This window comes from Dendroctonus ponderosae, unplaced genomic scaffold (genome assembly GCF_020466585.1).
Source record: "Dendroctonus ponderosae isolate FM_Combo_2020 unplaced genomic scaffold, Dpon_F_20191213v2 Dpon_F_20191213_4, whole genome shotgun sequence".
Classification (NCBI taxonomy): Eukaryota; Metazoa; Arthropoda; class Insecta; order Coleoptera; family Curculionidae; genus Dendroctonus; species Dendroctonus ponderosae.
This window is the reverse complement of record NW_026018611.1, coordinates 5,767,777-5,839,865: the sequence shown is the minus strand read 5'-3', so window position 1 is coordinate 5,839,865 and position 72,089 is coordinate 5,767,777. Positions and strand designations below refer to the sequence as shown.

Sequence of the window (72,089 nt, the reverse complement as noted above, 5' to 3'; positions counted from 1 at the left end):
TTCAATGAAATGCGACGTGTTGAGAATTGAACAGTAGTGCAAGAACAAGAAAGTTTGGGTGGCAGAAATATTTATGAAGCATCCGAAGAACAGAAGCTGATTTGTAAAAAGCAATTGAAGCGAGCCTGCACAGTAGGAGGCTGGTAATGCCTGCGTCAAAGCAAAGAGTAAATGCCATTCTTCATTCTGTCTAATGACAAGTGTTGGTCAGCACGTGACTCCCGCATTTACTCAGCGGCACATCGAAATTACAAGGCAGGCCAAAGACCAATGGATGCCTTCTGGGTGTCCGATGGTCGTTCGCGATTCACTTATTGATCATTATTCTGTTATTTGCAATTGTTCCGTTCCGAATGCAATTTCGATGTTGATCGATTCAATACGCCTGGACGTATCATTAGGGCGAAAACATGCTAGATGGAAATTAGTGTCAGGTATATGAGGTTCTTCTCAAAACGCTTTGCTGAAAATACCGTGGAAAAAACGAACTCTTGCTCTGGCTAATTGCAAAGGGGCTTTGCCCCTCGAAGGAAAGGTTCATTCGCAATAAAAATGCACGCCAAATAAGACTTCTGCTCAATTAGTCGATCGGGGTGGAGTTGGAGAGCCCCTCTTCGAGCTACAAATCAAATTATCAAGAATTCCGCAATATATAACAGTGCTAAAGAGTTGAATTTGCTCGATTGTTGCCACGTTGCCGATTAAATAGGAAATAGCATAGTATTCATTGTTCCAAATTTTAAAAGCTTTGAACAGGTAGGTCAGTTAAACTTACTTTAATAAATGAATGCTAAAGGATGACCCTTGGGTGTCAAAAAAATTGGGAGTCTTCTATAAATTTCATGTAGAAATTTTAATAATGTTACGAGACATTACGACGAAAGTTTCAATTTCCTTTGAAACTTTTTCAGACAACGCTAACGCGTTTCAATGCTAACAAGCATCGAACAGGAAAAACGTCATACAAAGCTTTAAAGCTGCACCTTTACCCTTGTAAAAGTAAAGGAACGCACTCAAAGGCCAGAAGTTGCCCAAAGTCGAACTTGCCAACCCTTCCCTAAAATTCCCTGAAAATCGTGATGGGTTGAAACTTTTTGAGTCTATCGAAGACGTTATACCCTCTTTAATGATAACATAGATAGAAGAAGAAGCTGCCCTTTCTTTGTAAAAATAAAGAAGCGAGTGAAAGGTCAGAAGTTGCCCAAAGTCAAAAATCCAAATATTTTTAAAACTCTCTGAAAATGGAGACGGGCTGAAACTTTCTAGTACTGTAGAAGACTCTTATTAAAGCTCACCGCTATAGAAGAAGAAGAAGCGACATCCTTGTACAAATTTAGAAACGCACTCAAAAGCCAGGAGTTGACCAAAGTCGAAGTTCCAAACCCTGATAACGCTCCCTGAAGATGGTGCTGGGTCAAAAATCAAAATTGCAAGAATACATTCAATCGTAAGGTGGATGCCTTTGGCACATTTTCAATTACTCTCTACTACTAAAATTATCGTTCAACAGGGCCTTCAGAATGTTTTTTTTATTTGCCTAGTGTTGCTTAAAACTCCTTGAGTTCCTTATTTTACATTTTTATAAAATGTTACGATAAATTTACTTTTAAACCGTTTTTTTCCTTTAAGCGATCAGTAATTGGACAATTTCTTTGAACATAAACTAGTCCAAATTAACTCGCATTAGATGGTTTGTTTTTGTCGATAATTTGGCAATCCTGCCACAATTTTCATTTCGCTGAGCGTCGAAGCGTCTAATTAAAAAAAATAATATCGGCTACAAATTGAATTATAGCCCGTAATTTCAACTTTAAATAAAGGGTTGAAAAAGTTTGGTCTTGGGGTGCAACAAGGCACACAAAAACCGAAGTATAAATCACAAATTAAGTGGTTTTTTCCTCGTTCTAAAGGTAAAGATAAGACGGGGGAGGACTGTGAATGGTTCAACTATTTAGTACGGGTTCAAAAACTAAATCAAAAAAGTCCCCTGGATAATTGAAGACAGCACTGGTCAAGGAAATGTATATGAAGATTTTGCCAATATGCACCTTGTTTTTAACCGACAATTATCAGAAGCAAAAAATCACCTTTTGACGGTCTTCACCATAACTCTGAGCTGCCGTCTGAGCTCTGAGTAGGCCGATGTACTTACAAATTTCGCCCAAACTACACGGAAATTTTCACTTTTAAAGAAGACGTTTCTTTGTGGTTCTTCCGATTTTCATGTCCGAGATAGAAATCCTCCCGGGCTAAACTGGGATGTGGAAAACGACGTTCCGACCTTATAAAACACCAAAACCCCTAAATTAAAAAAAGGGGTAAAAACGGCGACGACCACCGTCCCGAGAAGTCATAAATTTTGCATTCTATTTAAAAGTTTAAATACAGTTGTTACCCGGTAGCGTCTATAAAAAGGGCCCGATTGCGCCCCTAGTGAATTTGTTACTTTAGTCAACATCTTCAGATCGAAAACATTCAAGCATTCAGAATACGGGTAAAGTTCAGACAAAATGATTGTATTTGGAATATGGCTTAGGCTGTTAATTAAGGCGGATGCATATTAATTAACTAATTTAATTAAATTAAATTATATTTCCACACTGAAGCGGAATAAAGCCTAACTAGGAAAATTCACTTTAGGACTATTGAACACATGTTTAATTTGTCAATTACCTATGAGAATATTGGACACCTGAGCGTATGCTCGTATGTGCGACAATCGGATCCTAAGTATTTTTATTTTTTTTACTCGACATGTAAATGGACTTTATCATCGTCTTTTAAAAACTAATTTCGTTGAAAATGTTTCAAATAGGTCGCAAGAAAGCGCGGAATTAAAGGATCTAATTGAAAGACATGTTAGAACCTTAGATCCGGAATAATCGCAAATTGTGGCTCAGTTTGTTTAGCGGTATGTGAGCGTTGTTATCTTCCACATTTTATCTAGTTTTCTTAAGTTGCAAGCTGTACATTGAGAGCTAATGGCGCAAACCCTCCAATTTCAAATTATTCTCTTCGGAAGAACGCAAAGAAACATGCTCACTTACAAACACATTTCTGCAGAACTCGCCCACAAACATTCCAAAATTCTCCCAACATGACTAAAACTCGTGCTATAGATTGAGCCTGTTTTAGTAAATTGTTAATTTTAAAGGTTTGCCTTTAAAAACCTTAAGTTGAGCATGATTTGTAACCCCTAAGATCACTGAACGTTTGACTTGAAATTTATGGTGCTCAATTTAACAAATTTCTTGGAAATTTTAAAATCAGTGGCAGTTGCTACTATTATTGGTGTGGAAGTGTTCAGAACTTTTTTCTTTCTCTTGCTCTTTTGCCTTTATGTAACTTTAACTTTTTATTGTGATATTTTACATTTTTTGTTGCCTCAACGATTCTTCTTCATTTTCTGTATCGCTTCGTTCAGATTTTGAAAAATTTTGGAAAATTTTTAAACTTCAGTCCCAATAAGAATCTAGGACGTATAATAAATTTACTGCTCATTTCAAAGTAGAATTTTACTGTTTTTTATCTGTTCCCATGTTCATTTTGGTTTCTTCCGTGCTTTTTTTGCTCCAGTCGCCTTTCTTCAAACGAATCTAATCTGTATATTTGAAACGCTCCTCTTATTTCTTAAAATATTTTTTTTGCATACTATTATTGCTCATTGTGAGTTTTACTTTTCTATTTCTTGGCCTGGTAATTTCTGTTTTTTCGTGCTTTTTCGGTTAGGGTAATTCCTAGAGATCGTCGTCCAAATTTTTGTTTTGCCGCCTTTAAACATTTAGTTTCAATAAATGTCTTCTTTCTTTAACTCGTCTTCAACCAAATCTCATCTGTTCAATATTTCCAGCGCTCCTATTATTTCTTCCTGATATTTTTTTAATTCAATAAATTTATTAGCTCATTTACCATTTTATCTGTAAGTCCTTTTTCTTCCATAGTTTTTTTGGCTAGTATGGCACTTAGACATTTGCTCTATTTTATTTCCATTGATGTTCACTTTCACTTGATCATTTTAAATCTTATTTTTGCCATAACTTTAGTGTTATTTATGTTAACTTTCATACTTTTTCCGTGCAGTTCTCGGTGTAATATATTTAAGGTGTATTGAAGATTTGCTTCATTTCCTGCCATTATGGTAACATCGTCCACAAAAGCCTTCCAGAAAAGTTTTTTTTCTTCTGAATTATTTCGTATTCTTTCTCTCGGCTATTTGTCGTCAAAACGTTAGATAGTCTTCTTTTCTTCCTCAGTTGTCTGCTTTATTGTGCGCTATAATAAATATAGTACTAACACAAATTTACTTTCACCTAGTTAGGAAAAAATACCATGCATTCTTGCAAAAAAATAAATTGGAAAAATGAATAAACAAAACCTGACAGCAAAACATTTTTCACTGGATATTTGAGTAACTGATTAGTTTTCCACGTTCTGTGTTATATGACTAGATTTTGGACATATTCAGACACATTGGCCCGTAAAAATTACAGCTTATACCAATACCTTGTTACATGTTACACGCAACATTGCCAGGTTGAAGATAATTGAAACGTCCACACTGGAAATATATACTTAATTGGAAAACTCCGTTTGTTGGTGAAATAGATTTCCAAAGTGCAAATAAATAAATTGGGGATGGTTGCACACGTAATAACTTACTCGGCGATGATTGTTGGGCTGTTGTTCAAAAAAATATCATTAGCTATTGCCACGCGAACCCACAGGAAAAGAATGCAATATAATTTTGCAACATTTTACAAATGAATATTGCAAATCAGCATAACCACACAAAAAATTCCACTCTTATATAAATCCTATGGAATCGTATACAACAAACGCTTAGTTTGGTATTGTCTTTTTGCCAGAAAAGCAACAAACCAATATATTTTATCGGATTTTACTGCCGCAGAATTTTCCATGAGCAAGACCCTAAGACCATAATGCTCCTTTTTTCGAAAACGCGTCTCATATAATGATATGATAATGGAACTGCCTCGCCCATTAATTTCGAAATTATTGGATTTTACGAAGGTAATGTTCCTTTTTATGATTGTTTATGCGATACAGATGATTGGTTACTATTGCGGCTATGGATATACAATAATACTCCTTTGGCTGGCCGCCAATTGGACTTAGTTTTTCCAACAGACAAACCTCGAATTACCCAGGTAAGCTAACTGAAAATATGTACAGTTTTGCTGATGTAATTTTGATTGACGATTGGAAATCCTGTGGGGAAACTAATGATCGTTTTTAAACATTAGCACCAGTCTAATAAGGCGCAAGCCAGATCACTTTTGGACCAATTAATGAACCTGTCGCTTTAGTTAAGCAGCACCTTGAACAGTTACTAGATTCTGGCCTGGTTGATATGGAGAAGCAAGGGGAATTGACTGACTCAAACCATATCGTCCAAAATAAAGGAAACCTTAATATTCTGGTCGTAATTAAATGGCATATTTGTGAACCGAATTAGCATTTCTGATATTCGAATCCCATATCGTGTTTTAATTTTTTCAATATTTATCGTATCTTTTTGTGTAAAACTGATCAAGGCGGCCTAACGACAGAGGCGGGATTCTAAATTGCCCATTTAACTACTTGAAGCTAATAAAACGAAAACGGGTATTTCTCTTTGGGTGGGTAACCATTCCGATCAATAGCTGATCCCAGCGGCGAGCCGAACAGTTGTTACATTTCATGCGAAAAACTTTTTAATTTCTGAAAAACTCCCATAACCGTTCCTTCGAATGATTATTCCGTTTCCAGCCCTTTATAGATGTCGGCCCATTAATATCCTCCAAAGGGAAAGAGCATCTTTCCACTTTCTTGCAATTCCAAAAGGCCATTTCACCATTCAATCTAATAAATTTATTAATATTGCCTTGGTTTTGCTCCTTGTTCTTTCTCTAAGGGCGATGCTATACCAGATCATTTCAAAATGTATTCGGAATGCACCGTGAGAGTTGAGTGTGATCTTTTAGAATTATTCTCACTGAGAGTATAAGAAACACCCTTCCTTTCCAAAAAAATGCATTTTTTTGGAAAAACTGGGCACATTTTCCTCTCAGATGCGTTCGGTATGCCGAGAACTTTGAGCACGACATTGACTGGGCGATAAAACGTAAACGATTTCTAAGTGTAAAATGTTTTTAGGTTCTTAACCAGCATTCTTCCCGAAGGTCTCGGCACAACTTTCGCATTAGACACTTGTTAATGCATTTGTTGTGCTGAGCGCTTCGGACCTGACGCTGACTGGACGGTAAAATATTAAAATTTTCTAAGTTCGAAATGCTTTTTGCATATAAACCAACGTCTGGACCGAAGGGATTGGCACAGCATTAGACACTCAATGGTTTGTTGTGCCGAGCCCTTCGGGCAAAATGCGAAAAATTAATAAGTTTAACCCTTTTTGCATGCAAACCAGTGTAACATAAACAAACGCATTAAAAAGCGTCTACTATCGAAGTTGTGCAGAGCCCTTCGGGTACAACACTTTATAGGTGGAACCTGGAACCTGAAAAATCGCTGTTTAGTCTGTTTGAGAGCAAACCAGTGGCGTGCCCCAAAGGCTCCAGACAACTTTAGCATTAGACACTCTTTATTTTCGTGTATAATCTCACCCTGATTATTTTTCTAATCATTAGCAAAATAACTGACTATCAAATTCAAACAAAAACTGCTTTGGGTTGATCATTGATCGTTCGGATTTTTGTGAAATATTTTCACAAACCCCTCGTACGATCTTTCTGGTGGCTCTCAACAAATTCCTGACAATCACATTTGATGATACCTTATAATGCAGAAATACGATTATTGCTTCCGTATTTTCGCGAAACGTATAGAGAGGCGTAAACCGAATAAAAATCCATAAAAAAGAACGGTTATAAACGCTAATAGCCGATTTCTTATTGTTGTGTATGATTTATCGTTATTTTATTTTATGACCGACGAACATGTTAGGAATTGGGGTTGCGTTTGAGAAAAGAATATTCGTTTTTTTTAATACAAGTGGCATTACTGAAAAATGAATTATATTTGATTGAACGGGAAAACTTGAGTTTTTTTATTCGTTATCGCCGTCTTGTAAATTCGATTAAACTAATTGTTTAAAATTGCGCCTAATCACACACACGAAAATAATAACAACGCTGATAATTGTAAACCTATTAAACATTTTGCCCTTCCAGCGCCCCACCATATAATTATGTACATTTAATAACTACAAATTTATATACGAGCGATTTTCACTCGCTTTGCATTTGATAACAATGGCCCGACATGCAAACTCTGTCACTTAACCTGTTTGCATATTATTTAAATTAAAAATAAAATTAAGTTGTATGGGCTCTAGCCATGAGAAGGCTATAATTGAACGTTTTGTGCGTACCTTGATATATTAGGGCTAATTTCGTTAAGCGATACGCAAGTATAAGTAAAAATAATTGTTGGTATTACTAGGTGTGACATTTTTCACTTTTTGAGATAAAAAGGAAAATTGACCTGGAAAAAAGCGGATTTTTTCTGGCAGGTTAATAAATAAAGGTCTATTTCAGAGTGGGATTCGAAATCTTTGCTTTAATCAATATTTGACAAAGTGGACAAAATTGCATGCTTCTTTTCGGTTTTGTTCTTCAAAAAACTTCTTGCGATTTTTTAAGTTCTCAATTGCTATGGTTTACAATCTTGTCTGTTACGTTGTCTATGATCATTTTTTAGCGTTTTTCTTGTCGAACAATCGATTTATTTGTCTGTGTTTTTTTCACGTTGTTTGCTGTTGGTTTTGGACTTATTCCGCCTCTCTGGTAAATAAAAATATATACGTTTTTGTTTGGAAGTGTAAAATAGAATTGTCGTGTGTTATGAGGAAAACTGAAAAAACATGGAGTGCACATTAGATCGTAAAAAGTAAGACATGAGTGTCATGTTTGTCCCATTTTGATGCAATTCAGTTTCAGAAACTCTGTGATAAAAATGTTAAAATGGTGATTAAAACTTTATGTCTTACGAAAGGTACACGTTTTTTCAAGCAGTAGGTTTTGATGTCAATTTCAATCAGGAAAAATTGCTGTAATTGTGAAAAATCGCGGAAATACTTGAGCTTTCGCCAAACAAGACAAATAATTCATTCGGGTTTTTAAGTACCTTTTCACTAAGAATAAACTCAAAAGTTGATCAAGTGGCTCTATCAAGAGGATTTTATCGAAATGTCGATCGTTTTACTCAACAAATTAGATGGTCACCTTTGATTTCAAATTGCTTTTAAGTGTGACGTAAGAAACACTTACGATTTTAATTAATTTTATCCCTTCCTCCTCATGAATATTCAATAAATCTTCTTGCACTTGCAGATATTTGACTAAAAAGTCTGAGATATTTAAGCAAAATTGTCAGTTAGAAATTTCGGTGAAATAAACGTTAAACCACACTCGACCAAAAAATGCTGCTCAGCTTGCAGCCGAAGAACATAAAAATCTCAATCATCTAGATTATCTATTGAATTCTCGCTCCACGACAGCCATATTTCATCAGATAACAATCGACAATTGTCTATTACTGCAGCCATATTGGCTCGCTTCTCCAGATTTGATGAAGTCGTATAAAAAGGTCATCAGGACCAAACGGTAGACAATGAAGTTATCCGTCATTGATAGATTAGGTGCCATTAGAGTAATGGCTGTGTAGTCGGGTTCCTGCTTCCCATTTTATTGGGGAACATAACTCTATGAAGCTTGATATAAAAGTAATTGGAAACAGATAACATCGGAAAAACAGATTATTTCTGATTGCACCTAGCAATTGATCGACTAATGCTTCTTCAGAAGTTTTCATTTATACTAAGAGAAATATTCAGGGCAAAATACCAAAGGCTTTAGGATGGTTAATATGTGGCAATTTTCCCTACAAATTGTTTCCGCACAGAAACCCATGCAGAATCTCCAGAGTGTTTAACATCAGTTGGTAGCAAACTCTGCACATTGAACTCTGTATTAACTTGGGCGTGGCTCATCTGCTTTCATCAGTATGCATTGGACCTCAAAATCGTTGCTTTGCAATCTAACTTTACACTCCTTAGTCCTCCTTAGTAGAGAATGTGTCTTTATTCTATATAAATTTTTCCAGTTCATTATATATATGCTTAACATTATTTTTCTAGCCTGTGAAGTGTATGGTTTATCTGCTAAACAACATCAACAAAACTTCTTTAAACGTCTTATAAAGAAAATAATGGACACCAGACAAAAAACGGTTTTTTTTCGATAGGACATTTCTACAAATTAATTCGCAATCAAGACGAAAAAGGGGTAGATTCTAATTTCCAGATAGACTAACGATACTCTGAAAAAATCCCTCGGCTAATAAAGATTCAAAAGTGAGATAAGATAGCCGAAAGAAATACTTTAGAAGGAAAAACGGCCATTAATCAAGATATTTAATTATTGGCGAAAGGAAAATCGAGGGTGAAATATCGTATTTCCATTTTCGAAAGGGTGGAAAACGACCGGTCGCCGATCCAAAGGGGTAGATCCGTCCTGGTGATATCTGATAGAGCGGGGATTTTATTAAATTCGGTTTGGAAATGCCGAAATTTAAGGATTTATTTGAGCAGGGGATAATTGAATGGATAAACATTACTTTCAATTTGACATGCTGTAATTAGGGGTTAATTTGTACAGTAGTACAAAAACTATTGATGTTCATTTTTCTCTATTATTATGGGCCAATTGATGAACAAATTTGCGTAATATCACATGGACTCTATTGCTGAAAGTTGCAAAAATATCCACAAGATTATTTACAATGATGTTTTGTTGTATCTGCTGTCTTTTGGCGGTTAAATCAAAATTAAAAAGTATCAGTGTATTTTGCAATTAATGAAAAATCACCAAACTGGCGAAAAATATCTGGAAAATCTACAAAATCATTTAAGGGTTTTCCTTACTCGGCTGGTTCATAGATATGAATATTTAAGCCATAAAATATGAAGCAGCAGAAAACTACATAATGTTTCGACATTTTTACACCCATTACGACGGTCGTCACACAATTATTAGCCGGCAGTTAAAAAGGGCTTTTCAGCGAAAAATTATCCTTGCAAAGGACTACTCAAAAGTCATTAATATGCATAATCAGGTCGCATAAAAAATCCATTAACTTTTATGAACTGCCAGGCCATGTTACCGAATGACTTAAACCGGCCATTTTTCACTTATATCAACACACTATTTTGTAATAGCAAAAATGTTCAGTGACGTAGTTTTCCAAGACGTTGCTTCATTAAATTCCGTATTCTGCTGAATTATGGTGAAATTCTCCTTTACATTTGCTTCTTAAAATGTGTCTTTAAAACTTCATTCATCACATCATCATTTTCGTATCTGAATCCTTAAAGTTAATTTGGGGATTTTAGGTACATTACCATGAAATATTTGTTCACAGTTTAGATTTATTGGACATCAACCTGAGAGAAACGCAGTGTCTGAGTTGTTTTGCTTTAAAATTTACTACTGTTTAATTCAGATTCTGTTCATTAAGTTTGGAACCAACAGTATCCTGTTGGCCAATGATCAGTAACAAATTCGCCAGAATAAATTCAAATAAGTAAAAAATAACGCACAGAATAAAATTGCATGAATTTTAGGCTCACTACAGTAGAACGAAATTTTCCAACCGTCCTAAATAAGTTCCAAAAGGTTTTTTTGAAATTACTTGTAGACATCGAACCCTATACCCCAGTAGAGTATACCTATTGCTTAAACTGTAAGAACATGTTAAATTTTCTGCAAATTTTTAGATGTTTTCCTCTATACTATTTCACTTTAAAATTTGTAGTGAAATTTTGAAATAAAGTAAAATTATTATTATTATTAAATGACGTTTAGTTTTCTTTTAAACTATTTTTGTGTTAATAAACAGAAAAAGAGAGGGTAGACTGGACTGTTGGTTGTATATGGATGGTCAGTTGAACAGCAATTTCAGTTCAGCCTGTTTTGACCAGTTTTTGTTATTTTAATTTAATAAATTAATAAAAATACATTTATTTATTACCCTTTTTGAAATGTTTACTATTTGGTTTTTTGCGAATTTTATAAATCTGACTGTTTGACTGTCTTTACGTTTGATCCTTAAGCCCTGAAGTTTCCCTGTTATTTTTAGCGGCCCTAAAAATGATGTGAATATCGAAAGCGCTTGGCCTTACTTCACATCCAATCAGGTATTTTTCGAACAACTGAATTATATACATACATTAGTATGGTACCAGAGAGTTTCATTATGTTTTTTAATCACTTCTTTCTTGTCTCGTCACATTATCCTCAGGATTTCCCTTTTAGTTTTATTTTGTTTGAGAAGCTTGAATTGCACTTTTCTTTCTCCTGATGTCTTTTCCAAGTTTCTCTGTTTATCGCTTGGAATACTTCACACATATACATTCACCCCCCTACCACGTTCCTCATTAACACAACTCATATGTTCCCAGCAAAAGTTTATCCTAGTTTTGTGGCTATTTCCAAGGAGTAAATCATTTATTTTATTGAAAGCAGCACAGCAGAAAACGCTTTAAAAACACGACTAGATCAAAGATCGAAGATATTTTTAAACCACTGCCCCAGTAAAGTAAAGTTTAAATCAGGCAATCATTCAAAATTTAATCAAAGTAACAAAACTACCACAACTTAATCCGTTTTGGAAAGTGTCCAAACCGGCGACTATGTGTAAAGTAGCTTGTTTAGATCATATAAAAAATATGTTAATTATTGCAATTAATCTGGTGTACAACACACTGGCTATTTTAGTACTCTAAGGCATATAATTAGTTTAATTTTAATAATGCAAAAAAATCGCGTCAATGTTCCACGCATGCAAGTTGAAACGAGGTTATCAAGAAAATGGTATGACATTCTAAAAATAGTAAATTGCCGATTTAGAAATAGTCAACCATTGCCTGACGTGCAATAATTTCATATGAAATACTCAATTTTGAAAATTTAATTGCTCGTTCAATATCGAAGTGAAAAAACCTGGATCATATCGACTAAAAACACGTAAAAGTAAATCGAACACGTCCCTCCTGCCAGCTTAACAGTAACTCCTGCAAGTCCATTCAAAAGGTATAAAAATCAAATCCACCCTTGCGGCGTGTACCTTTTATCCCTTGGACAAATTTACCGTTTTATACATAGGTTAACCTTTTATCGGGGGCGGTTTTTTTTTCGGCGACAGACACTCAATTTTTATTTTCGAACTAAGAGGCGACAATTGACATTGGGGACACATAAGTGAGACAAATGTTTTACTTTCTCTAGTTTTGTTAATTTTGTTGCTTTAATTCCAATTATGAAGTATTTCTATTCATTTAATTGACTGTTTTCCAATTTTGATGTTAAATATGTCCCGTTTCTTTGCTTGTTTCTTTAGTTGCCCTTTTCAGTCTTTTTGGCCATTGAATGCTGAAGTTTTCATTTTCGAACTTAAAGAAGACAATTCTTAACGAACTTAAAGAGTCGCATAAGTGAGACGAATATTTTAGGTTGTTTATGGTCGAGACGCAAGTTTTGTTTATGTTTTTGTCTTGATCCCAATTGTATCCAAATGTTTTTATTATTTCAATTGATTATTAAATTAATATTTTCTGTTTCGTTGCTCGTTTCTTTAGTTGAGCCTTTAAGGATTTGGAAAATCTTCTGTTGCTTCTTGATCAGCAAAATATTTCACAATATCGCATTAATAATTTAGAAAAAGCATGAAAAAAATTTAGAATCTGACAAAACGCACTGGTTTTTTCATGCATTTTTAAATTGTTGCAAGTTTTCAGTAGTTTTATGACAGTTATTGAGTAGATTTTATGAGTTATTTCACGATTTTGAGTGCTTCATAAAGTGAAACAAAACATTCAATCAAACAAGTTTTTGTAAATAAATGTGTATGTATGTATAAAAAGGCCTTTTTTACACACATACACACTTATTTACAAAAACTTGGTTGATTGAATTTCATCCGGTGTGTACACACCAGCTTCTTCTTCTTGACAAAAAAGTTCAAGCTGTTGCAATAAAATTTGAAATGCAATAATTCACAAAAACTCTATCGATAAATTAATACGAAATGTATTTTTTTAATTACTAACTTTAATCGAAATGTTGCAAAAACTAACGCTGTTTTCCCCCTTCTTTTGGATACAACCAGCACGGTTCGAATGCCATAATCGGCTCTCTTTGTCTTCTCCCAATTAAAAATAAAAATTAATTAATTCTTCAAAAGAATCCCAATTACTTGGCATTCACAAATCGTACGAAACAAATCAACGATATTAAATTTTTAATCAAACTCTCTTTGAAATTCCGAATACGAACAAAACGAGAATTGAATGAAATGAAATATTAAATAATTTTTCCGGCTTAAATGAATCTTTTGACCGTCCCACTTTCTAAACAACAACTAAATCGGTTTGTTCGGCAAACATTTGAAAAAAGATGTTTATTTTCGGGTAACGCGGTGGTTAATGAACGAAGATCGCCATCATCCATTGGTGCTTTGTTTCCTCAGAAAAATCTACGTGCTTGTAACAGGCAGTTTTACAATCTCAACACACGATTAAAGAGACTATTTCCCACAATAAAAAATACGTCAACCAGTGGGGTCAGTCGGAGGGTCAGCGGACCTACAGGTGACCAAATATGACCCCTAACAACCATAATTAATAATCGTAAAATGACGGACAACGAAAAATGCAGACAATCGTCATGCTAGACTAATTCGGAGGATGTTCACTGGCTAAGTTTTGTATAACGCCGTTAAGTCATTCTAGGAACATTTCATTTAATTGTAATTGTAATGTTGTTCGGCGTTTTATCTCCTCGGGATTGTTGGATATTTTCTCCATTCTCATTATTTTTAATACTTTCAAAGCTATGTTTTATTGCGAAGCATTTGAAGATCCATTTATTCTAGCAACCAACTAGAAGAAGACGACGTTTGTAAAATAGCATTTCTTTGAACAAATGCTGATGTGGAATTCGATCACTGACTTCCTTTGAAAAAGAACACTGAGTTAAAGCAATAGTACATGTATAGTAACCACAGAATAGTGAGAGCCAAACTCAGCAGATTTTGACACGAAATCGGGAGAAGCAAATTTTTATTTCATAAACCTCTGTTTCGTACAACAGAGGTATTAATAGCCACACTTGATTTATATAGTGGTCAACTCAAGGGAAAATCAGCTCTTGAAGATCTGATAACAATGGATCCGGATGAAATACAGTAGAAAATCACTTCCAGCATTCAAATAACTTCAAGCAAACTTTGCAGTATTAGTAAGACAAACTAAGACAAGAGACCAAAAACCCATTGGAGAAAAGGCAAAATACAGACAATAGCTCGCTCCAGTGATCAGAAAAGAAGACGCTTTATTAGATCCTACAAAACGAAACAAAAATAAAAACACAATTGATCAAAAGAAAAATATGAAATTATTAGGCACCAAAATTTCACTCGAGAAACGGATGATAACTCAACTACAAAAATCATAAAGGTGTTGTAATTGATCAAAGCAAGAGCTCAGATTCAAGCTATCAAGCTGTAAAAACTTCTTTGCAAAACTCTCAACAAAATCCATAAATTTCCTCAAACTGATGGGTATAGAGAATGTCGATCATTTTGTATGCTTTGGACACCCAATAAAGCCTGGAAAAAAATTGAAACGGCCGAAATTTCCAGAAGCATTGGATTATCGTGGGGAGCTTTTGGGAGGCTGAGCTGTATATTAGAAGATAAACTTGTGTGTCGCAAAAGAATAGTGTACGAGTCTTGTGTACTACCTATATAGAAACTATGGATTGGAAACAGCACAGAAGAACACAAAGAGCAATGGAAAGACGGATATTGGGAGTAAGCCTAAGACAGAGGAGGATCGGAAACGAGGAAATACGAAGACAAACAGAAATGTTTGAAAAGCTGCAGAAGAGAATCTACTAAGAAAATTTTATTTCGTTCTCAGATCCAATAAATCAGCTGCCTTAATTTTTCTCTAGAATAAATTAAGACTACTTAACACTTTGATTAATGCATTTTAACTATAACGGCAGCTTTGGGTTCTTCCTTTATACGCCATATTTGCGGTATATGCCACTGAATTGTGTTTTATTTTTAAAGTAGAACAAAGCAAAAATAAATCATTCCTACGTGAAAAGTTCCGACACAGTAAGTAGTTTGCGCAATCGAATGTAAATAGGGTTTCTAATGCTGTTTTCTGAATTATAAATAATCTATATGTAGGATAATGTGGTTTTAATCGCGGAAATTTGAAAAATGGATGTTTTGTGCAAATAATCAAATACTGTGATTGAACTTGTTCCTGAACGCTTTGTTTAGGAGAATCACATTTTCCTGTTAACATTTCAAGAAAGAATAGGAGTAGTAAGAATATAAAACCAAACGTTTATCTACTAGTACAACAGAGGACCAGTTGCTAAAAAATCGATTCTAGTGAACTTTGTTCCTAATTTTACTTGCACACTGCATTCAGCAGAAACTGTGGACGTAATTAACGACTTTATTTGAGAAAACCGATGATACCAACTAACTGTGAGATCAAGCACATTTTGGTCCAGTGACAAATCGCCAGCCCCCGTAAACTTTGAAATAAAACCAACTAGGTAACCTAATATTTTCTAATCTTCATGCACCTTATAAATCCACCAGATAGAAGACGTTTTAATATGAATAGATACTTAATGAAATTTATGGCGTTCCATCCATAGAAGATGATCTGAGCGTATCAGATAAACTTGGGGAAGGAAAAAATATGTCGAATGGACCCATATATTAAAAATACCTTCGAAATGTAAAATGCAATGTATTAAACAGTCACAAATCTTCAGGGACAGGACACCCGGCGTTCGAGTCAACAGATCGTAAAATATACCAGCTGTCATTTCCAAATTTACTGCCCATTCTTGTGGACGTTAATTATGGATTTTTAACCACCGATAGACAATTGTTTTTCTATTAAGTTTACTCGGATTGAACCACCTGGAACCACTGGGAACAAGACAGTAGACTCGACGATCATTTTTACAAAGTCACATTTATTCCAATAGTAAAAAATTAACGGCTTGTTCAATTGAAGTTTTTATTTAATTTTATGTGTCCGTGTAATTTTTTTACCTTGGGCCATTGCTTGTGAGAAATCCCAACGTTAATACCCCAATAACAACACGAGAACACGACAAAAGCAATTAAGAAATAAGACATTTCCTCTAATCATCACGATTTTACAACAATAATTAATATGCCTGGCGATGTGGTTGACCGCGTTACGCAACTTGTTCGCCTGTCTTTTGGTAGCGCTGATTCTTCATTCTTCGTGAAAGAATGAGCATTAACAGCACAATACAACTGAAGAACGTTTCCGGTTTTAAAGTTCATTAATAATCGCGTTTCATGTAGTTTATTCAAGGGAATAAGGTGAATAGTGGAATTAAACTGTCAACTTTACAGTCATTTTTGCTTTCAGATTAATTTATTCCTACGCCACACCGAGTGAGCTCTAAACGAATCTGCTTAGGTCTAGAAAAATGTCCGAAGAAGGTTTTTTTAAGGACAATGCTTCAAGCGCAATTTTCCATCACTATTGCTAATATCCAACAACGCAAACAAACAGCTATTAAATAGACTTCTAATCAATTTCTTGCCGATCGGGTACCACCTACGTTGAGGTATCTCACGGGTTCTTTGGGTAGTCGCCGTAAGGCTGAAAATTGCCAGCTTTGGCCCTTCTCGTACCATATGCGTACATTATCGATTAGCGATGCTTTCAGCTAATATCGATTAAGTATTGGTTGCGATTGATTTTAAGTGTCTGAAATTAGTGTCGGTCAAGCCATATGCTGCGTTCCTCAGTGCTCAATTTACACATTCTTCAAAATATTTGAAGATGCGTCTATTGTAGTAGAAGATTGTGTAGAAGTCCCTGATAGGATGAATAAGTTCACTATTATATAGAAAATCTTCGACAAAACACAATAAAAAACTGAGTTTTACTGCTTTGAAGAAACCTATTAAATTAATTAAAATAATTTTATTGTAAATGTGTATTTAGAAAAGTGGACTTATTTTAGACGAAAATTGAAATCTGGTTATTGAACTTTTTTGTGTCTTTTAAAGTGTTTCACTGTTTCTTTGACTGTGCTTCAAATGCTTTGACTGGGACGAGTCTCCTTCTAAGTATAGTTAGTCCCAAGCTTTTTGGCAGTGACGCAATAAGTGTCTAAAAGTTGTTTTACGTGAAAATACTGGTTATACTGATTGTCTGTTGACGAAAAGCTATTATTAATGGGCGAATAAACATAATTTTCCATTGATTTTGCTGCTGATTGAATTAAGATATTCTGGGTTGGGAATTTCAGCAATAAATGTTCTGGTCGAACGATAACTTCACAATATGCAAGAGACGAGTTTTTCAAATGATTCAAATGATCAAAAAATGAAAAAATGAAAGTTGTCTCTTTTCTTGTATATTCCCAATAAAAATATCGTCTATATAAAGTGTGGTTTATGCGCCCAAAAACTAAGCAACCTTCTAGTCAATTCTACATTTTCTAACATTGATTAATTGATACAACAAAGGGAGTTTTTTTGCATTTTTTTCAGTGCCAAATCGTGTCGTTTTAGAACGCAGCCATTGGATGTTGATTGGTTTTGTTATTTTCACGGAAGGTTTGCCTTTATAGGCGCACTTAATGGGCAAACAGGTAATATCAAACGCACGACGTGAAATCAGCTGCAGCCTAAAGGATTTGAGATTTTCTGCATTTTTTTTAAGATTTGCCTTTTGAACTTGCAACCATGGCACCTCCAAGATCGATTAGTTTAAAGAGTAAAACAGCATAAATTTTACAACGTAAAATATTTAAACATATAGTGTTGGTAAGCTTACTTTAATATTCTTACTTAACTTCCGAAAAAGCAAGTCGCCATGACTAGTGAATGCGGATGAATTTTCAATGTTATTGTTGAACGCTTAAAATATTCCAAGAAGCAGTGTGAAGACCTTGAAGAAAATGTTAACATTGAGGCAAATCGCCACTCATTAGATCCTTTTCTGCCGGCTTTCTAAAAATATTTTGAAGAACAGCAAACGAACTCAGGTCAGACAGTGCGACGTAGAAAGATAAAAATGCTTATGCAAAAATAATTTGTGGTAGTGGAGATGGGAAAAACTAAACTTCTTAATACATTGATAATATTAATTTTACATTTTCACATTTTTATTTTACAAGTAGGTACATTATGTCGTCATCTACTTAGAACCACAAAATATTTTACTCTATCGCGCACTAGTTAAAAATTAGTTACGTATCTTAATATTTGTATTTAAACGGCAAAAATATACCAATAAATTGGACCAATGGAGTGGTTTTCGTAACTAAAAGCATTGCACTGAAGCAAAAGTAAAACATGCTTTATCTGGAAAAGTCGTTGAAAAATCAATACATTTCCATACTTATCCTCGTGACAATTCATGCCAATATAAGCTACAATAATTATTACTTGTGCCTACGAGTAAAGCAGGTAATTACATGCATCCAACCTTTCGTTACTCTAACAAATAAAACACTACACCCTGTTAATTCGAAATTCTATAAAGCCCTCATAACTAACGTTAAAGGCCTTATCGCACCGACCATAAATTCATAAAACGAGACGAAAGCCTAATTATAAATATTTATTTCTGGATACATGAAATTTTAAAACTCCGCTGTTTTTCATGTTTATTTTTGTTAATGTGTGTGCGTGATCCGTTTTGGGTATAAATTAAAATTACATTTATAATTACCTACTCCTACCTGTGTGATTTGTTGACGCAAGAAAGCTGAAAGTACATAAGGGAAAGGTGTCGTTTCGACTAATATTACCTATGCCTGTTTGTCAAAGAGAAATATTCTTTAAGACTTTAACGCTAAATTATGGTTTTCGTTCGTCTAGAAAATATATGATAAATATTTTGGTTTCAATCTTCTGAGTGTTTTCATTTGCTCCAAGATCTGGAGCAAATAATAAAAATTTATTTAATTTGGTTGGTTTTCGTAGTCAAGTAAGTAGTTAAGGCATTTCAGTAGTATTTCGATAATTAAAGTGAAGATGTCTTGATTGGTTGATTTAATGGTGTTTGGTATATGTCCAGAGTTGACGAGAGCGAAGAGTTGTGAAACAAAACAGTCTCAATCGCATTTTTTTCAACTGGATTTTTTTGGCACAGCTAGAGCATTAAAGGAGCAGACATTAAGACTTACTCTGGGTTTTGTGATACATTTGCAGTATAACAACACACGAAACTTGGGTCCTTCGAGCGGGACTAAGCAATAGTGAATTTTTGCTATTTTTCATTTCATTTCATTGGGCGTTCTTGGCCGTCAATCAGGCGTTTAAAAAACTATTTAATTTTTTCATATTTTATATCTACCTTTAACAAAAAGTAATTGAAAATTACATCAGAATTCTATGAATAAAATAAAACTTAGAGTGTTCCGTTAGAAAAAACAGACATTTTCTGCGTTGAAATTTTTCTGGCTCATTTTATATAACTGCTAAAATGTTTCAAAAACCCCAGTTTAGGTCGTTCACAATATGAGAATTTCCAACCAAACAGTACCGGCTAATCGCAAACTTACCTAACTTTATCGTTGGGGCACCCTGTATATTCAGATAATTGCAACAGCAAACGAAAACTCTCAGAGGTAATAAGTAATAATAATAAGCAAATTTGGATAATTTTCCAAACAAATCTACTACATGCAATCAAGCTCATTCTGGCATACACTTCCTAAATTAGTTGCGGCTGAATCATTGTCTGCACCTTCCCATTTATTTATTCTAACATATAAACATTGACTACTGCTCGTAAATGCTCTGCCCGGGCCCTCTAACACGGTAGTGATTTTAGCAATAAACCGTCATAATTTTTAAGATCCGAAATTTGGGGACGTAAAAATTCGAAAAAGTCCTTTGCAAACATGTGCGCCCAATTAGCACATATTCGACAAATTCGTCGTCGCATTAAATATCGGCAAACTGCAATCAAAGCAAATAAAGGGCTGCACCGGCCCCGCCGATGGCCTTTTAAAGGTTTTGTGTGATTTGTGGGTCAAAAATGTAGAAATGCATTCAGTCAGCCAGTGCAGGAGAGGCACAATTTTCTGCTAGTTGAAAAGCGGAAAATACTTTTAGGACGCAATCAATATTTTTTTGAAATACTGATAAAACATTTATGTTTAAAAAATGTTAATCCATCTTATAAACTCTAGCACTACTTCTTCTTCGAGAAAAGGTCCAATTAGGTTCGATGAAGTCGATTAAAGGCTACGCTACTGATATCGAGGGTGGGAAAATACTGCCAATTGGGCAACTGCATATTTCAGTCGGCTCGGATCAAAGGCTTTTTGCAAATCAAATATTTCGCGAATTTCAGCGATCGTCGTCCCGTATTGACGCTGCCAATATAATAAGATCGGAGGCCACTTTTTGAATTGGTTCGCGGCAATTAGTTTCTGATTTGTTGTCTTCATTGTTTGTTTTATTAGTCTTGTACCAAGTTGGATTGAATTTAGAATATTCTTCGACCCTAATTAAACTAATTGAAAGCTGAACATGCAACATTCAACATAAAAAAACAAAATCAAATTGCCAACTGAAATCGCATCAGTTTTGAATAAAATGTTCTGTCTTAACAGTGGATGTTCAAATTGCCCCATCGGTTTGACTGATATTTCGGCCCGTCTGACCAATGCGCTGCTGATTATCACATCAAAAGGAATACGAATAGTCATTAATCCATCGAAGGATTGATGTTTATCATCATTATTGACAGATTGATGAAGAACCGCACAGCAGCAGACACTACCGGAGCGGCAACATCAAAGACGAATCCTTTATTGCGAAATCATTATCATTTTGCCAAAGGTATGAACCGGATATCGGTTTGATGAAGAGTGATGATCGATCTTCTCTGATGCAATTTGAATAGACTTAATTGAATTAATTAATTTTGATATGTAGTATACGTGTTATGTTATATTCATTTCATACCGCAACTACTTTGTTATTGCAATTTCCTGTTAGTTTACTTTTCTACTCTGCTTGAAACTGTATTTTTTCTTCAAGTGTTAGTGATTTTCAATTCAATATTTTGTTACACTGTTGGTCGTTAGTGCAGAGGGTAGATTGCAAATTATGAGCCAATCTCGATCATTTTACTGTGTTTAGTGACGAATTCGAATATATCCATTTCAGTTTTATTCATATTAATTCGCATTTTATTATTATTTCACTTTTTTCAATTCAGATTATTCAGGTCAGTTTGGTGGTCACATTTTATTATAAATCTCTTCTGAGTGCTTTACCCACCTGCGGTCTTCACTCACCAATGAAAGACAGATAGGAAACGTCTGAAACACAGTAAGTAATTTTTAATAAAGATAAAAAAATATTACACAGTAAGACAAAAATAGAGCAACTTTGCAACTTGCTTAAGCAGCTCGAGTTTAGGTAGTTAGACTTCTCATATAAGAAAAGAACGTTTTACATAAAAAAAATCTAGAAAGACTTCGTTGTCCAATAAACACTGAATAGCAATGAATCCAGTAATAATAGGCAGTAAAATCGAATATGAAATGTATCTACTTCTAAGCAAATATTCCACATAAATTATGAAAGTTTCACCAGTAAACACAAAAGGTAACGGTATCTGTACGAGAAGCTTTAGAGGGAAAATATCACGGCAGACTGGTTAGAAATTAAAGATAATATAAGTTTTGAGATGTATATTCCATGAATATTCAGATGGGGCCCTCCGGCGTGACGAGGCGACTTTTAATTACCTTTCGAATATTGCAAAATTTCCTACGAAAATATATTTAATCTAAAATGCATGGAAAATAGACGACGGATATATTTGTCGAGAAATTGGAATAACGGTATGTTGTCAGGCTTCGAATCTCGAAATCCAGTCATGTATTCAAACAGTTTCACTTGCAAAATCTGTACCAAGTTGTTTTACCCCTCAACTTATAACTATCTAAACATAATAAACAATTTTAAGCAAAATGCATATTATCGGGTCCTAAATCTTGCCTTTGAATGAAAATAGCTAAAACTTCACAAAAATGTAGTCTGTTGTGATCATTTGTCTTTTAAAAAGTGAGTTTTTCAGAATGTTTCAAATTCGATATCTTCGTTGGTCAAAATATAGAGAATTTTCCACGTATGTAAATTAAGGGCCTGGGTTTTCACCGGCGTTTCTTTTCGTTCGTAACTCAAAATATCTCAAATTCTTTGTCATTTTCATCGCAAAAAGCGAAAGATTCAGCGAACTGACAATCACAGAATATTTAAAACATAAAAAAAACTAAAATTGTGGTCATCTTTGAACGATTTTGATAGATAATCGACGATATCGGTTCGGTTATGAAAGTTTTGAAATTTTTCGCAAAAAAAACACAAACCCCTCAAAATGCGTAAAATTCTAAATCATCGGAAAGAGCTCGTTGTGATGATGCTTCGGATTCGAAATAATCGTCAAAAGAACATTTTGACCAATTTTAAGCGGTCACGATCTTAAACCGAATATTTTTTCTTTATTATATACTTAATCACTCTATTGGGAGGGTGTTCGGTAGTATGAAATTGTCTGCCTCGAAACATTACATTTAGGCTAAAAGTCAAATAACCAATTTCTTTAATTTTACGGTTTGCATTTGCTAAAATGATTTATATACGTTATACACTGAGTCCTCGTAATTTCTAAATTTTCTACTGTAACAGATCGGTACTATGACCGGGGATATCTCAGAATTTCCACACAAGTCTGTAAGCAGACTTGCAGACTACACACAGACGCTCTAGAGATTTGCAAATACACGATTGTTATAGATAAAGGCAGAAATGCACCATAAGTTTAAGATCTTTGCACCTTAAAAATTCTTTAACCAAGTGTAAGCTGGTTAAAAAAAACCTGTTCTTTTTATGCTGGTCGCGTTTTGTCCTTACCCAGGGACGACGATAAGAGCTGGAACGGTCCGGACTTGACCGTCGTCCAATAATTAGTTTTCAAAGCCTCAAAAGGAAAAGCTATTAGCACTTTCATACATCTTTTCTTTTAGGAGAAAGTCACGGCACATATATCTTTTCCGCACCGGCTGAAAATCATAAAGGTCGCCTTTTAATATATGCATGAGTTATGGACATCAGCGCTGAGCGAATACACGTTAGAGACATGAGATATATGGACGTCATCTAAGGGAGTGCAAATGGCATAAATAAGGGTCGGGGGGGATGGGAATCGGGCATGAAGGGTTGAGGTGATTAATATCCGAAAATAAACGTGAGGAGGGTGGACAATCAATTTTATTAAAGAAGATCAAACATTGACGGGGGACTTTTCCTTCGCAGGAGAAATGAAATTGAGGGAACTAATTTGCGTATGTTGTTGCAAATTAGGTTGCTGAAATCCTCGTTAGTCGCTTTTACCAGGTGGCTGTGTTCAATTCAACGTTCTCAATCTTTTGAAACACCTTTGCTAACTTGTATTTTTTCAAGTGACCGTATTGATTCCCTTCGGAAAAAACGGCGCTCTAATTTACACGCCGATTATAATTAATTACAAATTTGCTCTAGCTGGTTGTCGTTTTAGCTAATTTCATTGAAATTGAACTATCACAAACGAAAACGGTCCTTTTCTCTCACACACGCATATATTTCAGAATTCCCCAGCGAATGGCCGGTTATTATTTTGTCCATCTAGACGTTTCCAATTAACAATATTAATTAAAATTTCCTGGCCACCTAGATAAATACACGGAGAGGAAAATGTTATATATATTATTCAGGGCTTTGAATGTTTCATTCTCGGTTGTTGCGCCCGTTGCCAGATTATTTGCAATCTTGGTTTTTTTCCCAAATATGTAGCAAGAGAAACTGAAATATGAAAAAAAATTAATGCTAATTGCAATCTGTACAGAGCGATTTCTAGGGAATTGCGAGGAAAATGTCGTAATTCTATAAAAGACACAGATGGAAACAATATTACGGATATTAAAGAAACATTGAGTAGATGGAAAACATACGTCTCGGAACTCTTTAACGATGGAAGACACACATCTAAGGTTACTAAAGTCAGACGTGGAATACGCATAAACACCATGAAAACAGGGCAAGCTGTTGGACCTGATTAAATTGAAAAACTCCATAACAGGTGATGCTAATATGGATCAAAAATAAATCTCAATAAGACCAAACTGAAAGAAACACAGAAAACGTGCAAATGTTTAAATATCTGGGAACATGGATAGAGATTACAGGACACCAAACGAGGGATAGAAGATCAAGCATTGAGATGGTCAGATGAACGTTCCTAAAAATGACAATCATATTTACGAGTCGAGGTATCAAAGTGGTCCTTAAAATGAAAATGCTGCTTTGTTAGTTAAATCTTCTTCTCAAGAAAATATACACAGACAAACTGCAGACTATGTGATTATCAACAGCATAAAAGAGAAAACTACGCAATTTAGCAAATGTGATGAGCGGCCACAAATACATTCTACTAGAGCAAATTATAGAGAAAAAATTAGGGGAAAGCGACATGTCCTCACAGTTAGTGGTTTATTTTTACATATTTTACACAGTGTTTTTGTTCGTGATGTCCAGTGGTTTAATGATTTGTTCGCTATCCAATTGCCTTGAATTTGACCAACGATGAATGAAATCAGGCTTGCTAGTAAATAAGTTAGAATCAGTTCGAAAAGATAACTAGTTAAAAATAGTGTATGATTAACATAAAGTGGATTATTGGCGCCTGGATCGACATTATAAGCTGCAGTTTTATCGTTTTATGGTTTTTACCTACCGTTGAGCGATAAACCGACCTAATGACTAAGCAATGACGATACCATAAGGCAATATAACACGCCCTGAAAGCCTGATTTTATAGATCAATAACGATTGACGGATAAGAAACTTGACTGCGTTTTACAACGTCAGAATTCATATGTATCATAAAAATTGGCGCCGATTCCATTTAAAACATAAAAACCCTCTATTCTTTTTCGTATCGTTTCGGTTTTATTGAGCTGATTTGTTTATTCGAGTCGATAAAAATTGACTTATACGGCCTGTTTTCACTGTTTTCTTGGAACTTCGGTTTGGATACGGGCAGATAGGTCAAAAGACTGTCACAAAAACATTTTTACGTTTATTGATTCGATTTATCGACTTGGACAACTATTAACAGGCTTTTAGTTACGTTTTCTTATTTACATCTTTACTATGTATTTTGTCTATAAAATATTTATTACAAAATTTTCCGTTCCATTAAATTACATCAAAAGAGTGAATAGGGCTGGCAGACTGAGAAGAAAAAAATATTTTGAAATAACGCAACTGTTGAGAAAACTGCCTTATTTACAGTTCACAAGTCTCAAAACCCTTATTGTTTGTGTGTCTTAACACTTTCTCTTTCGATGTTTTTCTAGTTTCTTTAACGAAAGAGCTGGTTATAGTTTACAACCCAAAAACATCGAAAAACTCATTTTATTCGCAGTGAGTAAATCTCTTTCTTTACCGAAACATCGTTCTATTGGTCTCTTCAAATTTTGATTATGAAAACTTAATTTTCTATGTTAGCATCTTTTTGATTATTAAACTCTATACAGTCAAGTTGCTTTTACTGCTTATCATTTCTTCCTTGATCGTCTCTTAGCGCATGTAGTTACGGTTTTCTGTAAACTTAACCAAACAATTAAAGAATACAAAAAGCGCAATTCCACTGTTTTATTGGCGATTTAATAGGGAATTAATCAAATCATTAAATCTGTTTTGAACTAACATCTCAAAGTTCATAATGTGTTTGTTTTGGCCTTAACCATATCCATTATTTACAGTTGTAAATTGAGATAAAGTTAGTTGAGCCAAAACATGTGAGTTAATTAGACAACTACCTAACAAATAAGAAGTTTGCAATAGAAATCTCGAAATTGAATGTTATTAACTGCATTAAATGGATTATTACTGATTTGGGTTATCTATGAATTATATTTTCAGATTAATTTTTCCAGCTTAGGCTGCATAAAATTTACTTTGTATGTTAATTTGCGATATATGATTGTGATAGGATTACGAATTGCGGATGAAAGGACAGCAGATGAATTATAAAACAAGACGAGCTACTAAACTCCTATAAATATCTGGTCTGAAATACGCTTTGGAGATTATAAAATCAAGCTCTGTGACTTTGCATACTTTCCAAAAAAGTTTCAAATTGAAAAAAAAATCCTCTACTTAAATATATGAATAGCTTTATATGTTGAGTGAGGCATTTTGATATACATTGTACGAATGAATCCTTCGATTTTCCAATGGTTGGACATTTCCACTCAAAAAACCCGAAACCGAACCACCGAAAATAAAGATAATTTACCGGTATGTATTTACGTCCTTCCATAGGTAACGGGGGATGCAGTTTTACTTTTATTGGTCGAAACAAAACGTATAAAAATAAAATATTAGCATTTGAGAGTTATATTTTTAAAAGGTATACGGTACGCGCGCACGGTGCATCGCCGAACAAATATAAAAGCAAATCCTTTGAAATTTATTTCGCCATATCCCCGGATATGATAAAAATAAAATAAGTCTTTTTGCATTGGATTTTTATATTTTTGCATTTTTATCCGATTTAATAAAGAATAAGGCGAATTACCAGGGACGGCGCAAAATCGTTTTCGGCTTGTTTTCATCTAACCGGGAACTCCAAAATATTTGCTAGAAATAAAATCTTTTTATTATTGTAATTTCCAATTGATGAATAACAACGAACTAGAAACACAAAAGACCGCGGTTGTTTAAATACTTGGATTCTGGGCGATTTTTATGAAACTTCCAACATCTTCTAAAAATCAATAAACTGTCCTGCGATGCTTAAACATCGGCAATCGCCGTTTAAAGCAGGATTTTTAATTAAACGTGTTTCCACCCATAAGCTCCCTCTTTTTACCATTACGTACCCCCGAAAACTTATACCTGTATTCGGCAACTCAAAGACATCAAAGCCATACCGGAAAGTGCTCGTAATCTACGTAATTCCGACGTCGAATGGCAATAATCGCGGTTAAATATTAATTTTTCGCATAGTTCGAAGCAAAGACCGCTTTTGATCCGGTACGGGGCTTTGTGAAAGGGTGCACGTCGGAATTCACAACTTTCCTCTTCGAACCTCACTCAGAGCTTTTGCTCCTTTGCACGAATATCTGCAAAAACTATTTTGATTGTGCCCTATTAAATGCGATTTTTCTTCTTGCGTCCACTCGGCTAAAGCGAATATTTAACGTTCGAAATAAGTTTAATAAAACAAAGTGGATAAGTTCGTTGCAAGTAAAGTTGGCGAATAATGCCAAGTGGGGCCAAAGTTTTTTGCACGGAATGATGCCAAGCATTCGGTCGGCTTATTTTCTTAATTTCTTGTACCGTGTTTATTGTTTATTCTTTGTTTATGTATTAAAGTGTAAACTGGTCAATTTTTCCCTGTTTTTTCAGCAGTTTTCAAGCTATTAATTACTCATCTTGTCTGCTCACGCTTAATTGAAGCAGCTTAGATCAAGTGATCCGATTTTATGGAAAAATTTTTACACAGATTCAATCGATTGTACTCAAAAAGCGTTCTTTTGGTAAAAGCTCTAAACGGAATTTGTCCGAAAATTTTTAAAATACCATTTGTTTTGCCTTTCGCAGATGAAACCGCCCGTTATTATGGATTCACTATTACATAGAAAATCACCTATTTCTAAACGTTCATATGCCCAATCCCCAGAATTCTTCATTTAAAATATGTCCTGAAAAATTGAACAATTAGAAACTATTTCATAGTTACCTAATAATAAAATTAGTGAAATTTTGCCGTGAAACTTCACATAGGTTCTTTCAGCATTTTTGGCGTCAAGCGGTTTGAAATGGCTAAAATTTCAAATTGCTGTTTGTTCTAGTTTGGAGGATGCACATTTTTAAAGAGAACGGGAAATAGAGTTGGTTAAAAACATCAACTTTGACACCGATAGCCACTAACTTGGTAAAAATTCTGGTCAGGATTCCGTGCGATTTTTACAAAATGTTCACGATTTTTCGAGATATTTGTCTTCTGGGAAAGGGAAATGGGTTCGGAAGACTCCAAATTTCAAACGAGAAAGTTTCAAAGTTCAAACGAGAAGTTGCGTAGAAAAATCCAATTTTACACCGATATTTACGAAGCTGGCAAATATCAGGATTCTGGCAGATTTTTATGAAACTTGCAAAAACTTCCCAGTCAAATGTTGTCGAAAAACCGTGACAATTTCAAATTGTTACTTGCGCATGTGTGAAAAATTCAAATTTTTAAAGATAATGCAGTGTGTTGTGTGCTTCTACTATTTACTAAGCTCACAAAAATCATGATTTTCAAAATTTTTCAAAATTTCCATCTTCACAAGATGGTGAAAATCATCAATTTCGAGACCCATAGCCACTAAGCAGGTAAAAATGAGGATTTTGGGCGATTTTTACAATTTTTATTGGTTTTGTAAAAATTTTTTAACTGGTTTGGTATCATATTTCAAGTCAAGCGTATTCAAAAATTGATGACAATTTTAAATTGCTATGTACTCTGGTTAAGACGATACGAATTTTAATGGGGAAAAGAGTTATCGATATCGAGATCTATCAATTTCACAGCCGATCGTTACTATACTGGCAAAAATCAGGATTCTACGCGATTTGTACAACACTTTTAGCATTTTTCGCATTAAGTGTCTGCTAAATAGCGTAAAAGTTCCAAAATGCTACTTATCTTAGATTGACAGATATTTGCGAATTTTTAACGGATAAGTACTGTTGAGTAAAAAGATTCCTTTTGAGACAGATATTTACGATGCTGGCAAAAACCAGTATTCGGATTGATTTTTATAAAACCCACAGCAACTTCCACGTCAAATTTCTTCTGAAACCGGTGAAAATTTCAAAGTTGTACTTGCTTCAGTTTGGAAAATGCAAATTTTTTAATTATGAAATGCTGTAATGTCCATCCATTTTGGGTCCCCTTGTTACTAAGCTCGCAAAATCAGGATTTTCCGAAATTGTTATGGAATTTTTAGCATCTTCCATCTCAAGTATTTTCTCAAGACTGTTAAAATAAGTGCTAACTGCTTTAGTTCAGAGCACATTTCCAAAAGAGAGAACGCAATTGTCTGAAAACATCTATTTGAAACCCGATAGCTACAAAGCTGGCAAAAATTCGGATCCTTGGCGATCTTTCGCGCGAAAGGTCTACTTAAGATGATGAAAATCTCAAATTGCTATTTAGTTTTGTTAAAGCGATACACATTTTTTAAAGGCAAGAGAAAGAAAGAGAGACGTTGGAAAATTACATTTTGTAACTTATATATACTAAGTTCGCAAAAATCGGAATTATGGACAATTTTTACGGAATTTCAGGGATTTATCCCACAAAGGATGTTTTTTGTTGTTTTTCACTAAAGACAGTGGAATTTTAAAGTTGCTATTTGCCCTGGTTTAGAAGATACAAATTTTGTAACGATAATGTGGTTAAACATATATTTTGGGACCGATATTACTGAGCCGATGAAAAATCTAGAAGATTTTTGTGGATTTATCAGGATCTTTTGCTTCGAGTGTTTTTCAAGTTTTTCACATTGCAAATTGCTTACTCCCTTCGTTTGGAAGGGCCGCATTTGCAAAGGAAACAATTATTTCACTTTTAAAAGTAATTGCTACAAAGCTTGAAAAATACTTGCTAGAGGTGATGAGATTTTCAAATTATTTGCTCTGGTTTGGAATGTGATAATTTTTAAATAACACAGCCATATTGAGTAACAACATGCCCTTACGGACTAAAAATTATTAGGCTAACAAAATCACTATTTTTATAAAGCTTGCAGTTCCCGACGAGCCAAATGACTTCTCAATAATGTTTAAATTTCAAATTGGTGGTACATTAGTGTGAAAAATTCAAATTAATAAGAGAGAACATTGTATGAGAAACATCCATTTTAATACCGTTGTTGACTAAGCTCGCAAAAATCATGATGTTCGGATAATTTTAAGTGACTTTCAAAAACAGCCACGCGGAGTGTCGACTAACTATCGTGGAAATTTTAAGTTGCTACTTGCTTTGGTTGAGAAGATAGTAATTTTTAAACGTGAAAACGTTATTTGGAAATACATGAATTTTGAGCCCGATACTACGCTCGCAAAAATCACCAATTTGGGAGATTTTTACGTGTACTTTCGTTGTCTGCTTCTAAAATGCATTGATAAACAACTGTTTTCATTTCAATTCGTCGAAAAATGCTTTCGAATGTTTTGCCTTTCCGAACGGAAAATTGCAAAACTGAAATGTTCCGCTTTACGTGTCATCGGACGATCTTTTCACATATTTTCGGCTAGGTGGGCACCCAAAAGTCAAAAGAATGATTTGTACCAAATAGCCAGTTGGAATCCCAAGGAAATAATCGATATTAATCGCGACCTTTAAAATTTATAGTTTTGATTCCTGTCTTTTCTCGGTGTGTGAAGTACGCGGGGTGCCGTTGCTTCCAAGATTTACTATCGGCCACACACACGATCATATCTCATATTCGTGAATATTTTTTAGTTTATTAAATTTGCTAATTTAAATTAGTCTGCTTTATCCGCTACTGCTGTTCAAAGCCAGTAGCAGTGGTGTAGACGGTAAAATTGTCCTCGTTTGCTAGAAGAATAGGTATGCGCCGAAACCATGCAATTTATCTCGATGAAAATGGCCCAAGACATAAAAGTCCAAGATAAATAACTGAAGACGTTAATAAGCAAATGCAAATTAATAGTGGATTTCATCAGATACTTATCGGAGAAGAAAGCTCGTTATACTAATAGGCAAAAACTTGTAATAAAACTTCGTGAAACATCTCGAAACTTTTTCCAAAAAAAATTATTACACGCATCCCGACCGTAAATTCACAGATGACGATCTAAATGCCTTCGGGGGTCATTTAAAATATCTTCTTTCATCTAATCAATATCCTCTTTATGGGTTCTCGAAACAGAAAACAGAAATTCGTGACTTTTCTCGGAACACCGCGTTGCCGATGGAAAGATGTTTTTTATCGGGTATTACGTAAATCAAACGGGGACAAACGACTACCAAATTCCACTGGATTCTTTACAGGTGTTTTTGATTTCTATCTGATCATCTCTGAGGTTCCGTTTACACTCCGATGTTACCGTAGGCTTTTTCAGACCTTTCGGGTGTTTGCAACTAAATTAACTGCAAGTCAGTTATAATTTTATTTTTTTCAAACTCCCCCTGTTTAACTCTCAGGCTCTAATCTGATTGGTCAAATGATTCATATTGCGTATTGCAAATTTTGCTGTTTTCGGTTGTTTCCAAATAGAAAAAGTTCAAGTTGCGACAGTAACAAAGGAAACTACAAATGCTCCCAACTGGAGTCGCGTGAGGTTTCTGCCTGACGTTTCGCTTGCATTTAGTGCTAGCATCATAAGAGACGATATTGCAGCAAGCGAAAGGCCTGGCAAGCAAATAATTTCAGCGCCATTAATCAAAAGTTTTCACACACTCTCTGAAAGAACATCCGAAATGTAGGTAAACGAGCGGTGTTTGAACACTGTCCTTTATCTACCGGTTCCCAACCAATAAATAATAATAAAATGAATAAACAATGCCCTCAATGAGAGCCGTTTCGTTCATAACCACCTGTATATTAGCGTATTTGTTTTTCTTCGAACGAAACAGCCAGGCCGGCAATAAAATTTCGAACGGGGACCAACAAATATTTTCCAAAATACACAGAAACTACATGAAACCCTGAACGGCACATTTTGTTTACTTTAACATTTTTATGGGGGATGTTGCAGGAGAGTGGTTCGGTTGGTAAACGTGGATTATGTCCGGTTTTAGTTTATTAGTCGTTTGTTAAATAACCTGTTTAGTTCGCAGTGAAGTGTACAATTTATTCGTTGTTCTTTGGAGGCATTATTTTGAATCTAGTTTAGTCCTCAGTTCTGTACGTTTACTGAAAAAGTTTAGTAATTTTTTTTAAATAATAAAGGAAAATGTTTACATGTAAGATTTATATCTGAAAAATGCCCACCTAATTATTGTTTCACGCCACTTTCATGTAGAGAAACCCAGCAGTTCGATTCTGGCCGTGTCATAATTTGTGCCAGCTCTAATCTGTGACTGAAATCAAAAGTCGGAGGTTTGTTTCCGAGCCGATTCAACCAAAGTTGAATAATTTTTAAAAAACAATAAGCCCGTCAACACAAATCTTCACAGTTTTAACATCTTCATCAGCACAAACTTGGCGGTTATGTTTATTGTAGGTCTACTTTGTGATAATGTACTGCGGTTTGGGGGCATTGGATGCGTTCGGAAATGATACCAATTTTACACAGCAGTATTTGAGTAATTAATTTATTTTTGAAGGTTCTAAGGCAATTTCTCAATGTGGTTTCTCGTCAACCGCATTTCTGCTTCGACCCATTTGATCAAACAAAAAAAACCGTGCCAGTTTTTCTGGATTTTTCACAAATATTTAAAGTCTGCAGCTTTAGAGAAAGAATCTTTCTTGAATGCAAATCTGATACTTTCAGTTGAGAGTAAACATCATATCTGCCTTTAATTTGTGATTGTTTAAGTTTTCTTTAGTTGTGACTTGAATTGTTATATCAACCATAATCACTTTCAACAGCTTGGATCATCGTGTCTTCAAATTGGCTTGGGGTGCAAGTTTTCATTTTTTATTTACGTCTTTGTTGATTTTACAAAATGTATTTTCAGTAATTTGGTTAAACTGACCCCACACCGCTTCAAACGAAAATGTCTTTGAATTTTTGTTGAAGCTGTTGTGAGGCGAACAGAAAACCTGTTGATAACAACGTGGATTGAGCTGGCAAATAAAAAGTTCCTTGGGTTCCCTGTTGCCAAAGATTATGGAAGCACCAGAATAAATCTGCTTTGTTTGAGCTGCTGTGAGACGAACAGAAAACCTATTAATTACAAAGTGTTTTGAGCTTCCAAATGAACATTTCTTTAACTTCCCTGCTGCCGAAAGGTTTAAAGGCACTTAAACAAATCTGCTTTCATTGATCTGTTGTGCAAAGAACAGAAAACCTATTGATAACACAGTGTATTTCTTGCAAAAAATATTTCTTTGGATGGCTACGGGAAGCCAGAAATCCTGGAAGCAGAAAAATAAATCAGTTTTGATTGAGCTGTTGTGAAGCGAACAAGATATTGATGCGAAGTGTATTGAGCTTGCAAATGAAAATTTGAGAACACAGCTTGTTGACTAATAAACAATTCTATTCAGGTAGCAAAAACGACACAAACCAAAGAGTCCTTACTGCGGTACCGCTGGTACTACATCACGACCATAATTGCCTGCCCCAACCAAGAAGTGCGAGATCGCATCTCCACCCATAAATATCAAAAATAAATACCTGAGTAAGAGGTTATAATGTTATTTCTTGTGTTTTATGATATTTCTTTATTTCTTATGGCCTATAGCTTGTTACGTGCAACCATGCAAGATCTCTGCTTTGATTTGCTGCCATTCTGTATCTGGTCGTGTGGATTATATTTTTCCTGTTAACCTCTTAATATATGCACCGGCTGAAGCAGCCCCTGAACACTTTATTTATTTCAGGTACAAATTGCAGTATTCGTCGCGACCTTCGAACAGTTCAACAATCTACCGTCAGCTCATTAGTTACATGTCGATACCAAACAAGATAAACCGAAGATGCCGACATTCGATTGCTTTAACGCTTCTTTTCGGTGATTATCATTTGTATTGAAACGACAGAACATCGAATGGTTGGTGATGGTCAACAGTTTAAGCGATTTTATGATCGTCGTGGACTCGACGAAGATATGCTGAAAATTTCCCCAGGTTCTGTGATTCTACTCGAACAGTTAGCCATCAATTCCTAACTGATTGCGATCGTTTTAAAGCAAATGCCTGGTTTTACGGCGTGTGATGTAGATGGTTGCGAAAGATTTGCAACTTAAAATTACAAATTTTTTATCTTTGTTTGCCTAAGCACGCATCTAGGAAAGCAAAGAAGGCAAAGCTGGATTTTTTTGGAACATTTAACAACAACGACAGAGGAACCCAATGAAGAATATACCCACTAACTAGAAACAAAAATAAGCTAGAAAATAAATCAAGGATCCATTGTTTGAACAACTGCAAAATTCTCTTGGTTTGCACACCAAGCGAAAAAACCTAGTAAAGATGCGGCCAATCATGCTAGCGAAACGTCGGGAACGATTTTCTATAGGCGGCGAACCGATTCAAATATGAGTAGAAAATGAATGCGAGGTAAAGAACACGCGAGAAAATAAAGGCCCTGACATAAATAAAAATTCACCAAAACTCTGAAAACGATAGTAATAATAACAACACGGGTAAAAATACATTATGAGACAAAGGTCAAACTAAAAAATATAGAATAAGAATGGTTTAAGCAATAAGCAAGCTTAGCAATTAGGACACAGACAATAATGGAATGTGAACATGGGAGTCTTTTAAAAGTCTGATGATGGTGGAGTGATCGAGAACCGAATAACAAGAAACAGGCGGTATGGTGGTAGCAGGCAACTAAACAAAAAAAACTTACTTACCATGAAATAATGATAGAAAACTTAAGAAAATCAGTGATGAAACGAGAAAGTTCAAGTCACTTGAAACAGAAGCAAAGAAAAGTACCCGGGTAGAGATTGAGGAGAACTAGCGTCAAGAAGAGAGTTTGACGTCAAGAATGTTGCGAAGTTAATATTAATTCATGGCTCTAAACCTACTTGGGCAAGAAATTAATGAAATTCTAGTTTTTTTCTAAATATTCTATTCCTGTTCAAACATTTTCCTCCTTTTGAGTCTGGTTTTGAGTATACCATGGAACTTTCAAACAAGTTTCTCTTGTACTTTTTTAGAGACAAGTGTTCAAGGGATGTGTTTAAAAATATTCCATAGATTTTGGACGTTTTTGCAATGTTTTGCTATTTCGATTTGCTGAATTTTATTTGAGGAGCACATTTTCAACACTCGCCTTTAACTATCACTCTTTCCTTTTTTCTGATAAAATCTTCGTCATGCATTTAAGGACTCATCTATTATTATTCGCATAAATATCTATACTTAACAGTAGACTGACTTATCTAGACGACACATTCGCTCTATAATGCTGAGCAGTTCGTTTGTATATGCAGGCTCTATCAGGGAATTGCTCTTCGAATACAAACAATCGAAATATGGAGAATTGTGTGAGTAAATATACAGGCGCGGCTCACATATTTGCAATAATGAAACTTTAATTAATTGGGGGGCGGATTGAAGGATGATGCGCCCAAATAGAGCACTAGTTGCCAAATCGTATGGAGCGAAGTGGTGATTTGCGAAATCATTAATTGTTAGGGGTGAAAATTGAGACTAGATTTAACTAAATCAAATGTGAATTTTGATGATTCGACTCTGATTCATAGGAGTTACTCCGGCTATTCTGAACAGAAGAAAAGTCATCATTCTGATGATTTCCATTAATCACAGGATGCAGACCAGAACACATTCCACATTCCTAAATATCTGGAACGCGTGCGGCGTTACACTCGCACTTATTTACATTCCCGCGTTGATAGATTTATCCGGTACGCGTATCGAAAATCAAAGTTATTGCCGACGTTTTCAAAATTAAATTGAACAAACCCCGTAAATTCGTACTAATGGTTAGTTTAACGCGAGAATTTATACAATCATATTGGCGGAATTACTTCAAGTGAATGGTTTATAATGACAGTGGCGCCGACTTTATCCACATAGTAAATAGAAGTACTAAAATGACGGTTAGAAGATTAACATCGACGTGAATTGGGAACCTTTTACAAACTTTCTAAATTTTTTGATGTTATATTTTGTGGTATTAAGTATTTGATGTAAACTTGTTCAATATAGTACATAAAAACTTTCAAAAAATGGTTTTCTATGGCTTATTTCTATGATTCTACTGTATTTATATATGTATATATATGTATGGAAGTGTGTATAACTTTCATTTTCTCAGAAGAATCAATTTCCTTGCAACAACAAAACACCGTGGACCTATTTAGAACAATCACATGGAACGCAGATTTTATGAATGTTCTACACTGCATTTTAAGTTTTGAAAAGAACAATTCAAGAACTAACCTCAATTATGCTGTGCTGTAACTGACCCTAGAAGATTTTTTAAGTTTGCTTGCTACAATTCCTGCCTTTCGCAAGTTTTTATCGGTGGTCGGCGTTGTCTCCTGAACAAACTGTCTGTCGCGATTTTTTCCAAAACTTGTCGATTATAATGGGAAGCAGATGCAAAGTTGGTGTTAATTCCATTAGATATAGAAAATGCTGGTCTATTCATGCGCCAACATGACAATTTTTTCCACAGTTTTTGGCAAGTTTTTTAATAGAAGGTCGGGGTTGTTGTCTACGAAGCAAATTATTTGTCGCCATTTTTCAAAAAAATTGTCTATTTTAAATGGAATGCGGTATAGTGTTAATGTTAATTGTGATAAATAGCGAACATTCTGTGCATTCGTGCGCCAACTGACAACATTATAGAATTATTTCTCAATTTTAGGCACATTTTTTAATTGGGGGTCGAGATTGTCGACTTCTGAACAAATACTCGCTTGCAATTTTTTCAAAATTTTTCTAATATAATTGGAAGAAATTTATTGTGATTTATTTTCCTGACTGCGTGTAATTTTCTCAGAAAGCAAATGTGATGTTTCAAGACAGCCAAGACCTAAAAAATCTGATGTTGCCAATTATGGGTTTATGTTGAACTTTATATCTGATGATGGCGCTGTTCGAAATAAACGATATAAAAATGTTTCTTTCACATTTTGACTGAAACCCAGGAAAGAAAAAATATATAATAACAATTGGAAGCAATACAAAGTTGATGTTAAGTGATTGATTGTTCACTCTATTAGATTTAGAAAATGTTGCTCTATTCGGGCTTCGATTGGCAAAATTGTCATTTTTATTGGTCGCGATTGTTTGAAAAATTTGTCAATTTTAATTAAAATCCGATACAGGGTTAATGTTAACTGTGTTAGATAGAGACAATAGTGTTTTATTCGAGAGTAAATATATAAAATTGTATATTCTTTCCTCAATTGTTGCCAAATTGTTTAAGTGGCGGTCGACGTTACGGTCTTCTGAACAAATTATCGGTCGCGATTTTTGCAAAAATTTGTGAATTATAACGGGAGGCAGACATTGCGTTGCTCGTAACTCTATTAGGTATAGAATATCTTGTTCTATCCGTGCTGCAATTGGCAAAATTGTAAGTATTTCTTGAATATTTTCGCAACATTTCAATTAGAGCTCGAGGTTGTCTACTGAGCAAACTGCCTGTTGCGATTTTTTCAAAAAATTGTTATTTATAATTGGAAGCAGATACAAGGTTGGCGTTGACTGTATTAGATATAGAAAATGTTGCTCAATTGGGACCTCAATTGGTAAAATTGTAATTTTTTTCCTGACTTTTCGGGTTTTTTTTTCAAATAGACGGTCGGGCTCTACTAAGCAGAAGATCTGTCGGGATTTTTTCAAAAATTTGTCAATTTTAACTGGAGTCAGATAGACAAGTAGTGTTAACTGTAATGGATGGCGAACAAATGTTGTTCTATTCGTGCATCGATTGAGGAAATTGATATTTTTTCCCTCAATTTGTGGCAATTTTTTTCACTGGGGCTCGCGGTTGTTTATTTGAAATTATTTGTCACATTTTTTTCAAATATTTGTTAGGAGTTTGAAAGCTGCTTTATTAGAGCGCCAAATTGTAAATTTTTCCTGAATTTTTTGCGATTTTTTTAAAGCTAAAGTCTAAGGATTAAAGCTTTAAAGCTTTTAAAGCTAAAGTCTTAAGGATTATTATCTGGACAGTTTATTAGACAAAATGACTGCATGATTTTTTTGAATGAAAAGGGAAACTACTCGTCTTATAAACACGACAATTGCCCGATTTGTCCCAAGTTTCCAGAATTATTGGGATTTTTAAATTCAAATCTTGGTATAGATCTCTACCAACAAAGTGCATGTATCATTTTTCTTTGAAAAATTCTTTTAAAAATGGCACAATTGCTAGATTTTTTTTGTTGAGTGAAGTGCTTTTCGAAAATTTGTAATCCTTCTCGGGGTTTGATTTTCAAAAGAGAAAACATTTAATCCGACTTAAAAACTTTTCAGTTTCATCATCTCACCTTATTTTCCATAAAACATGCAAACAGTATAAAACTTCTGCTAAAAATTTTCAGTTTAAATGATCGTTACTGAATACTCGTTCACCAGGTGCGCCACTGTAAAATTCAGTCGGCCTCAAAATAAATATCCATTCGGTTCTTGGTTTTGTTTTTGTCTGGTCGGTCTTATTTTGCAGGTCTTCGTGCCAAATTACTATTGATTTAAGATAATCACCGGGATTCTGAAATATTAACGGAATTAGTCGATGTGAAGTTAACTAATGAGATGCAGCTTTTTCATCGTATAAAATGTTACTTTATTTCCGAAACTCGGGGTAAACCGAAAAAATGTTGTTGATTAATCGATCAATTTTAGGCCCTATCTGATATCGGTGTTTTAAAAATTAGATATAGAATTCATTATTTTGGAAGACGAAATTAATGGCCTCCGAGAGCGCCCGACTTTGACTCTGCAGCTTTTTTAAAAACGAGATAATTATTACATTCAATTCCAATGGAATGTTTGCTGTTAGCTTAACATTTGTTTGATAAAAGGTAGTCTAGCATGGAAACCCATAATGCCAAGAGGATCCAGTGAAAACGATTAATAACCGAACCGAATGTTTGTCATTGGGATATTCCGATTCCGAAAGATCCAATTTGTCATGGAATGGATTAATTCGGCTGTCACCGCGGAATTTTGTCATTAATTCGCTCTTCGATCGATTTATCCGGACACTGGCCACCCAACGAGTTACTTGTAATGAATTAGGAACAACAAGGCCTATAAATTAGGCTTATCGCAATATCAATTGGGCGGAAGGTCATTTTTTACGCGATTAAACGCTGATGCTTGTCTTACCGATCTTAAACATGTTGCTCACGTAAATCAATTTTGCCAGAACATAATTACACGTTCTGCTAGATTGATGTTCTTTATTGAGTGTCAACATTTCTGCATGCAAAAGGTATTTTTTAGCAACTTGTGCAGCGGAGGTTTGGAAACCTATTTGGTAAAACTTTTGCCTTCGTCGCCACTCTGCATACGCCTGCATCCTTGCAGGAACCCCAGAAGTGTGAATTTGCCGGCTGTGGGAATTATTATGGCCAGAATCAATCTTGAAACTGGGATTCACACTTTTGGGGTTCCTGCACATTTAGTCAGTGCCACTTTTATTTTCGAAATAAATGGCGAAATGTCAAACGCTTTTTGAAACATTGGGAGCATTTGGGTGCATAATTTAAAGACAATTATAAGCAGAAGAAAGGGAAGGTTTAATTTCGATAATTTATCAAGTAGGGCGTTAGGCAGGCAGGTAAGTGCAAAATTTAAGGTGTTTTTACACTGGTTCAGTCCAGGCAGTAATCGTCCAAAACCCCTTGTTCGAGAACAGATTGGCGTTCAATTAAAGGTGTGAAGGTGCAAAGGTGTGAAGGTGTGACACTTTCAACAGCACCGCTTAACAATCTTAGTTCGGGTTAATTAGGATTAAATCTTAAATATTTAATAATTTTCGATTGGTTCTCGAAGAAATCATTCAAGAATACAAAAATAATTTAAGTACGATTATACTCTGCACTTGTTAGAAGGTTTTAACGTTTCAGCCACCCTCGTAGATATGAAACTTCGGTATCGAAAAGCGTATTTCGTAAATAAGCTCATAGCCCAAAGAAAATAATTTGTAGCGGGTTTTGCTGCCTATATTAATACTTGGCAGAAGTTTAGTCATGCATAGAGTGAAGTTTTAACGATTATATGGAAAATAATAATACTTCTTATACGATGAGAGACGTGGAAGACGGGCTCCGCTTCGTACCAAAGATGGCGGACGGCTTTTAGTTAATTAATTAATTAAAAGCAAATGTAAAGGAAAAATTCGTAATTAATTAGAGGGATTTTCCTCAGCGTCGTCTACTCAACGCGAACTTAAAAGGAGTTGAGATTTCCCGCGTAGATCGGTTGTGCTGAATAGTTTCCATTCAATCGGACATTGGCATGAATCTTCAATTTTTAAAGAAATTATTACATGGTTTGGTAAGAATGTGTAAGTGTTTATAAAGCTCACTTCCGAATGGGTTAAAGTCTAAAATATTTGTTAGAGTTAGTAGGTGAGTGCTTGAGAAAACACTCAAGACAACATAACGAAAGTCCACAATTCAAAGACATTTTATATTCATTATCAGGGTGGTCCTTAACGAATTTGACAAAATCCGCTGGCATAATCGGGTTTTAAGAAATAGTTCTTTTGTCAGCAAAATCCCTTTCTCCGAAATTTCCTGAACAAAAAATGTGTAGTTGGTTCAGATCGATACCTATATCTCATCGTTTTCGAGATATTTCACATTGAACCTTCTAGTGGTTTTTTGAACTGAGAAACTCAAATTCGATCTGTTAATAACAATTTTAAAGTTATAACAATAAAATTTCAATAAAACAAACTAAATAAACATTAAACAGTATTTGTTCATCCACCTTAAAAACCACTTTAAACTACTTTTCAAATTCAGTAAAGTCATAGAAAATTATTATTTTATAACAATTGATCAACCTGAACTCATCTTGACTTAAATACATATTTTAGTAGAAAAACATAGATTGTTTTTACGGAAGTCTTCTGGTGTATTTGAAAATGTCTTGAAAATCCATTTCTTCACTCGAAAATAAGTTAGGTTGAGGCAATTTTTTCTAAAATATTTCTTTTAGCAATTAACTGAAACCCAAGTGACAGTGGAATATATTTTGTCCACGGCACATTTAAAATTTTCAAAGTACGACACGATTAGGGATCCAGTTTGAGTTAGTTCGAAAAATCACTACTTTCAACGTGAAATAATTCGAGAACGGTGAATAACTCGAGAACTTATTTCTGTGATAAGGCTAAGAAACACGAGATACTTTCAAATCCAAAAAAATATGCTGTTTTAAATGGTTAAGAACTACAAGCTAAGTAATAGGAAATCTGGATTACCACGATTTTTAACTACCATTATTTACCTCGAAAATTATTAACTTTCTAGTAAGACAAATTATCAAATTACTTATTTTTATGACTAATAAAAACTAAGCAAAAAAAAACAGGTTGGGGTGATGTTTACACCCGAGCTTTTTTAAAACGTTTCAATGTTTATCGACTATCCTCAGTTAATCTTGATAAATTTTTGGATAAGGGCAAAATTCTTGCCTCTTCTTAGAAAGTTTTCATGTTTTTTTTGCCAGTATTCACACACTAATTTTTTGTATATTTTCTTTAGGATGTATGGAGACGCTTGGATGGACAGCATTATAGATCAAGTGGATGAGTGTAACATAAAGAAAACATACAGAAAAATTTAACGCAAAACTGCCAGAGGAAAAAAAGCAGAAAAACTTTATAATCAAATGCCATAATTTTGCCCTTATCCTAAAATGTACACACATGAACTGAGGAGATGGAAAAGCACAGAAACGTTTTAAAATTGCAGCACTAATTTGTAAATGTAGTACAAAATGACTGAAACCCAGGTATGAATTAACTTTGGAATAAATTAACCGGAAAACTTACATGATGGATGGAGATGCTTGAGCGAACAGGATTATGGAGTAAGTGGAGCAGTGCAACCTAAAAAAAAAATACAAGAAAAAGTTTGCAAAAACTGGCAAAGAAAAAAATACCAGACACAAAAATCTCGCCCTTATCCCAAAATGTATACATATTGACTGAGGATAGTGGCAAACAATTAAAGGTTTTAAGAGTGAAGATAACAAAATTGAAGAACTAATAAACGACTGAAACCCAGAAAAACGTTATAACTTAACTTTCGAAATAAAACCACGAAAACTTACATGATTAGGGATAAAGATCTTAAATCGAAAAACCCTTCAGTATTAAAACGCAAATCTATTCGAGTCGATGACCGAAAATCAGCTGGTGCCAGGTCTGGAAAATTGGTCGGATTTTCAATTTAAACAATTCCTTCATCATTCTCGCCCTCAATGTGAAAGCAAATTCCAGTATTGTCACTTCTTGTGGTAAGAGCTCTCCTGAACCATGCAGCGTCTTTGTCGCTCAACCGCAAAAGACAAATGGACACCGTTTTAATCTCGACATTACGACAAGAAAAATTGACAGTCGTACATGTCATATTATCGATTAAAATGACCACACAGGTAGACATTCGAATTAATAATAAGATTAGCGGCGGATATCTTGTGCATACTTATCGCGTGGGTGGCGAACTTTAGCTGAACGATAGTGTCCTCTTATTGTCCTGCCAATTTCTAAAGTGTTTCTGGTATAAATGGCTCATATTTTTTTCAGTTCAGTCAATTAATTTATTTTTTGATAGCATTTGTTGAACTGTACAAAATCTAATCCATATTTCATATCAGGAAGCGATCGAGAGCCAGCAGCATTATTTGCTCATTAGGGCATATTCTGGACGCCACTCAAATTTTTCAGCAAATAAACTTTCGTATTTTCCTAATTCTTCCCATCACCCCAATCACATGTTATGCTATAAAATTCGATCTAATAATGTTGATTCAAACCTCTATGAAAAATATGATGATTATTATGAATTGATATTGTGCAAAATCCATGTTTCCGATATATTTCTGCTGTTAATCCTGTGAAGAAATAATGGCCTTGCAATTTGGCGCTTTTATCGAATTTTGTTGTTCTTTTTAGTTAAAACCTCCATCCATATACCACTGCTCAATGGAAAGCGGCCAAGTCCTGAAATTAATCTTCGACACAGCACCCAGCTGGTTTGAGCATCTTTTCTTTAACAAACTAAACTTATAAATTTCCCTTTGACACGTAAATAATTGCGGCCGTTCTTGAAATTATATTAATACTATCAGTAGTTTTGATTTATGGGGGCACCCCATCGGGAAACGCTCAGTAGGTGGTAAACCACTGGTCTACGCCCCTGTATTCGACCCGGGTGATTGATCGTATTGATCGGATTAAAAACAACAAAACCAGTTCGGTTTTCGTATGGGTAAATGGACGTGAAAGGGACAAACGAGCTATTTTTTAGGTAAAATACTTTCTATTGGGGATATTTTCTATTCACGTTCGAAGCAAAGCAACAGCGTTAAATGAGTGTGAAACTTTGCCAGATTCCCTGGTACATGCGAGACATGATGCGAACCAGAAGGAGAAGGGAACAAGTGCGAAAAGGGACTTCTTAATCCTTTTACCGAACCGTCTTAGGGAACAAAACATGCAAGATTTTGAGGCGCGCATCAAAAACAAACATCGTCGGGAGCTAATTACAATCAATCAAGATGGCGGTTAATAAAGGGAGCCTGCTGATAAATCCTGATACTTTGGAAATTTTGTTAATATCTGGGATGAAGCCAGTGGCGGAGGACCATTGCAAAGTTCTAATTGGCCAGTTGAATCAATGCACACTGAACTTCTCCTGGGTTTTATTTGGAGAAAAACCCACAAAAAACGAATCAAAGCAACGAGCAAATTCGTATCGACACTAGCCTGCAGGCCGCAGTGAATTTTTAATATAAAACAGACAATGGTGTTGCAAAAAGAAAATTAACGAAGGATTAAAAAATCATTTAGATCATCATTTAAAAAGTCGAAGGAAGCAAGACCATTGTCATAATAAAAATCAGACATCGAAAAAAAGAGCAAAAATAAATAAAACAGGAGACTCGAGTCAACGAACAACCAAAATACACAGTGAGTAATAAAAGTACAGGCTAAATTTAGTCAAAATTTTCATTTTTTCAAAAAATCGACCTCCACCCTTTGAAAAATTTCGACTAAACATTTAAATTTTACAAGCGTGTTTTTTGAGCCAAATCGATTCCTTTCGACGTAAGAAAGTCACAAATGCATTTATAAAGTGTTTGGGTCAAAAATAAGGATGAAATCGTCAGCTAAAGATCGTAAACGCTCAAAAAAACGCCTAAAATGTGCCGATAATGTCTGTTAACTCGGATCTGAAAGTTCTAGCATATTTTTCAACGAGTTCGGTGCATTCCTCGCGTCCCTGAGCTGAAAATGGTGTAAAAGTTAAGACATTTTGAGAACATTTTCATTTGGTCAAAAAATTGAACCTCCACTCTTGGAAAAATTTCGACCAAAAATCGAAATTTCACATGCGTCTTTTTTTAGCTCAATCAATTCCTTTCGGCGTAAGAAGGTCACAAATGCATTTATAAAGTGTTTGGGTCAATAAGAAGGAAGAAATCATCGGCTAAATATCGTGAACGCTCAAAAACACTTAAAATGTGCCAAAAATGTCTGTTAATTCGCATCTGAAATTTCTTGCATGTTTTTCAGCGAGTTCAATGCATTCATTGCGTCCGTGCCCGTTCCAAACAACAAATTTTCGTTTCTCAAAAAATCAACATCCACCCTCAGAAAAATTTCTACCAAAAATCAAAATTTCACATGCGTCTTATTTGATCTCAATCAATTAAAAACGAGGCTTCGACGCGTCAATTTTTATTTGCAAATGCTATTTTTTTGACACTAAATTTATTTATGAGTGATTTAAAAATGTCTCACTACCATCAGTTTACAATTTTCTTGATTTTTCAAAATTGACCGTTCTGAGCGCAATTTTTCCAAAAAACAGTGCGCTGAATTTGAAATAGATTTAGACATAACTTCTGGCACTTACTGCATAAGAAACATTTAAACTACATCTATAGAACGAGAATTACTTGTCTTCCGCTAAAATCATAGCTGATTAAGGAAAAAACTGAAATAATCAAATCAAAGCTAATCGATGTAGAACATCTAACTGAAGAGCAAGTTCACTCTTCGCGTTATCGTTCAAAAGCATGCTATTAAGCTGGCAACAGATGAAACAACAAATATCTAAAAAATTGAAGAAATAAATGGGGAAACAAACCAATAAAACGGGAAACGAGACAACTAAGAAACAACTCGATGCTACTTCAATGCATCTTATGTAAAAAAGCAACAGAACCGAGCGAAGACAGTATGAATGTAAAAGCTTGAGGAGCAAAAACACATTCGGTTGAAACAAAGTCATTAACAAGGAGCTAACTGAAGAATATAAAGCTTCTGAAAATAGGCCTCACTCTGCTGCACGCTTCCCTTGATTCTGAATGTTTGGGCCCATTCTCAACAGATTTTTTTTTTAATTGACTCACAAGAAGAGCATACGCTTTTCGTCCCTATATGTACGACACTGGCTTTTAAATAACCAACCACCCGATATCTCCCCGAACTTTTTGACAGCTAGTAATTAAGATTGATGTTTTCTAAGATCGGCAAAGCACGGTGTGTAGCCGCGGCGGTTATGAATATCAGAGATGATTGAAGTTTTATTGTTTTTTACCTCGGAAAGTTTTGGCAGCCGTAATTGCCGCGTGTGGAAAGGGTTTAGTTCCCTTGGGAGGTGACAATCTCAAGTTTGCAATCAATGAATATATTTTTGTTTCCAAATTTGCTCATACAAGCTAAGAACATGCGAAGGATCACTGGAAACTTTTATACTTTTCTATGTCAATGTTGGGTGTGTGTGTTCATTGCTAAAAGAAAAGCACATTTAGAGAGTGTAGGATTTCAATGTCTCTATAAATGGAAGTAAATGAAGCAATTAACTGAGAACTTAAACAAATTGAAACAATAATTTAAAGGCGAAACGTTCTTGTGAACACAAGAGGTGCTGCTGAGAGAAAACGTTGCAACTAACTGAGACCTCCAGGTCCTTTCTGAAAAAGCCACAATATGAGAAGCGGAAAAATACTAGTATTGACCTACCAGCTTTTTCACTTGCGCTTTGAAAAACATCGAATAATAATATCAAAAATGAGAATGAAATTATATGGCATAAAAAGAACCTCAATGGAACTGAAACTAGAACCTTTTACACTGAACTATTTGGTCGAGTATTTTACCAAACGGAAAACAAACCCCGTTTAAACAACGCCCCATTAACAAAGAAGTAAAAAACGGATTTCCGAAGGATTCAGCCGCACCCTATGCGGATTGAACAATTCGATGCACAAACCTGATGAGTGACCGTTGATAAGTGAAAAAACTAGTTCAATGACTACTGTTTAAGACACTGAAGGGCGATATCAAAGAAACGATGCCCCTTTGCCAAAGGGTTGAAAGGGAGGATTCGTTTTTATGGACATACATTTTAATCCAATGCGCTTTTTTCTTTCCCATGATCAAATCAATCGAGTTAACGGTCGAGGCAGTTTGACCGGGCTTAAATATCAATTTAAACCAAATGGGAAATTTTACACACCTGCAACTTGCAGCAACTTGCGTTGTGTTTCCGTTTACTTGCCAATTTTTTGCTTCTCTTTCTGTTAGTTCGTTTTTATTGCGTCTTCAGTCCGTTGTAACACCCAATTTAATAAATTATCAAATTAATTCCTCTGTTTTTGGTTCATCCGTTCATTCATCACGTTTTGTTGAAACAAACCAGCCATGGAGAATGCGAAACCGATGGAAGGAAATAAAAAAATACTAATTCATAAAGAGCACTAAAAAACAAAGGAGAACTACCAGGTTTATAAAGTTAAATAGTGAAAGTTTCATTGCAATTTGAGGCTCTGGAAAATGAACCAACATTGGAATAAGAAAACCGACATTGTCTGCACTTTATGCAGCAGTTTTATTATTTCTTCTGAAAGCAAATTCCTACACAAGAAATCAGTGAAAAGCAGATTGAATCGAAATTCAAAACCATCCGAGACGATTTTAATTAGAAACAGCCATGTGGTGGTCGACATTCAAATCTATTCCTGCCAGTCACTTCTAGCCGGGATGACGAATATTAATAAACATAGTACAATAAATAACAGGGGGCAGAAGGGCGGCTAGAGGAAATCGGGGAGCGGGAAAAGTCCCTTGTCCTTCATTGGGACACGCACCGCGTCTTTACTAATCATTAGTTATCCCTTTACAAGCCAAGATGTAAACCCTTTTCGTAATTAATCACATAAAATTCTGATCCTCACAGATTGAGCAAACATCGGTAAATCTCCCTAATATATGTTTGGTGCTTGGGAAAAACTGACATCTTGTCGGATCGCTGGAAACATGCAAAACTATGGACTGTTTACACTATACTAACACTACAGGGGAATCACTGTATTCTCTATTAATTTTATTATGGAACAACTCAGAATTCGCATTCATTCTGTTTGGCAGTTGCATAAATCATATTGATATTAGTTGAACATATTCTTAGCTTTCTGGTTCATTTCCTTACTTTAGAAGTTAATTTTATTGTTTAAAAAGTCAATTTGCAAACTTAGATTATCGTCCAGATAGCGAAGTCATGACTCTAATTGCAGCCAAATGTGGCGGACTTAACTGATAAACTTTCTTTCTGCAGAAATTGCAATCGAAAGACGGATATTTTGATGAATAAGAATGTTGTTGTAAGATTGAATACAGGGGGATTCAGGCTTAATCTCGATAACTTCGGGAATTAATGATCCATTTAAAGACTCTATTTTTTGCTGGTTTTTTTTCTTCACAAGTTTTGTACGTTTCGTCCCACTGCAGTGTAATTCGGTAAACAAACGCTTCTAATGATCTTACAGATGCCTCTTGAGTTTTAACTACCCAGCCTCTTTGGAGCTAATTTTTTTGGGCCATGCCGCCACAGATTTTGTATCAATAGTCGACACAAAAAGCAATTTCTTGCATGATACGAATTCAACGGCTTCGCAGGAATATTCACTGATTCAATTGGAAACTTTCTTGCCTGGTCATTTTTCCACATTTTATCTTGCTTCATGAAACAGTACCATACTAACGTTTGTTCGGAATATTGCCACAACTCTATTTCAAAAGAGCCTTTTGCGAAAAACCAGTGACTTGGCCGCCACGCGCTCCCGATCTGAATCCTTTGGATAATTTTGTTTGGAAACACCCAGAATCAATCGTTAATGGAACGCCAGTAAATACATACTTGTTGTGATAAAATAAAAAAAAATAATTCTAATAAATAATAATAAACAAAATTAATTCCATTGTGCTGTGTACTTGAGTAGTTGTGACTAAATTATTGTTTGAAATTTTAACAATTTTGCGAATAGACTTGAATTGTCCCGCATTGTATTAAATATCTCAGAAACAAAATAAAATACAAAAAAGCAACAAGAGACAAAAAAGTTTCTAAATAAATAATTCAATGCCACTGTGGTATGGTTTTGTTGATCAAGTTTGGAAATAAAATAAAGTGGGCGACAAAATATCCCTCTAGAGAGATTGGGTGGTCAAAACTTAAGCAGAATTTGTCAGGTCAGTAGTTATAATACAAATTTCACTAGAATCGGATGAGCGGTTTAAAAATCATAAAGAAAAAATTTGGACAACACGTTGTTAAAGCTCTATGCATCCGAAAACATGCGATTTAAGGACAATTTGTATGCAAACATTATTGTAATCTGTTCTCATGATTCCCAAAGTTATCAAGATTAAACCTGAATCACCCTGTACATGATTTAGCCATCAATTTATTACAATTCCTTATTTAAAAAATAAGGGCTTTTAAAACAATAAAAAACATAACAAACATAGGTTTGCTCATATTTTTATACTTCTCGTGTACATTTAGTATTATGTATTTAATGCACATTCTTCTGATCCCGCTGTGTATGCACATATTTGTAGTGAACCCAGCTTATGTTCAAGTATTTTTTACTTTAAAAATTATAGAATTTGCCTACACCTATTTTAAATAGTCACCGCTTAGTAACATTACTTTAAAACCTACATTTTTTTTCCAATTGCATCTTTTACTTATAATTTATATTTTATTGGCTCTGGTTCTCGCTTTTTCAATTGAAACGATAATTTTGTTGCAAAAAATTGGCGCCCAACTCTGTGACTGTATCAAGTAGCCAGACATATTTTATTTGTATTTTTACGTATATTCATGTTCGTAGCCAATAATTAACTCATGCATTAACTCAGCTAACTAACTAAAGTCACCCAGTAAAATCCATCTTAAAGCTGTAATTCGGACTTTTTCGTAGCCTTTTGATGTTGGCTCGCGTTCTTTTAAATTGGCGCTTTTTTGCTTCTTATCTTACTTAAGTGTTTTTGCTTTCTAGTCTCAGAAGAAAGACATTCAATCGTTATTTCATCTATTGCAAAATTGTTTCGGCACCAAAAAACGTCCAATCAGTTAACAGAAATCGGTTAAAATTGACTAAAAAAATTTAATAAACCTTCAACGGTTTTACTGATGGAAAATTGTATGTGTATTTAAAAATTCCGTTGTCAATCAGAATTAAAATCGCTTATTAACAAGCCCTCTAAGGTTTCGTGTATCGATTCACATAAATGCGGGCTTCGACTAATAAAAAATCAATTAAAGCGTGTTTCAACGAACTTTTCGTGATCTTTATGAGTGATGCCACTGGGCAATTGTCTGCAATAAGTATTGATGAGCTTTATATTATTGACTCAATGAAAGGAATTGCCCGTGATGGATCAGATGAAAGATTGATTACCTTCGGTGTCGGGTACTTTAATCAGATTTCGAAAAAAACACAAATAACCAGTTGACCGTAGCCAATTCGACCTTAAGACACACGAGCAAGACAATCAACAAGAACAGATTTCCTTTCTGCGATCCGTAATCTGAGGAAATAATACGATCTTTCGATCTCGCATAATGCAACTATAAAACGTGCGATGCCATAAAATACACAAGTATATCCTTTACTGTGTTGTTTAGACAATGAATTAGTCACTCAAGCTTGCACTCCGGTTTTTATTTCCCTTTTTATCCTATTTGCTTTAAATACCTGTTTTATTTTGCGTTTGTTTAATGGAATGGCACTAGATACTCGATTCAGTTTTTCCTATTTGCTTTTAACTAGAAAAATATGTAAAGCGAGTTTTTGTTCAAATTTTGTTCTAATTATTTAATGCAAAGTAACTTTATCCATCTGGATGAATAGTAAAGAATCTGGAATTGAAAAGAAAATTTGGTATTGAAATAATGCGAAGAGCCCAAATGAAGTAGAAAATTTTCTAAAAACCGCCAAATATTTTAAAGATTTGGATTGGAAACGTTTCTCAATCGAGTTTAATTAAAGTACCGTAAAAATCGGAAGCAACAATTATACAGTACGTGGTGGTCCCTCCATATGATCGCAGCAGGAGATACCGAATTAATTATTTATTTTTCCATGTTGGTATTTTATGGCCGTTCAGGCATTTTTAAGGGAAGTGCAATACATTAAAACCATTGAATAGTGGTGTATTTCGCATAAATGCGTAGTGAGATTGAATTATTACCGACGCAAAGAAAGTAATGAGCAAGTGTTTGATTGCAACTGATTAAAATTGAATTATTTTTATTAGTGCCAAGCCACATAGTTCAAAGAAGCGCATACGGGCATAATATGTTGCGGATATTCACTAGTCTCATAATTAATTTGCCAAAGATTAGCTTCTTGGGAAAGGAAAAACGTTCAACTAATGTTAGAGATTCAGTTATTAACATTAGTTTCAAGGTTTTTCGAAGCGATTGTTAATTTTTGCTGAGATTTATCACCTGAAACAACTCATTGCCCACCTGAAAATTATCTTAAATTGCTTACTAAAATAATTATTTTAAGATCTTTAAAATCCCGTTAATATCCAGGGTTAGAAGCTGATTATTATCGTGTTTATTTTGCATATCATTAGTTAGTGTGTTTCAAAATACACTTCTGAATAATACCTGATATTCGCGTTGTAATAGACGAGAAAAAGTAAATCACGCGTCTGCAGAGTTATTAATTAATCTGGGCGACACAATCGTGTTCTGTGCGCTCCTTTAAACACCCGCGCAACTCCCCGCGATCCCTCTCTCCGGCTAAAGCAAAGCGGTGATTTAATTAGAGAATTCGCTGCATTTCGTCCAGCACCAATAGTATCGGTTGAAGTTGGGTATCGAATTTTTGCGCGATTTAAGTGTTCACACGTTTTGAATATCGCTTTTCAATTCGCATAAAACCGGAGCTAAACAAGAAATCAACACATTTTTTCACTAAATTAAATAGAGGGCTTGAAACTAGGGAAACTTGACCAAAAACATTTATTGACGAAATTCGCAGAGCGAAATAATGAATGCAAATTGTAGTTATTAAAGAAAGAGTTATTTGTTAGTCATCGCTTATGAAACGTTGCAAAACCTTTTCCACCTCGGTGCAACTGTATAATTGCGCATTAAAAAAATGTAAATTGTATTTTTTGAGCCTAATCACTTGCTGCGGCTTAAGTAAAGATCATCTAGCACTTAGACACTCAACACTCTGATCGATTTTCAAATTTCGATAAAAATCTAAACGCTCTGAAGCACCGATCCATGACCTACGACGTATTCAAAGTTAAGAGTTATGTAAAGTATACATCTAGAGTGAATCCACTGAACTGGCAAAGCCATATTCAAATGCAGTTCCTTTTGCGTTTTCAAGCATGAAGGAAGTGAGCTGGGTTGTTTTATTTCGATTTTATCACCTCCGAAGAATGAATAACCCGCAGGGGTTCCAGGCTAGGAAAATTGTTAATTAATTAATGAATGGTTGCCTTAACCAGGCCGCGGATCTAACTCGTATGCATGTTAAGCAGGTACCATGGGAATTTATAGATTCATACAAAGCCACTGGCTTCTATTGAACATTCAATGCTTTCAATTACTCAACGTTTAGCAGTTTTCCAATATGTTTTCTTTTCTTCTTCGTACTTTTCCTATATTCCATATGGGAGTGTTGCAGTGGCCTACCCCCTTTTCCCAAGATAAGAAACCGCATCAAAAGAGCCTTAATTACTAAACGATTAGGCTTACAGGCGCCCAAAACGATTTCACGCACCTTTTTTACCTATTTTTCTTGCATCTCCAGTTCTGTGCCGGTTCGTATGGGCAGGGCTATAGGCAATCAATAATATTCCCTGCCTAATTTGATTATAATGATACACGCCGTCACTGGCCATATTGATAATTTCTATTCTTAGGTCGATGTAATCAATCAAAATCCCGCCAACTTCCTTTCACGACGTTTGTCGATTTTTCAACGGCGACCGGCTACTTATTTTTCTATTAGCCGATCATTTTTCTACATGCAAAAAACAACTGCGTTTCCTATGGTCAATTACAAGAAACAATGGCACAATTTTATGCAAACCTTTAGACCATGTTAAGAAAATGTATACATTTATTACCGTTATAAGTAGAAAAATATGCCAACAATCCATTTGGACACAACTAGGTTAAAAATGTTTTCCTAAAGAGAAGTTCTTTTCCACGACAAATAAATAATGCAATAAAAAAGAATTATTTTAATTATGAGCTGATTCGTTAATAAATTTTTAATGAACAAAATTGATAATAAATTTACATTCTTTCCCACAGTGGCGTTTTCCTTCGATGCCCCTCGCACTACTCTAGAACCGTTTTGCCTTTCTAATGCTGATTGAGACAAAAGCAACAATTGATGTGATTTTTTAAATACATTCGAATTCATAATACTTAACTGCTTTACTGAAATGAGAATGAGATCGCAATAAAATTGTAAGCGTCTCGGTTTTATCCGGTTTTCATGTGGCTTTCTAAGTCACATAAAAAGTTGTTAAACAACGGCTGAAGAATGCAACGAATCAACTAGAAATTAATTTGTTTTTCCCCTTTGGCTTCTATTTTTATTTGGATCGCGCTCACACGATGAGTCTTGACTGTGATTAAGTTTTTCGCGACAAAGCTGAAATTTGATTGCAAATATAAAGCAGGTGTCGGATTTAAAACAATTAAAAAATTGTTGTATTTAGACGTATTTTAAATTTGAGGTAAAGCTTTCACGACCAACGTTTTATGCTCGTTCCAGCTTTTGCGCTTCTACTAAACTTTACTAGTGACCAAATGAGGGAAGAAAATTTAAAGACAAATTTCATGTTTCTTTCTTACATCCATCCAATCGAACTTAAAGCACTGTGCTTTATTTATTACCATTCGGTTTCACCGAAAAACCCTTGAAAAGTGTGAATTTTGCACAGAATGCCTGAGGGCTCAAAATTTTGCTTTAAATGCGAAAAATTGCCGGCAAGAGCTTATTTCGATTTTGCTTTTCCTAATTTTCATGGCAAATTACATTCGAAAATAACTCTCGATTCAGTTAACAAGACAATCTGTCCATCTGACGTTATTTTCTTTTCGAACCGTTCGCTCCGAAAATAATCCGACTCCCAAGAAAACATCAGGAATTAAATTTAAATTAAACATCGGCGGAAATATAAAAGTTGGTTCCCAATTATTGCAACGTCAATGCAAGAGACAGGGGGAATAATTGTTTGGAAACAGTGACGGAGGCCGATTTCATTCAATGCCCTAATTGGAACTAAGAATTCCAAAATCGGAGTAGAAATGGAAAATTGTTTATGTTTAGACACGAAAACGTTGAAGAATATTCTACTTTCGTAAGCAGGATTATTTAACTAATCACAATTTTTCTTACAGTCAAAGTAATGCTTAATCTTCAGCGGTATCTTCGACAACTGGTAATATCCCTTTACGATTCGTTAATGATGATGGCCTTCTGATTGATACCCAGGAGGAGCCCATCTGATTTTTTCGAAATTGACTAATTTGAAGAAGGCCCCGATGCCCGCCAGTCTTTGAAGATCGGTCGTTAATGACACATCATTGATGATTCGTGGGAAACTTTCGCTTTTGTTCTGCGCTACAGAAGTTAAGTGAATAGTTGATCAATATAATTCTATTCCGTTTAATTAAGTCGACTTATTCAGAGTTACATATACAAGTCAATTTGTCTTACGGATTTTCACCCTTTATATAAACGCCAGGTGCATTTGAATGTCGAAACATATTTAGAATTGTTATACTTTAGGCAAACTTTAGATGTATTTGAGCGCTAATAATGCATTTTGGGAGATGAAAATTGCAATATTTTATTGAAAATTGTGCGCCCGTCGCAAACCTGATTTTTTGGAAAAAAAACTTGGGCTCGCTTACTTAAAAAATCACGTCTCCCAGATTGAACTAGTCAGGGAGCTGCATCTTTTACCATCTTTCGTTGACACGTGAGCCTATAGATGTGGAAAGTTTCAGAAATATCCATTGGGAACCTGATTTTTGACGCCTTTGTAAATGGGTCTCACAACATTAATTTTATCAGTCAATTGCACTCGCTTGCGTAAAAATTCGCACCTCCCAAACTAAAACATGCAGGAAGTTGAGTCTGTTACCATCTTTAGTTGGCACTTGATCCGATACATGAGGAAAGTTTCATAAAGATGCACCTGGAACCTGATTTTTATCGGCTTTGTAAATGTGACTCACAAAATGTCCAATTGACTCACAAGCACACAGGTATTTGGGTGTTTCATTTAATATAAGTAAGTTTGGGTTAACTTCCGATATAACTCGACCTGTATTTTTGTGATTTTCCATATAAATTGTGATATATTTATTTTAACATTTGTCTTCGTCGTCATATCTTATCAGTTATTTTTACGAAACCGACAACACTAAGCCATGGCCCTTCCGAATTCGATCCGGCTGCGATATATTTATCGGAATTTGATTTTTTTGAAAGGGCCACAAAGACATAATTCTTTAGAGGGTTTCGAGACCATATTGGACATGTGGGAGTCCGTTCTCACGGATCTTTTTTTTATCGAGAGGACCCCACTTTATCCTTTTTATTGTTTATATACAAGCTTTAAGCGTTTCCAGCTGACAGTTATGTGATTTTGCGTGAGTGCGTTTTATTGGGATCAAATTCCAGTTTTTTTGAATTAATGTGGATCGAACAGGTGGCGAACTGTTTTTTAAATATACAAGGTGTTTTTTGCGGTTATTTTTGTACATGTGAAAAGAGGTGAGTTTGTTACTCATCCTGATGGCAGAAAAATTATATAAACGTAGATACTACTAGAAGATAAAAATTCACAAAGTCAGTATGAACGTATGCATTGGAGTCACATTAAAAGCTTTGGAAGTCTCCTTTCAGAGCGGACGTAATTTTTCAAAACACCATTCGAAAAATTCACTTTTTCCAACCATTAATTTAGCATAACCGTGCATCCTTGCAGTGGAAGTTAAAAAATTCAATTATTAGCTCCTGGTTAAACTGCGAGTTGATCTTAACAACTTAGACGATTTTCATTTTTGAATCCATCGTTTCGATAAATCACTTCTTGATTAACCCTTGCACAGGAATATTGAGACAACAGGACACGCCACAGTGGGCAAAATGAAAGTGAATTTATGCATGTTGTGATAATTTATAATTACTTGCTGAACGCTTTTCTAAGTTGCTCCAATTAGCATCTTAATCACCTTTGTTAGCTTGAAAAGTCATTCAATTCAGAAAATTCCTGTTAATGACCGGCGTGGTGCGTTAATGCTTTTAGAACCACAGCAATAAAAAATCAAAATCAATTTACATTAAAATATACTTATGTTTAAAGAAAATCATCGACAGGATCGAAACATGAAAGCGCAACTTCAAATAATCTCTTAAGATAGTATTCAATCGAACATACAAACCAAAGAACTAGTAAGAATAAGAAAAAATATTGCTAAAGACTTTGAAAACTTTCGAAAATTTAAGCCATTTTTTTAACATCTTATTCAGTTATTATACAGTTGAACTAATAATAATGAACTATGCAATAGAATTGATGGAATCAGAACTAGAACCTTGGACTAGTTTTCGGACATTTTTATATTTAAATTTAATGCCGTGAGAAACATGTATCAATCGCGTCGTTTCCTCATAATCACGTTTTGAAAACTAGCTTTCCAGTGAACATCGGATTTTTTTCTCATCATGTTTCACGCAGTTTGGTCTCTTGTAATCACGTATCATCGTAGACACAAACATAACATTATGGCTTAAGTATAGAGTGTCATATGCAGTTTTTATTGGCCTAACCATCAACTATTCCAACAAGCATACATGGTTAAAGACTAATTACGTATAACTAGGTATTTGTGCAAAAAGCTGTTGGGAATGAAATCGCCGATTTTTTACCATCAAACTAGATTAACGAAGTTCTTCTGGGTTGAATTGTATCAAATTATTTCAATGTTTTGCTGTGCATAACTTTTATATGCGTTTAATCTGAGAACAAATTTAGTTTTAGAAATCTTAAGGTTCGTTCAGTCAACAAGTCTGAAAGTTATTTACAACATGAATTTATAAACACCTATCGGAAACGGCGGGAGCAACCAGCGGGAACTTTTTCCTTTCCAACTTTCGGTGTTTTCTTTCGGCAAAACCGATCAAGGGCACTTGAAAAGGGTATTTTAAGTATTTTAAAGGTGGTCAGGCAATTTGAAAAGAATCCGTCTTGTGAAAGCGAAGGAGGGTTAATAATGGGGGTGTCGGTGCGTAAAAATGTAGCCACCGGATAAATTTCTTAAGGATTTCAAGTGGCTTAATTAAGAGTCTGTGTAATAAAAATGTTTTCTTCTGTTTTGCACCAATAATCAATGGTTTATTATTACGGGATGTTGGTAAAATAGCTACTTAGTTTGCCATTTTCCACCCAGAAGAATCAGAAATCAGTTGCGTCTAATAAAAACGTCTCTTTCATATATTATTGGGCAACTTGACATCACAAAGAAAGGTAATTTCGAACCGCATGACAAGCTCGCGAAGGGTCAGGAAAAGGGCCCTTTTCAAAAACATGTCTCGATTTCGGAGACACACCTGTTGACTTTACCGAATTAAAATTTATTGTGCATTTATTGAAAGTTCTATGGGTAAATTTCTGAAAACATATCAGACTATTTCCCAGGTAAAACTTTCAAAAATGAATTTCTCACATTTTCAACGGCACACACAATCGGAAAATCTTCCAAACACAATGCCCAGTTTGAATCAGATGAGTTCAGCGATTAACAGTACTTGAAAGACCGATGGTGCTCTGCTACAATGAGCATTTTCGTGTTCCGCTTTGTAATGAAAAATATATTTATGTAGGCATTTGAGTGAATAACGAACGTTCAAAGCACGGAATACCGGACCATTTTATTTGCTCATTTATCCGTTCGCTCACACAATTTAAATAAAACTAGCTGATTAACTTTATAAGATTGGCGGTCTGTGTAGTCACTACTGACTGAAACACATAAGTAGGTACCAAGATTTAGGGGCTTCCAAAGCGGGTTTCGTCAACTGCGCTTGATCAATTAAGCCGTTGCCACCGAAAATGGAAGATTGGGATGAAGATATTTGGTGGTAGTTTGATGGATTGAACTCTAAATTGGCTTCACATTTTTGAAGATGTTTGACCAAATTTGCAAGAGCTTTAATTGCGTCAAGTTCATTCACGTTTTTTTATGTAATCTGCCCAGCTCTTCAAATTAAACCTGTAGAATTTAATTTAATTATAAGATGAAAGAAGATTCGAGAAATATGCCCTTTATATACCGCAAAAGCTTCAAAATTTCCTTCGCAATTTTCTTTCAAGCAGTGCTTGTACGACTTTCATGAAAACTGCTCGAATTCGCAGGGCTAAACGTTGTTTTAAGTGCACAAAAAATATTCGCTACGAAAACAAGTAAACGAATAGATGAAAGTAGAGTGAAGAAAAATCTAAGTCAAAATGATAAGCAAGGTTAAATTGAAAAGTTTAGCTGACATGGATTTACATGAGGAAACCGTACTCTGTCTGTTCACAACAATATTCCTGTATTGTTTGTCCATCAACATGTTTAGACTAGTTGACGATTATTTATTTCCATGGCTTTAAAAAAGCCGGTAAAACACTGGCAAAAACTGGCTTTTAGAGCAATTGACCGACCGCCGACAAATTCGAATAATTACGTGCTGTTAAAACCGCAGAAATACAGTTAATTGTTAAAATAATATTCTTTTGTTTCGATCCGATTTACCGGGGCGAGTTTGCACAATCAGCATTCAGGCATCTTTCGGAAGTTTGATGGCAGTTGAACAAGAATTAAGCCATAAAAACCGTTTAATTATCGCGAAACGGGGTTTGTTGCATAAACTCGCGCTAATTTCACCTCTTTTTTTGCTACTTTGCGCGATTTCAAGATTATTTTGACGAAAAAATGGCGCGTGAAAACGTGGTCGCAACAAAACTAAAATATTTAGGAAAAAGCAACAAACATCTCGATTATGATTTTACATACGTATGTAAACTTAGTCAATTAACGCTCGAGTTGTTTTCGTTTTCCAACGAGGTAGACGCCGGTATAGATTCTCGTGTGTGGCCTCCGGTTATTGGTTTTAATTTGGGAGATAGACGTGCGGAGGAAACGAAAGCAAGCCCTGAGAGTATCGAAAGTAATTCCCTATTTTCGATGATTAAAACGGATGTAATGAGGTTTTGATAATGCCAAAGGTCTGTTTTGCCTGTACCTGGCTAAGGTTGAAGGGTCTAATTGAATTGTAATTACTCGCCAAGGGAAAAACAGGAACGATTTCGCAATGGACTATTTGGAAGTGTGTTCTGTGCACATTTATTTGGAGAAAGTGTCGTTTTTAAATTCATTCTTGATGATTCTGATATTTTTTTTGGTTGTGAGGATATGGACATATGCAACACCGTCATTTTGCTGTTTTGATTGTTCTGCATTTGGAGCCAACTCTGAAGTAACACACAGGAAATGCTGGGTAATTTTTCACGAATAATTCCATGCTGCCATCCGCTAGAAGGTATAAGAATGCATTTTCAAAGTGTCAACGTTTCACACACTGAAAGTGAAATATTAACGGTGAATAAAATCACACACAGTCCGTTAAGTGTCCCAGACTTTGAGGTTGAAAGTGGAAGAACTTGACCAACAAAAGGCGCTTGTTAGAATATATTTGAAAATTCCGATCACTCAGACCTTCCAGAATTTCTAGACCAGTTTGCTTCATTTACATACGAGCTTCCTTAAATTTTTTCCCATGATGTTTGATGATTTCTTGATCTTTATTGAATCTATGTGTTTGATTATAATTGCGATTGAATTATTTTTCTCTGCATTTAAAAAATTCCCTAAAAAGCTCGTGATTGAGGTTGAGAAATTTGAGCTCTTCTTCACCTTAGTTAAGAGCTGCTGCTTTCCGTTCTAACTCTGTCAATTTTTTGTATGAATCTTTACTTTTCTACTGAAAATTTTTAAAAATCAATAAAAAATTGAAACGCTCCGGTTAGTTACAGAAACGCATGTTCTAAAGACTTGACCAAAAGAAACGAATACTAACAGCATGAAAATGCATAGTTATAACTATAAAGTTAAAATGTGTCCAGCTTTATTTAGTAAGAGTTTTGGTTGATTGGTTTGTTTAGACTACAAATTTCTGCTTTATACAGCTTTTTAACTTGAGATTTCTCTGCAAAGAGTTTTTAATAATTTGAATTTGTAATTTTGAACTGCAAGTGAAACATTATTTAATAGTCTTAAAATGTAGCAAAATCGCACAGTCCGTTTTCCATTCAACGGTTTTTATGGCTTAAGCTTCCCAAAGTTTGAGGTTGAAAGTGAAAGAATTTGCCCAAAAAAAACATATGGCCTTTTTTAAATTTTTTTTCTGTGATATTTATCTGGTCTTCATTGAATTTACTTGTTTCATTAGGTATTAATTTAGATTTTTCACAGCTATTTACAAATCCCCAAAAAATCGAAGCTCGTTCTTGCAGTTGAGTAATCTGAGCTTTTCTTCATCTTATTCTAGTTTACCTTTACTTTCCAACTGAAAATTTTGCACAAGTTACCAGAAACATTACAAACATTTATTTGAAACCCACCGATTAATTAAAAAACACACTTTCTTAGTCGATTAGGTTAAATTTTGTAACGTCGCGAAAAGATCAATAAATTTTAGATTGCAACTGCATAAATAATTTTAATTGAAGTGAGTTGTGAGTGAGTGAAAAATTAGCGTATTTTTAAAAGCTTAGACATTCATTTCCTAGAAAAATTGCGATTTTTCATGAAGCCCACATGAGCTTTTTTCTTGTGCGTCTATCACCCTCACACATCGTTACAATCACTTATTTGGAGAAAGTGTCGTTTTTAAATTCATTCTTGATGATTCTGATATATTTTTTTGGATGTGAGGATATGGACATATGCAACACCGTCATTTTGCTGTTTTGATTGTTCTGCATTTGGACCCAACTCTGAAGTAACACACAGGAAATGCTTGGTAATTTTTCAAGAATAATTCCATGCTGCCATCCGCTAGAAGGTATAAGAATGCATTTTCAAAGTGAAACTTGATTTAAGGAAATAGTTGCTGTTTTCACATATAAAGCTTTTGTAAAATGTTACGGTTTTGGGGTTCGAAAGATTACAGCCAGCAGTCAAATCATGAAGAAAATACAAGCAAAAAGAGGATCACATACAAGATTTAAGTGATGGTGGTGAAAACAAGAGCAAATTACACATAAAACGTATCGGGAAATTGAAATAACAACTTCACTCAAACTGCCAACACTTGCCAAAAAATCAATTCAATAATTTAAATACTCTTCCCTACTCCCCCAATTTGCAACAATTTGATGACAAACAAATATGTTAGTAACAACAAATTTTCGCCTCGCCCGATGGACAATTAATGGAAAAAGCTTAGCACAGACTACAACCATATCCAGCTAACGTAATCTTGACGATCCAATATCGATCTGAACCGATCATTTAAAATTAACCATCGTCTTTAAAACGAAAACATTGAAAAGCAAACACACAATAATGATCCATTATGCTGTCGCTATTATCCTTCGCAGGAAGAAATAACCCTAACGATGATCGCCTCGTCCTGCGAAATCCTGATACGGACGTCCTGTGAAAAAGCTCTTAGGCTTTCATCGGGATTGTCATCAATATTGTAGCAGGAGAAAAGGGATATACAATGGGCCTGTTCCAATATATATTAATAAGGATGTGCCTCCCAACCCTTTTTCTTTTATGGTTTTACTTTGCGGTTATCGAATAATGCTTTCGGTTCGTTCACTATTAACATTTTCGCATCCCCCTGCTGGATCAATCGATTTCATTTTTTTGTTCTCGCACAGAAGACGAATTTTATTATATGTGCAGATAAAAGCCTCTATTGGTGAATTTTCAAACCAGGACAAGTCTACCAGAATCATTCTGGCTCATTTCTGTCTGTGTCACGCATTCAGATACAAAATGATGCCCTTCACGGAACAGGTAAACTAGAGCTGACAACCCTCGGTTACATGCAGGTATTAAAGCTGGATGGCTTTGTGGAAAGTCTTGCAGCTCCTTATTACCGAGAACAGCTAAACATGGCCGATCATTTCGGAAAATTAAAAAGGCCCCAGGCGAACGGATCGTTTTCATCTCTGAGTTATCCGTCTTTCTTGCTTATGCAAATCACTGCAAAACTGAACCGAATTTTTGAGTTGTCAGGTTTGTTGCCAGTCATTGTTCGGCTTTGATTCGGATATATGGAGCCGGTAGATTGGGAGGCTTTTTTTAAACTCGCTCTAACTGTTTTTCATTATTGTTTCGGTTGCGATCAATTCAACTTTAGGTGTAATGCGTCTTAAGAGTGCAAGCTTCTGTTTCATGAAATAATACTGGAAACAAGTAGCTTTTGTGATTTTTGCTTTAAGAACAGGACTTTCAAAAAATATCAACTACCTTCTTCAACAGCTGTTTTGTTAACTTGTGCTTTTGTGCAGATTTTTTTATTGCGATTACTTCGATTTTCCTTTTCGTGTTTGGAGACTTTTCGCATTTTTGCTTATTTTTGCTGCAGAACTAATTGTTTTTGCAGTTTTCAAGAAGAATGCAACAAATGATGTATGAAGTAACGTATATTGAATAATATGTTTTAGCTAAATCTAAGGTTTTCCTGTGTTTGTTCTTCTTCATCTTTGTTTCTTTTTATGAATGCTCAATTATGTTAATCAGATTTCTAAATTATTGTACTTGAAATGATGGTGTAAATCCAACATTTGAAATATTTATGCATTTTGTGCTCAACTTGAAATATTTTCTTATGTGTCTTGTGGATTGACTACAATCTTGCAATAAGTACCTAAGCTCCGCTGCATTTTTCGTCTGTGAATCAAATTAGCTTAGGTTTCAATGTTTCAATTATTTATTCTTTGATGGTGTAAGGTTTCTGATAAATTAATCTTGCCTGGCGCTTATACTCTTATTTCAGCTTTAGAATATTACTTTTACATCCCAATGGATTTTATTATCATTTTTTCTTATGCGAAACTGGCGATTTCGATATTGCTTCTTCATTTATATTTAACTAAGTTTAGCAGCTTAGTGCTAATTTCTTTTTCCGTTTTATATGTGCTTTAAAGTACGATTTTTGCGGGTTTCTCCATTGACATCAATCATTTTCCAATTCTTTATATGTCTTGAATTTTATTATATTTTTTTTTAATAATTCGGTCTCAGTACAATTTGGAAATTTTTTCTTTGTATAAATAAGTGTTTCCATTATATTGTTTTATTTTATTATTTGAAATGTTAGTGAACTTTCGGCTGCACTTTTCCAGCAATGGTTATTTTCCATCAAAGTTCTTGATTAGCGAATTATTGAAAACGATGCGCCCATTAAATCAATGCAATTTACGTTCAAATACTTAGACGTTTCCGGAAAATTAGCCGCATTTCAGAAACAAACGGAAAGCGAAAGATAAGAAAACCGGGCGCAATATTTACGATATCGCCAGATTCGTGGCGCATTTGCATTTCAGTATTTTAGGAGTTCTGAAATGTATCGCTGCTGAAAATTATTGTTCCCAGCGCACATGTTATATTTCAGATTAGCAATTAGATTCGGTCGGCATTGTAAATTTAAATCTGCCGTCGCAAAAGTTCGGGCAACTTTATTGGGAACTGGCAAATTGGACGATTTCTCCCTTAAGATAATACGGATTCCAGTAGCAGTAGTACGGGGGTGGTTGATAACTTCGAGTGTTCCATATCCGCGTTTCTTAACAACTTCGTCTATGTTAGTTAACTGAAAAAGTTCACTCATACATTTGTACATCGGTCGGTAATAAAGTGAAACGTGGTCAAACTTTATTAGAACTTTAACAAATGTTCACGTTGCTTGATTGATTTGTTTAAAGTACAAATTTCAGCTTTATGGAAAATTGTTATTTCTCGTGAAAGAGCTTCCGATAGTTTAAATTCGAAATTTTTAACTGAAAGTGAAATATTAAGGGTGAATAAAATCACACACAGTCCGTTAAGTGTCCCAGACCTTGAGGTTGAAAGTGGAAGAACTTGACCAACAAAATGCGCTTGTTAGAATATATTTGAAAATTCCGATCACTCAGAACTTTCAGAATTTCTAGACCAGTTTGCTTCATTTACATATGAGCTTTCTTAAATTGTTTCCCATGATGTTTGATGATTTCTTGATCTTTATTGAATCTATGTGTTTGATTATAATTGCGATTGAATTATTTTTCTCTGCATTTAAAAAATTTCCTAAAAAGCTCGTGATTGAGGTTGAGTAATTTGAGCTCTTCTTCACCTTAATTAAGAGCTGCTGCTTTCCGTTCTAACTCTGTCAATTTTTTGTATGAATCTTTATTTTTCTACTGAAAATTTTGAAAAATCAATAAAAAATTGAAACGCTCCGGTTAGTTACAGAAACGCATGTTCTAAAGACTTGACCAAAAGAAACGAATATTGACAGCACGGAAATGCATAGTTATAACTATAAAGTTAAAATGTGTCCAGCTTTATTTAGTTAGAGTTTGGTTGATTGGTTTGTTTAGAGTACAAATTTCAGCTTTATACAGCTTTTTAACTTGAGATTTATCTGCAAAGAGTTTTTAATAATTTGAATTTGTAATTTTGAACTGCAAGTGAAGCAATATTTAATAGTCTTAAAATGTAACAAAATCGCACAGTCCGTTTTCCATTCAACGGTTTTTATGGCTTAAGCTTCCCAAATTTTTAGGTTGAAAGTGAAAGAATTTGCCCAAAATAACATATGAGCTTTCTTCAATTTTTTTTCTGCGATATTTATCTGGTATTCATTGAATTTACTTGTTTCATTAATTTAGATTTTTCACAGCTTTTTACGAATCCCCAAAAAATCGAAGCTCGTTCTTGCAGTTGAGTAATCTGAGCTTTTCTTCATCTTATTCTAGTTTACCTTTACTTTTCAACGGAAAATTTTGAAACATCAATCAAAAATTGGACAAGTTACCAGAAACATTACAAACATTTATTTGAAACGCACCGATTAATTAAAAAAACACACTTTCTTAGTCGATTAGGTTAAATTTTGTAACGTCGCGAAAAGATCAATAAATTTTAGATTGCATAAATAATTTTAATTGAAGTGAGTTGTGAGTGAGTGAAAAATGAGCGTATTTTCAAAAGCTTAGACATTCATTTCCTAGAAAAATTGCGATTTTTCATGAAGCCCACATGAGCTTTCTTCTTGTGCGTCTATCACCCTCACACATCGTTACAATCACTTATCGCTTGATAAACTCCGCATCTTTAAACATCTTCTAAAGCTCTTCTCTTCTTCTTTCTTTATGGAATAACAAATTCATTAACCACTTTCTCAAACATTTAACTTCCTAATTTACTTGCTCAGATCTGTGCTTGGTAGAACTCTAAGAAAAGCTTACACGTTTTGACAACATCTGGTTGCTGCGCTTCGATAATGGCATGGATCATGGGAAGCAAAACTAATAAAGAGTCACAAAGCCCCAAATAAACATCGGGAAAAATTCGGGGAAATCGGTAAATCAAAAGGGAAAACAACAAAGAAAATATGGACCACATTATTTCTAGACACATTGGCAGAAGCGCGGTGTCCGTAATACGGTATTGGACGTCATATATTCTACTCTCTTCCTATGAGTTTCAGTCAATTCCCCCAGTTTGAAATTGGACGACATTCGGTCATTCAATGTAATTTAATTAGTTTTTTTTACATTTCAATTTTAAGGAAATTCGTTGTTTAACAATTTCTTAACAAAATATGTTCCTGTCTGAACATCCGCAAACCAACAAACTTACTTTTTACTTAAATTATCTTTCTTATTATTGTTATTCTTTCAGCAGATTTTCACTTTTTGTCATTATTTCTTGCTTATCAAAATACCTACCCAGCTCGAGTCAGAAATTTCTTGAATCGCCCATTAATTCGGTGTAAAACGCTTAGAAAATTTTATGGAAGTCAGTAAATTTAGCTAAAACTTGGCACAGTATTGCTAAACGGCACAAAAAGTTTGAAGTTACGAAAAATTGTTTGTTCTAACGCGAGTACGTGCAAAGGGTTTTTTTTAATTCTGTTTAATGGTCATTTTCTAATCGTATATGTCTCAATCCATATTTATGTTTTATATGTTTTTGCTTTTACAAATAAAGTGTGTTAAGGTTTTATAAGAATAACAAATTAACCCAATCCAATTGATTACACGCTTTGGCAACAGTTTTTCGTGAAGACCAAAAACGCACCGAAACTTCCCGTCAATGAATGTGCTTAATATAGTGTAAGTTAAGTTAGAGAAAAATATCAAAAACACAGTTTCACTCGAATAAACGCGAAAACTTCTTCATAGGCAATGTTACTAATTGGTCAAGAAAAGCGTGATTAATTCGTGAAAAACTTCTAAAGATATGTAATTTAAAATCGATGATTTTTGCACAAGTTCCGAAATCAAGTGGAGTTAACGCCAGGCCCAGCCTAATGGTGATAATAATAAAGTATCGGACATATTTTCCACTTACTATTATCTTTCGGTTTCCTTTTGCGACTGCCATAATGCGACCAACCCGTATTAATGTTGCTTAACCATATTTACGGGGCAGAACATTAATTTTTCCACCCTTATAAGAGGGCCGTTAAGGGTTTTTCTCCTCGGCTAATTAAGGGATATTTATGAGAAGTTATTTCATAGACGAGCTCCGTGTCCGAACCGGACCATTCGGTCTAGCGTGGTATTGAACAGTTCAGTCAAATCGGTAGATTTCCCCGATCCAACAAGTGTCCTTTATGTCGACGAAAACTCAATAAAGAAAAGTGGGCTGAATAAAAAATGTCGGCAAATCGCAATTGAATGGGGCCCAGTGTCGACAAACAATCGACAGGCGGCCTTCGAGGCATTAATCAAACTTTCCCGCTCGGAAAATTGGAAAATTCGTCAAAGGAGAATCGACAAGTTGTGGAATTAGTGGTGTTTTCATTGTATTTTTGTGTTTTCATTTTGAGTCAATTGGGCCGCTGAATGAATGATGCTTTGAGGGATACCGTCTATTGTTAACAGATTGTTTTGTTGTACCGAAGAATGAAAAATGCCCGGGGATGGATTTTTATTAATGAATCTGGAATATGTTATTTAGTATTGTGCCGGATTGAGGACGAAGGTTTTACATCAAAGTGAAACACCAATTGAAAAGGTTTTGGGTCTTTTTTATATTTTAGCTTATTTTGGTTTAAACCGAGTAAAGAATTCGGGTTAGGCCAATGAAAATAATGTCTGCGCTTATAAACCAGGCAGTTAACTGAGTTATCACTGCTGCTACGTTTTAATGCAGATGTTGTCAACAAGTTGTAATGATTTAGTGACTTTTAGGCAACACAAATGCGTTTTTCTTCGCAACGTTACAATAAACAAACTCAACTGTTTTCTGCAGCCCAATCCTTTAATATGTCTAGCTTCGGAAAACAAATGATAACAACTGTCATCGTTTTATCATAATTGCCTCTGCCCGATTATTTTCTTAACGTCATAAAACAGTAATTTGTTTTTTATACAATACGGCCTGTGTTTACGGCCGCGTTGAAAACGTATATTTCTAATAATAACAAAAAGCGGCGAAATTTATAGCTGTTAAGAAAACGGGGTAAAACGTCTTAAATGTGGGTTAAAAGCTGTTAATAGCAATTTTAGACGGGCCGCGTCGGTGAAATCAAAAGATGTGTTTATTTTTACCGGAAATTGTGCAGATCGACATTTGAAAAAGTGCCATGTTGTCAAATATAATGAGAAGTCGTTTGAATCAACTGCGTTAATGAAGAAATCTTCAAAGTGATTTAAACAAATTCTTTTTAAATCTATTAAGAGAAGAGTTTTTTGTGGTTCTCGTTGTGAAATACCGACTTCACATTCACGTTCGTCTGATGAATAAATTCATCACTTTCTAGCTTGATTTGAATCGGAATTATCAAATGCATTCAAGAGATTTTTTAAGTCCAAAATTCATTCCAAAATTTGCACTCAAGATTGACTTGAATTTCAACTGGAAATAAGTTCTTAAACTGTGGCCATGGAGCCACGGTACACCCAGTATATTATGTTTTCGATTAAACCGTATTTTTACTGTGAATGTAGGGCATATATTTGTGTTTGAACAACTTTAAAATTTTCATCTTCTACTTGATTTGCTGATTTCCTTACCCTTACAATATGCACCTTTATCACGATCTTTAGGATAAAAAAATCAATAATGAGGACTTTAAACTTAAAAAAAAACTTACAAAAATCAAATTTTTAGCCCGTTTCCAATGTTGCAAAGTATTCGTTGAAAGTGAGTGCGAAAAATAGTTTGCTTATGAACAAAATAATGTTTTCGACCTGTCCAGTTTTTGGGGTTTCGTCCCTTGTTCTAGGAAGGATTAAAACACTAAAATTTTTGCATACGACTTTTTTGTGTAGCGATTGTCTATTGGAAAATCGAAATCGGAAGAAAATTGGGCAAGTTATCGGGCAATTTGGAGAAAAAAATTTATTGAATGGTGGTTGAATTTACAAGTTTTTTCCGAAGTTTACACTAGTTTTATAGTCAACCGCACTAAATTAAATTTTTAAAAATGTCTAATTCTCCGTGTTACATACTTAATACTTGTCCGCTTCTTAGAGCTTCAAATTCATACACAGTTTCCAGAAAAGTTATGTGTCGATTAGCTTTTGGAAAATTGAAATAAGATGAAAATCAGTCAAGTAAAGAAGACAGTAAAAATAAATCCACTTTTTAATATGTTTTAAAGTTTAAGGACATTTTGATTTTTCATTGTTTTGAAGTAGTTGAACCCGATAAGCAAACGGTATTTGGAAAAATCGCTGTTCTGGCATGAGAACTAGAAATTTTCTTTTCATCCAAAATTTCAAGTAGAGTGGGTAGTAAAGGAATCCAAGATGCTGAAAAATACAATTACAACATTTGCAAAAGAAAAGCAATAAACAAAGAAACGAATATAAATTAAAGTTTAACAAGCGTTCAAAAATGGTGGGAAACAATACCAGTTACTAAATGTTTCAAGTTATGAAATACATCAATTACAATAGAGACATAATCGGAGAAGAATTACACGAAAAGGTAAACAAATTCTACAGTTGTTAACAAATTTCTTCTTCTCTTTCTCAAATAGAATTTTTATACCAGATTTATTTACATTTTACAGAGTACTCAATAAGTTACTACTATGAGCTATTTTGCTTCAAATTCAAAAGGAAACATTTTTAAAACTTTCAAATCTGCATGGAATTCCCATTAGAATTCAGGCACCAGCTCGTATACCTAAACTCAACAGAACTCGAGGTACTGCTGATCGTGACTTATTTTTAGACCACTATGTATAAACAAATTTTACATCAGAAAATTCGCCTTTGCAAATAAAAATTAACGGATCAAGCGTTTATCCAAAAAACAGTTCGCTGAATTTTAAACGATTTTAGACTTTACTTCTGGAACGCATGGTACAAATCCTTATTATATCTAAAATCCCCGCTTTGCAGCAATAATTTTATACTAAGATGAAACAATCAAAACGTGCTTAAGGAACTTAAAAAAAGGTTTATCGATTCAACTGCATTCGTATTGCAAATACTAGAAACACTTTTTAAAATATCATTTTTACGTTTGTGTGGATTATCAGTGCTTCGTGCACTTTTGGAGCCTTTGGAGCCATGAAGTAGAACGTAAATTAGAGGCAACATTCCAATTGAAGATCTCTGCTGTCCAACCAGATTGAACACAGCAGTTTTCTATAGTCTTCTATGTCTCAGCTTCAAGCAGACTTTTATTAGTAGACAGATACCCAAACGCAATAATTTTGAAATCTTCCTACAATCATCCTAAGCTGCTTTTAGCGTCTTAGCTGATGAGCACTTTTTTCTGTTTTAGGGAGATTTCCATTTATATTCGACTCCAAACTTTAACAACCAAACGGAGCTGCTGGAGATTTGCTGGTTTTAGCTGGCTCTCAATGTGGTCATGTAGTGTATTTTCGCTACCTCTGCTGAAGATAAGCCAGATAGAAACGTTTGCATTTTAGAGTGTGAGTGAGGAGTTTACGAACTGGTTAACATGGTAATCTTACAGTGTCGACTATGTCTTTGGGAGGAACAACTGGGTTATTGCTCAGTTCTTATTTCTAATATTGCCGACTTATTTGGTCTTTCTAAACAGTGAATAACGGCAGAATATATGTATATGTCCAGGTTGATAATCCAATTTTAACATAATCGCAGTTCTTTGGTGGACTCATGAAAATGCTTTGTTTTCCACTGCAACTGCTGCTTATTTGATCTTTCGCGCATCTTTCCTCTTCATATCTGTAATGATCCGCTTGTATTTCAAATTAATTTTAGGACTTTTTAGCCTTAGTCGGAGCTTTATTAACTCCAACATCAACTTCTTTGTCTCTCATCATCGCTTCTTCATTCTTCATAACATGCTCTTGTATTATTCAAATATGGAAGTTGAATATTCCCATAATGGGGTCAAACAGCAGGTCTTGCTTAATACCGGCTATTTACACCTGTTACATCTTATATTAGCGTTTTTAACCGGAATAGGTAGGTGGTCGTTTTGCATACCTTCTTAGCAAAAAAGTTGATTACAGATAATGTTACTGCGCCATAAAGCTAATGAAAACGTAAATGTTTGCGGTTAGATTTAAGATATGGTCAATGGCAAAATTATCATGCCTGGCGTATTAGTCGTCTTGGACATTTGCTTCTGTCAAAGTAGGCTGAAAGAACGAAGATATGGCAGTGAGGAGCAATTTTATTACATGACCGTCCAGATATCCAGACCTAACTTATGTGGAGCATCGCGCTACGGGTTTAGCAAATGAATTTTCGTCGAATTTGATGAAAATTTGCGGCAACATAGGAAAATTGGCGCCCCCACACAACGGCACACATGTTGCCCGAGATCCGGATTATTAGTATAAAACAAGAACGGATTTGTAAATATGGCGGCCGGCGTAATCAAAGCCCATGTGACGATTGTTTGCGGCGTTCGTAAACATCGCTCAAATGGAACCAACCTGCGAACCATATCGCACGTCTTCTATTTGTGTTATTCGGCCGTTTATTAGTTTGTTTTATTGATGTTGGGACGGGGATATATTACGATGTTTGCCACCCACGTTGATAGTTCACTCTCACACGCGATTTACACTTGCTCAACTAATAAAATCTACAAAACGTTTTCCAGAGTTTATGCCCAGCCAATTAATTTTGTCACTGGATACCTCGCACATTTCCGTCCAGCCTATGGAAATGCTAAAGTGGCATACAGTTTGGAAGGCTTGTAAATATTTATTCCTGCAAAGATCTAAGAAAAGTGGTTTGTTTGATTACACAAAACCACTCAAATAATTCTATTGTGCACTTTTGCACGGAATAATCGTACCACTACAGCGAGATAATGTCGGTTGAAAACAGTATTAATGAAATTAACGTTTTAGTCCCAATCGAATCTGATCTGCATAGGTATAAGTATTCCAAAACTTGCTTCAATTTGATTACATCAACTAGGAGGTTTGGAGTTTGGCTGAGCTTCTGAAGAGGCACAACAATTGTTATGCCGGTATTACGCTACGCCTTTTTTAAGAATACCCTTTCAACGTAAAAATTCTAGTCAAATTGATATTTTGAGCAAAAACATGTGATACAAGCATACACGAACAAGCTGGAGCCTTTTTAAGAAGAGAAAGAAAGAAGGTATCGTTCTCAACATGTAAGAACAAAACCACTATAAAGTTTACATTTTTCATGTTCCAAAACCACTATCTACTTAATGTCGCGCCCATGTCGATATTATATCAAAAAGGACATAGAAAAACGAAAATTGAAGTTAATTTTTGAACACCTCGTAACTCGATAAGTAAAATCGTGCGAACCCATGCCTATATGCACTTTTAAAATGCAGCCTTAAAATCCCTGAGGAATCGCCCTGCAAACCATCGGACACTTAAAAAACACCAGGTATGGAGGATGATTTCAGATTAAGCGTTAAAGAGTTAATGAAGCTTACTTGGGGTATGGAGTATGATGAAGTCAATTGTCCTCTTGAGTGAAACTTTCTACTTTGCTTTAAGCTATGTTTTAAAAGAGTTCAATGGTCATTAGGGAAACCTTTGCGATCAAAACTACGATTAAAAATGTTTTTTCGGCAGGCAAAATTGCACTGGCATCCATGATTCAAGACCGACTGTTTAAATCAACAGAAACAGTTCACTGTTTATAAAGTGTGTTCTTCACTACTTAAAATGTATAACAATGGCAGACATGCAAAAAGTCTGGCCTTCTTGTGGATATTTTAAGTAGCTCCATTCTTGTGAAGCAGAAGAGAAGAAGAAGAGGCTGAAGCAATGATCAACTTTGTATTAACTGATGAACAGAAAGGACACCGGCCCACGGGTTACACACTAGTATATTCAAACGAACAGACCATAGAACAAGGCTTATATACAAACGACTCTTACTCTTGTAGAAAGTGTGTCGCTAAAGTGGCGCGCCCTGGTGGCTGAGAATTAAAGAATTTAAACAAACCTGCATTTTGACCC

At 34.8% G+C, this 72,089-nt stretch overlaps 1 long non-coding RNA gene across 2 annotated transcripts; it reads right to left on the bottom strand.

The window, feature by feature from the left end:
• Nucleotides 1–21,358: 21,358 nt before the first annotated feature.
• Nucleotides 21,359–42,218, bottom strand: LOC125504262. Of its 2 annotated transcripts, none has more exons than XR_007281384.1 (3): nt 42,150–42,218; nt 41,869–41,925; nt 21,359–21,446 (listed from the first exon to the last, which is right to left on the bottom strand). It is a non-coding gene; the product is annotated as an uncharacterized LOC125504262 (long non-coding RNA). The 2 variants fall into 2 exon arrangements; XR_007281385.1 differs by lacking the exon at nt 21,359–21,446 and adding an exon at nt 38,416–38,568.
• Between the last annotated feature and the right edge of the window lie 29,871 nt (nt 42,219–72,089).